The sequence below is a fragment of the Dendrobium catenatum genome, unplaced genomic scaffold (genome assembly GCF_001605985.2).
Source record: "Dendrobium catenatum unplaced genomic scaffold, ASM160598v2 fragScaff_scaffold_743, whole genome shotgun sequence".
NCBI lineage: Eukaryota > Viridiplantae > Streptophyta > Magnoliopsida > Asparagales > Orchidaceae > Dendrobium > Dendrobium catenatum.
This window is the reverse complement of record NW_021319205.1, coordinates 2559531-2626875: the sequence shown is the minus strand read 5'-3', so window position 1 is coordinate 2626875 and position 67345 is coordinate 2559531. Positions and strand designations below refer to the sequence as shown.

The following is a 67345-nucleotide window of genomic DNA, read 5'->3' as shown; positions in this document are numbered from 1 at the left end:
TGTTTGTGTGTCTGTTGAGTTGAGTACTTTGGAAGATTCAGTTCAGGAACCAATTCCAAAGCCAGATCCTGGATAAAAAGATTTTGTCGCGGCCCGGTGCGAGCGGGATCCGTCCCGGATCGGGTCGGGTCGTGACAATGCCACCTCCTAGGATCCTTACTCAGTTAAGGTCTCTTCAAGGTAGGTTGGCGTATATAATGAGGTTTATCTCTAACCTTTCTGGGAGCATCCTAAGAAGATCGTACTTGTGAAAGCATGTATGAACTGGGATCATCCTGTACGATCCATACTTAGAAAAAAAATTTCAAGCGAGGACGAACCCGAGGTTTTCGTACTCGTGAAAGCATGTACGAACTGGGATTGTCTCATATGATCCATACTTAGAGAAATTTTTATTTCTGTTCGTTCGACTACTCGTTGGGAAAAATAACTGATCAGATCATTCCATACAAAGTGTTATCATACAATACGATCAATTTTAAAAAATATGAATTTTAAACTCTCCCCCGATTTGTGTGTGTGCTCAATTACTCAATTACAATCACACTCTCTCAGACTCAATGAAATGTAAAATACATACTTCAATTACAATAAACTCTGAACTGGTCTTGATTTGAAGTCTTCAACAATCCGGAGTATGATTTTTCTGAAATGTTAGTACACACAAGAGGAAAATAATTCTTTCAAAATATGTTAGGATAAATAATAATTAAATCAATAATATTTGGAATCATAAAAAATATACAAGTTGCAAGAATATCAAACATGCAAAATTAATTAGCAATTATCTTAACAATCTCCCACTTTTTGATGATGACAAAATAATTATTGTTTGAATAAAATTAAAAATTCTAAATTTCTTTTTAACTCCCCTTATATGAATAAGTATGTGAATAAAAGGGAATTTCTATTAAGAAAAAAAAAATTTAAATTTTTTATAAACTCACAAAACACTTCAAACAGAAAAATAAAACAACTTTAAGGACCACTAAAATGCAAAAATCAAATGCAAACAAATAATATTTCTCCCCCTTTTGACAACAATAAAAAGAAGGAAGAAAAAAAAATAAAAGAAATGTAAGAAGTCATATGAGAAACTTTTGATAATTGATCTTGAAAGAGATTCAATTATATGGAAAATAGAGAGTAAACTCTTCAGAATTACTTTAGATAATGTATCTCCAAATAATTTTTATGTTGATTTCTTGAGAAATCATCTAATTTTATGTTATGGATTGCTATGTGTGTCACACTCCAAGATTTATATTGGAAGAATTACATTAGTCTTTCATTTGAACCATGTAACTAAAGCCTACCAATGAACAATATAAAGAAAGATAATTGCAAAAAGGGATTTAAAGCAAGATATTCCAACAAGATGGAACTCTACTTTTATTATTCTTGATAATGTTATTTATTATTGATGTGTTTTTCTTCATTTAGAGCTGGGTGATTTGAATTACAAGTCTTTCCAAGTAGCATTGAATGGGACAAAATGAAGAATATATATACTTTCTTAGCTCTTTTTTATGACATAACTGGTGTCTTCTTTGGCACAAAATATCCAATTTCTAATCTCTACTTTCCTTGCATCTGTACAACTTATGCATCATTAAAGCATGAAATTTCAAGTGGGCATGAGTACATAAAAAATGGGCAACATGCATAGAGAAGTATTGGTCATATTTTTATAATATTTTGAAAATAACTATTATTTTAGAACAAAAATACAAATTTAAATTTATTGAGTGGCATTATGAGAGATTATATGGTGGTAATTATGTTTTTGAAGTTAGAAAGGTTAAAGATAAGTTATTTTCATTGTTTGGAAACAACTCAATTTTTTTTTTTTTTTTTTTTTGGGGGGGGGGGGGGATGATTCAGTGACTCGACAACAATCAATTGCAACAGAAATTTCACTTAGTGATGCACCAAAAATTATTTCTATATTTATCATATCATAATTTTTGCAAGTATTCCATTTTTTTCCTACAATTAGTTTCTACAACTACTTCAAATTTTCTCCTGACATAAGTTGTTCACTTTGAACTTCACAAATAGGATGTTGATTCCTATGAGTAGGAAGTCACAATGCCTAGGAAGTTAGAACCAAAGTTTGAAAGAAAAAATTAATTAGATATCATACATTATGAAAAGGAAATCAGTATAGGTTTTCTGAGGTTTCCGCTATGGCTCATAATGTGTTGTGCATCCCAAGTACTACGGTAGTCTCTAAAGTGCTTTCAGCAATAGTGGTAGAATTCTTGATCAATATTGCAGTGCACTAAAGCATGATGATGTTGAAGCATTGGTTGGCACAAAAGATTGGCTGTATGGAGAATATGGTGTCATATCAATTATCTTGAAATAATTATTTTATTTACATATCATGTAAAGTTGTTTTGAGCTTAAATTTATCCTTTTTTTCCCTTTTTGCAGTTGTAAATGGTCCTAAACTTGAAGCCAGCACTCATAACATCCTAAGCTTAAATGTTAACCATAATGAAAACAAAGATGGTGATAGTTCAATCATTTGATCGTTGTACTAACTATAGCTTGAAAAGAATTTGTTCTGTCATTGTTGTGGAATATGGGCTTGTTGACTACTTGTAGAACTTTTAATATATTGTTCATTTTTTTGTAAGTTTCTTTTGAATACATAATTGATGCCCATGCATTAGCTTTCCAAAGAGATGCCTTTATTGTAGATACACTGAATGAGAATTCAAGTAACATTTGTGATTTAGTTTAAGTTGCTCGTGCTTTTAGGCTTTGTTTGGGATGGCTTTTTTACTGCTTTATGAACTAATTTTTTAGTACAAATTTTTTTGAATTAGAACTTTTTTTATCTAGAAAATTGCTTCATAAAATAGTAAAAAAGCTATCACAAATGAAGCCTTAGTCTATCAAATATTTAGTTCAATTTTGATGTTTGAACTTCAAGTCATTTTTTAACATTAAATTTTATTTTTAAAAAGTGATTTACATGATATAAATTGATAAAATTATTTGATAATATCATTAGAAATGATAATTATGCTTTTAATTGAAAATTATAAGAATATATTTTCATGCATAAAAAAATAGTTCATGATTATATAGACTATCTAACTAAGAATTGCCCATTATGATTGACAATCATACAATAAAATTGACATATAATACAATCTGATTTAAAAATTTGTCATTAAATATTTAAAATTAAAATATTAGCATATATAAGTAATATGATGATCAAAGTATGGTGTGATTTATTTTGTATGGTCTACACAAAAATTACTGATTATGAGTTATTTGTTAAGTAAAATGGCTATAAAAGCCTGATCAAATAATTAAGAAGAATCAAATAATTTAAAAATATTCACACAAGCCCATAAAATGAATCTTATGCCATGCATGTCATGTTTGGCACAAGTAGTATTTAACTTTAATAGGATCTCATAAATTATGTAAATCCGAATTTAGTAAAACTCAAATATGTTAAATTCTGAAAACTGTTTGACAAGATGTTTGTTAAATCATGTGGAACTATTTGAAAATGTAATTCAGAATTTAAGACGATTACTTAATTTAAAATTTAAATTTAATTTGTGTGTTAGGCACAAGATACTTATTAATTTCAACTTTAATTATCGTTAAAAATTTATAATGATAAATAATATAATTAGAAGCTAACTTAATTATCAAATAGTTTAATTAATAATTTCATGACTAATTTTATTACTAATTATCAAATCATTTTTTTAGGTGTTAATTTAATAAATAATTGATATGTAATTATATTGATAACCAACTAATTAATTAGTTAATTATTTTTTTTAAATAACTAAATATTTAACTAATACTCCTACTAATTATTTAATTAATTATTTACGTGTTATTTTGTTAGTTTTAATTATTAATTAATATATTAATTATCTCATTAATCACTTAAATTAATTATATTAAATTTAATTACAAATTATACTATTAATTATTTAGTTAAACTGAATTAGTTTATTTAATTACACTACTAATTATATCAACAACAACATTATATCACTCAGCATTTAATTAAACAAATTAATTATTCATATTTAAAATTATATTAATTTAGTTAAATTAGACTAATTTGTAATTTTAGATGGTAGGTCATCAGAGTTTGCTTTTCTTTTTCTCCATTTCTTCCTTGTTGTTGCTTTTCCTCGTGGCCATTTCTTCGTTGCTACTTTGTGTGTTTCACATGTAGTATTATAAGAGTCTATAAAGCTTCTCCACCTTCAACAACGTTGGATTGGAAGCCACGACAGGAGCTCGATCACTGCGAAGGTAACCATCTTTATCTCTTTCCGTGCACTTCTTCAGTCAAATCGTGTAAATTTGACGAATTCTAGGATTTACGGCAAAAGGAGGGAAATAGGAAATTTATTCCGCCATGATATTTATCGTGTTGTTGAAAAACCCTTAAGGGTGATTTTTCATATGAGAAATTAAAAAATCATGCACATAACTAAATTAAAATCTTAGTTTTTTTTTTTTCGAGGGGTGGAGAGTTGGAAGAAATATCCCAAAATTTAGTGTGATTCATGAATTTATGTTTATAAATCTTAAAATTGAAAAACATAAAAATAATTATTTTTAAATCATTAACTACAACAAATTAATTTTAAAATTTTCAAAATAATTTGAGAAAATGTAAAATCATGCTAGGAAACTTCCAAAAAAATTTCAAGAATTTTTCAATGGATACATATGCAGTATTATGGTTTTTAAACATCAAATGTGAAGGTGTTAAAAATCATAACATGCAGCCTAATGATCACCAAGCCATGTGGACTCTTCATGATTGAAGTTCACATGGGTTCAAGGGTACCAAATGGGCTAAGTTTGACTTTTTCGATCAAAAGATTGAATGGGGTCAGATCAAGTGGTCCTAAGGACCTAAGGGTCAAATCTTGTGTGAATAATTTAGGGACACCCATAAGTAGGAGAGATTATTGGGTTCGAACACCGGACATAGGTTACAGTTCGGTTTCAAAGTACCAAGTAATACTGAACTCGGTACTCTGAAGTACTGAGTTCGGTACTCCACAATATCGAGCAGTACTGAGCTTGGTACTGAGCGGTACCAAGCTCAGTACTGCTCGGTACTATAGAGTATACCGAGCTTATACAGAGCCCAGTACCGAGTAGGGGGTGATGTGGCGCATTTTCATTAGACTCTGAACGTCGTTCGGTGTCCAAACCCAATAATTTCCCCATAAGTAGAGTTCAATTTGAACCAATTGATCAAATTTACTTGAATTGGTTCCATAGGTTCGAATGTGTTTGATTTTCTTAAGTAAATGGGTTCACCTTAGAAAACAGTCTAATTGGAAAATTAGGTCAATCCAATGGTCAATTGCGTTAAATTGTAATTTTATTATATTTTGGAGGTGATTGGTGTAATCAATTTGGTCAATTGATGTCAATTTACTCAAAAACGGTCAAATGATCCATATATGGTCAATTGAGCTAAGTTAGGTCAATTAAATTATTTAAGGATTATCTATCGCAGATTCATTCAAGTAAATTGGAATCATTGTTTGTAATAGATTTGATCAATATAGTCCATTTGGGTAAACTATAAAAAAATAAGCTAATTAGTTAAGTTCAATGGGCTCAAATCATCAATTGTTAAATAATTCAAACATTTTTAAAGAATGGTTGGGCTCAATTTGGTCAGAGAGACCAAATTGATCAAATTGGTTTTGATGGGTTAATGAGGTAAAAAATGGCTAGGTTGACCAATTGTCTTATATGAGGGCTAATATGAGTAAGGGAATCAATGGTTAACCTATTTGAGCAATAAATTTAATCAATTTGGTTGAAATTGGTGAGATTGTTCCTTATGAGCAAGTAGAGCAATTTCAGATCAATTGGTTTTTTTTTTTTTTTTTTTTTTTCATTAATTAATGAATTTGCAGCTTTTTGTCTTTTCCAACTAGTTGCAACACTTATTTTCCCCCAAAAAATTTGGCCGTAGCTTTTTGGTTTGGGAACTTAAATTTAATAATTTATATTCATTTTTTACAAGCTTCTCTAGGATGCATTTATTATGTACAGCTTTAATCATTACTTTTTTTAATATTTAACTTTAATATAATTAATAAATATTCAAAACATTGGAATAGTTTTTCAAGCCTGCTCCGACCGAGCTCACGAGTCGAGCCTTATCAAGCTCAAACTCGAGCTCGTTTAACAGACGAGCTTGAGTTTAAGCTCGCGCTCGCGAGCTTGTTACCAAGTCAAGTTCGAACTGGCTGGGCTCACTTACACCCCTAAGTTGGACCATTCAAATCAAAATCATCAAATGAATCCAAGGATTAAGAGGATATTGGTGTTGATTTGACCAAGTTTAATTGGGCCCATAGCACAATCTTGGAAAGAAGTCTACCCTAGGGTTGGCTAAGGTCAAACCTGTCTAATGGAATTTAAATTAAATTCAACATAAACATTTATTGATGATCAATGGCTTCTTATAGTTTTCTTTGAGTTAAATAAAATTCTATAGTCACTTTAATGTCAAGTCTTATTCAACTTAGGATAAAAATCAAGTTGTGAAAATTGGATCGGATATAGAACTAGAAAAAAGAGAGGTTAAGAATTCAATGGTTTAATCGGAGTCGAATTGGGGTTGAACCGGATGCATAATAAATATGAAAATTATTTAAATATAATTTAAATGATAGAATGATCGTATAATAATATAACTTTTTTGATTAAAAAATAAACTAAATTTACACATTAATAAAATCTTATATAATTTTAAATTTAAATGTATTCAATCTTTAAATTTAATAAAAATTTAGCTTACATATAAATTTCTCTAGTTAATATAAATAATTAATAATTTATGTTACATGTTTAGATATAATTAATTTACATATATAAATTATATATTGAAATCAAATTATAAATTTATATTTATAAATTATTAAAGTTGATCATTTATTATTAACAATTAATTAATTAATTAATTTTTATAGTGTGTATATAAATAATAAATGAAGTATAAAAATAAATGTTATTTACATCATAAACAGATTATTTAAAAAAAATTGTTTTAAAATATATAATATATGCTATAAACTTAAGAAGTAAGAACTTCAACTTATTTAGTCTCATATTGTGCAACCTCTTAAGTAAAACAATCTAAACTCTTAAATATTGAGACGTCTTAAATATTAAGTCGTCATGAAGAAATTTTTAGGATGGGTGACCTTCTGAAAAGTTACACCAACAGGACAAAACCGTGAGGCTCTTAGGTTAAAGCGGACAATATCTTGATAGTTAAGTATTTGAACTGTTATAAATGATATTAGAACAATACACTAACCAGAAGATGGGAACTAAGTGTCATATAAGACAAAGTGTTGCACCATAAAAGTCACCTCTTGAATCATATATGGGACAAAGTGTTACATGGTGGGAGTCACCACTTGAACTTATAGTAGCCACCTCTATAATATTATATGTCTGGTGGATGATTCTGAGATAAGAATATTGATGAGGATTTCAATTACTTATGTGTGAGAGTTTATGAAACCTCTTAAGTAAAAGAAGCTAAACCCTTAAACATTGAGGTATTATTTGGTGTAATTGTTGGAATTTTATTAAGAAACTCCGCTGTTAATCGTGCTCTCCTAAAGAAATCTTGGAATGAGTGACCTCCTTTGATGTTACACCAATATGACAAAGCTGTGAGATCCGTAGGCCAAAGTGGATAATATCTCGATAGTAAAAAAGTTTGGGCTATTATACATATCATTTGGGAACTTCCTCTTGGTAATGTTTATATTACTTTTTAAGTTAGGATGAGGTAAGAACTCACAGGAAGTGATGGAGCCATGTGAAATTCTTAGTTGGAATTTCTTTATTAAAAAAATAAGCCTTTTAAATATAAATTAATTTGTCAAATTATAAATATTATTTAACATTTTATTCTTAATATATTAAATTAATTTGTTTAATTATTTAAATAATTCAGAAATAGAACTGATCAATTTAATGGAAATGGGACTAGTCCGGTGGTTCTAGCTAGTTCAGCCTGGTTTGATGCATAAATGTTTTTTTAGGAAGAACCAGGCCGGTCTTAAGACTGGTCCACGATTGAACCGGTCAGATCGGCCAATCGAATCTGATTTTTAAAACCCTGATAAAAACTGAAGGTTTCTAGCTAGGTTAAAGTAAGTGAGAATCTATATCATGGTCTAAGAGGCTTGGGATGAAATTGGTTGATAAAGAGAAGTGGTTGAGACATTTATAGACTATGCTAGAGATCCACGTAAGGAAATTGTTCAACTTATGATTAATGAGAATGGGAATAGCAAGCACAAACTCAATTTAAATAATAAGTTAAACTAGCACTACATTTGCAAGTGATTTTAGAGAAATCTCTTTTGTATCAAATACCTCTTACTTTCTTAGGATCCGATAATGGGAAAAATTCTTATTCCTAATTACTATTATATAACTATTTTCCTATTTATTTTGTCATATTTTATTCATATAGAATGATGTCAAGGAAGTGCTTGGAGTGTCATAGAAAAAAAAGGAGTTAATAGTGTGTGTATTTAAGTCATTGATGATATGTATATAAGAGCTCCTACTTGTGTTCAAACACAGGGTAGTTTGATCAATTATTTTTCTTTTTAAGTTGGATTCATCAAAGATCAATTTTAAGATCATATCTTTTTTCATTTTAATCATGGATGTTCTTACTAGACATTTGCAAAAGGAAGTACCTTGGTGTATGCATTTTATTGATGATATTCTTCTTATTGATAATACTAGAGAGAGAGTTGATAAAAAAACTTAAATTATAGAGATCAATTTTAGAGTCTAATTTTTTTTTTTTTTTTTTTTTTTGAGTAGATTTGAAACCAAATACTTGGAATATAATTTTAGTAGTAATATATCTAGTGGAGACCTAGTAGAGTGGTTTTGATTGCACGTTTTGGACATCCTGTATTTATTGTTCAAGCGATGATGAAATAGGATGTATTATTGAAGTGGAGGAATGCATCAAGCCTATTGTGTGATAGAAAGTACCCCTTAAATATAAGGAAACTTTTTATAAGATGTTGGTGAGACATGCAATGATTATTAAAGTATTTAAAATGACTTGATTTTATTAAATTTAAATGAAAATTTCACTCTTAATAGGATACAATGGAGAAAAAAGATTCATGTAACCAACCCCACTTAATGGGATAAATGCTTATAGCTTTTATTGTTGCAGAGACAATAAAGTGCCACCAACACTCCTCTGATAAGTGCTTCTATGAAACGTACATGTTGGCGACAACATCATGATCTCAATGATACCAATAATATAGAGGTCTACATGACAAAATAAAAGAGAATTTCATAGTGGGTTTGGTGCCTCATGGTAGGTGAAATTTCAAATGGGCATAGGAAGTAGAAGTAAGCTTATGGAGAAGTTGAAGCATCATAAATCACAAAGATAATGCACAATTGCCATCTCTTTTCATATTTTCCTCTAATCCATATTTTATCTCCACTCTTAATGTTAGCTATATTATAAGGATGTCAATAAATGACCCGACCAGAGAACTCAACTAAAATCTAACACGAAAAATTTGAGTCCGAGTTAACTAATTTAATAAATGGATCAGATTTGGATCATGTAATCCAACAAATTAATTTAACAGATATGGTTCAATTTGACACATTAACCCGATTTTGAATCAAAAAAATAAATTTAAATTTTTGTAATTTACTCATACAATCTTCTCATTTTTATCAATTAACCTAAAATCTATAATTAATAAATTAAAAACATTTTTTATTTAAAACATTATCGAGTTGGGTTCGAGTTGCTGGCAGGTCAAGTTCAGATCCACCTTTTTAACCAATTTATTAAACAGGTCAAATTTGAGTTAACTGGATTTGAGTCAAGTCAATTTTGGGCCGAACCCAAATCTAATCCGTCGACCCGTTTTTTATACCCCCATCAATCATCATAGATCGAATAATTTTTCAAAAGCTTAAGAACTAATTATTAGAGAAATAATTCCTTCCAGAAATTTCTGAAACAAATTCTCTGTGTGGGATTTCTTCCCTCAAAACTGAAGAACAAATCCTTGCATAAGCAGTAAACTCAATGCTTCACTTTCTGCAAATAGGTCTTGAAAGAAGCATATTTTTAAAAGAGGATATTAGAAACCACAAAGAAAAGGAAATATGGTGGAAGCAATCATTCCAAGAAGCAAATGCATGTGCCTCCAACATTAGGTACAACCTAAAGATGTATGGGTACAACCTCACAAATCATGAAAAAGTTAATGGAATATTTCTTTACAAAAGAACAAATCAAAAGCTTTTGATTGTATAAATTTCACTATTTATTGATTTAATTTTTGTACGAAGAAAGTTGTTTTAAGAAGCAGTAAAAAAAATCGACATAAAAAATTTTGTACTAAAACACTGATTCAAAAGGCTATAAGAAGTCATCCCAAACAAAGCCTAAATTAATCACTCGACCATACAAAATTGATCATAAATGATCCCTCAGATAGGCAATCGCAAAAATGAGAACCAAGATTGATCCCAATTTAATTCCTAAATGACTATTTGGATCAATTTTATATAGTTGAGACAAATTGGATGATTGTTATGCTCTGGCACTATATGGTCACATATGAATAATTGATAAGATTATATTATTTTCCCTATGTGCGCAATAAAATCACAAGCATCTAACTTTGAATATGTACCACCCAAAAAAAGTGATTTTTATATGAGACAGATCGCCAAGTTCCCTACTACCAAGTATTAATTTAGTTCTTAAATTTGCTTTGAGATAACGGCAATATAGAAGTTGATTGAGTATCCATATATTGCATTCATTTCAAAACATATCAAAAAAATTCAAAACTTATGATCATATCTCAATCAGGATATTCTGACCAATATTAATAGTCAGAACATCAATCAAAATTTAGAAAAATTCTTATTTTTCTTTGGGAGAATAACATACTTAACACTTAAACTTACATTTTTATAAACTTAGGCTCTGTTTAAGACGGCTTTCTTACTGCTTCTTAAAGTAGCTTTTTAGTATAAAAATTAAAATTTTTGTACTAAAAAATTGCTTTAAGAAGCAGCAAAAAAGTCGTCTCAAACGAAACCTTAGACTTTATAGGACAACTTTAAATAACTTTTGTTTCCCTGCTTTCAAGAGATATTTATAATAAAAAGTAGCTTTACAAAACAATAAAAAAAAAGTCTTCGACAAAGCCTTAATATCCATGCCATTTTTTGAACTAGCAAGTTCATGTATTTTTATGTGCTACAATCAAATCATTGAATTTTTTACATAAGCGAAAAAAAAAAATATGAGCTGAGATTATGTTGAGAATTTCTATATTTGAGCGAAAATTTAAAAATTGAAGATTCAATGATGTTTATTTGAATGTTATGAATATAATTTAGGTGCAACCAGTGCACTGAATCCCATCAGAACTCCACAGCTAAACGTGTTTGGGTGATATTAGTACTAAAATGGGTGACCTCCTGGGAGGTCACCGTGTTGCACCCTTTGCCAAACCACATTGTAGGATAAAGACTTCATGTTGTTGTTGTACTATCAAGGTAATTGATATCATCTAATTCAAATATTTTTCTCACATAAACACTAGAGAAATAAATTAAACAGTCAACCTAGAAATGACTAGGTACTTGACAAACAAACTATTAGACTAAACAAGGGAACATGTTCATTGGCATTGAAAAGACTTAACTTAGACAGCTAAGTTAAAACAATACCACAGCACTTGCCAAAACCAAACAAGCCAGAGTGCTTTTACACCTTTCCTTTTTCACCTTAGCAGAAGATATTTTTAAAACTTGATATCAATATCTTAACATCATCTTAATAGAAATGATGGGAACTCCCTATAGAATAAACTTGTCATTCCATATTTCAATAACAGAAAGAAAGCATAATACTACAAGGAGAGGATCAAAAAAAGAGAGGAGATTAAAATATATATTTATGTATTGGATGCTTAAGAATAGCATTGAAGCGATCCTTACAGAAGCTGGATAAGAATGGCTAATACATTTCAAGGAGCTAAGGCAGGAGTTACCAGAACGGCAGTTTTCCCAGCCACCGGCCGGAAGGTGGAAGCAGCCTTCTCCAGTTGTTCCCATTTCATCCTCTTCCTTTCCTCTGTTGCTGGCAGCTTCCTTTCCTCTTCTTCAAGCTTCCTCTGACAAGCTAAAACTAGCTCCTCATCCATTTCTGAGAACATCTTCTTGGCATTCAGTGTCAAGTTCAAGACTGCCTGGCTCCAGTGGCTGCTAGCATTCCTCTCCAGGGCTGGAATGATGAGAGGCACAATTACCTGGCGGTTCTGAGCTACCATGCCCATGATATGGTCGTTATTCCATAACAACAGTACTCTCTCTGCAACCTGAAATGTTGGTAGAATAGTATGAAATCAGGGAAACAAAACTGGGAGGTACGTTAATGCGAGGCTGCTTTCAGTTGGGGAAGCCAAGAGGGCTTGGGGTGCCAAGGCCACCTATATTTTAGCACAAAAAAAATTCCCTACTCTGTGAAAAAACAGGAGTTTCTGAATAAACTGATTGACTTTATCAAAGTAGTATCTTCATCAACATTTAGAATTAGGAAGATCAGGGAGATAGCGAACTGATTTCATAGCAATTAAAGGCACGCTTAGCTTACAAACCAACATGCAAACATCTAAAATCAGTACTATATTTCAATTTTTAGAAATTACTAACTTCGGAGATGAATACAGTTTTTTATTCATGATACCAACCTAAAAACAATTTCTATTAAACTAAAAAAAGCAACAAGACAAAGAAGCTCAGACTAATCTTACAACTTTTTCTGCACCTCATGTGCCTGAGGCACTTTTGCTTATATGATCTCAAATTGGATATCTGAAACTAAGGCTTCTTTTGGAACGACTTTCTTACTGTCAGCTTTTTAGTACAGAAATTCTAATTTTTGTTCAAAAAAGTTGCTTTAAGAGCAATAAAAAATCCGTTCCAAACGAAGCCTAAGTCATCCATTAAACACATATTAGTTCAGGATGTTTGTACCAACAACCGAGCTTCAATATTTTTAAATTTTCCAGTTAAACAGTAAAAGTTCTCTTTCCATAATAATATTTGCAATCCAGTTGATGGACACTCACTCTTCTTAAATTGTTTGAGAGCTATATCTATAGTATCAACGATTGGACTTGCAAATCTCAAACTAGCAAGAATGATCATGAAAAGAAAATAATGTTAGGTCAGTCAAGAGGTCAAGAGGCAAACTCTGGTAATTTCACATTAAGGGACAGGAATGGAAAGATTGCAATGAGTAGAAGACAGTATAAAACAGCAAATACCCCACATCATAGCTTCCAAGAATTAACCAACTGAAAAACAATAATCTTTGCGTTAAAGAATGGTTACAACTAAGTTTAAAAGCACAAATTTACATGAAAAAACTACAGAAAATAGATGGCTGGCAGTCAGTAGTTAAGTTACAGATCTCATAATTTTAGCGAACATCAGAAAACTCAACTGACATCAAGATGGATATAGATTAATTGATGTTATCATATATAACAAAAAAAAAATACAAATAAACAAATTAAGGATTTACATTTCTATAATATCATCCTTCAATATATTAACATGGAAGCTAACTCTTTTGTGCAGATTTAAGCATGCAACTTCTTAATGAGCAGGGCTCAAACTTAAAAAAAACGCTCAAAGGGTTTAGTAATATCAAGGAGGTAGGACATAAAATGCCAATTGCCAATAACACATTAGGTATCAAACACCATGGGAATTGGATTTTAGTGATACTGTGTCTTCAACCATCTCTGAACAACAAAGTGCTCTTCAGAGGAAGAAATATGGTATAAATTGGTGGTAGAAATAAAATAATTGCAGCTTCATGTTAGAAAGTTGAGATTGCTAGCAGTGAATATTAATTTCCATTCAAAAGAAAAATTAAAATTTAAAAATGATAAAAAAAAAATAATAGTAAATCTGACAAAAAGATATGTACAAATTGTAGAGGATGAATTTTGAAGAAACTCACATTCTAAATTTAGCATATAATTAGGAAGGAAATATTGATCAGCATAAAAACTTCTCCAACTCATATTTTCCACATTGATGGAAAGGATACATCACAGATACTCTCACAAGTAAAATTAAATTGGTAGCAATAAGGCAGATTGATATTGCAACAATTACTCTACATTATATCTATAAGGTTTACCTGAAAGTGGGGACTGTTAAGGCAGCAAGCAATCCTCCGAAACAAAGGTACCATACACTTTTGCAACTCAATTGCATTCGTCGATTCCAAAATCTCCTCTAACTCACTTAAGAACATAACCTCCTTCTGACTATTTGTCAAGGGCCAGTACTTCAACAACCCCATTATAACTGTACTTGCTAGCCTTGGCTCTTTCTCTATAAATTGTGTCACACAGTAAGTCAGCTGTTGCATGTAAATTCCTACAGCCTTAGTTTTATGAAGAGGAAGCAGTGCCCTGCAAAGAAAGATCTTGTGTTCCTCTTTCAAAGGTAAAGCAAAACCACTAATCACACTTCCAAGAACCTCCAACAACTCTGCAATCCCATTATGCCGCTCCGTTTCAAAGATAAAACGGAAAAATATATTGCTAACAGCTTTGCGAATGAAAGGCCTGTGAACCATGAACTTTCCATAAACTCTGTGTAAGATTGTTTTCAAACACTCTCTTTCCCTTGGATCCTCAGAGTCAAACAGATCTAACAATCTCAATATGAAGTAATGATCAACATACTTCTTTGCCGCCTTGGCATCGAGGGATGGGGAAGCAATAAATTGAAGCAATAATTCATAGACAAGTTGCAAATGCGACCATGCAGGATCAAACATTGGTTCTTCTTCCTCATACTCACCACCCCCTCTGCTGGATCGATAATTTGGTGGGAAAACCCTAAATAGGTTAGAGGCAAACATCTTGTAGCTTTCTTCAATCATGGCCTCAGTGAACCGAGGACGAGAATGGACATAGTCCACAAGATCTACCAAAGTCTGACGCTTTATGTCTTTCTCAGCTGAGTTCTTGTCTGGATCAGAGAAATCAAAGACTACAGAGCAAATATTCAACTTGCTAATGAAAAGGTTAGATTTTTCTGCATTGGAGACATCTCTAAAGGAGAGAAGCGGTTCAATTCCAGCCACTACACTGGAGGGGAACACAGAAGAGGTCATCCGTTTCACAGCAGCAGCAGATTTGCTGGATGCTGGATTGCCAATGCTAGAACTTTGTATTGGGTTACCAAAATTTGCACCACCACCATTGGAATTGCTGGACGAGAATGAATCTGAAGTGGCCTCAGATTTCGAGGACTTGCGTTGTAATTTGCTAACGAACTGCTTCCACATGATGCCAAAATTGCAGGGAAATTTCGAAGAAGCCCTAGTTGGAGATCATGGTATGGAAAAGGTAATAAATTGGAACTCCAGCGAAGGCTCAAGAAAGAAGTATGAACCAGCAAGCAATGGATTTAATCAGGCAAGATAACATATATCCACAGGGGCGGAACCAGCTTCAATTTTGAGGGGGGCAAATACAGCATGCAAATAATTAAATATTAAAAAAATAATATTATATATCTATATATTACGAAAAAAAATTTTAAAAGAATTTAAGCAAGAAAAAAAAAAGAAAAAAAGTGTAATTAAACTGTCATGAAAAGCATGAAAAAAAAAATTAGAACTAAATGTAAATAAATATATAGATATTTTAGTGCAAGTTAGGACAAAATAAATTTTTAAGGGGGGCAAAAGTAACTTTTTAGGAGGAGCAAAAAAAAATTTTTACTCTCCAATTTAAAAAAAAAAAAATTGAGGGGGGGGCAAGGCCCTAAGGAACCTATTTTATTGCATCACATTCTCAAACCCTAAGAATTTTAGTTGACAGCAAAAATAATTGTTGATATCAAGCAACTTGTAATTTCCACTTATTGGCAACGCCCAAGCCCTTGAAAGGACCTTTATATACTATTCATGTGCAGGCTTTTGGAAAAAAATAAAAGCTAAACAAGAATGTCTGCTCAGCTTCACTGCAATAATGTTCCAAGAGAAAACTTGGCTAAAAAAGACTATCCATTATCCAATCATATCAGCCAAATAGTATCTCATGCCTTCCCACCTCAATGCATTCATAATGCACAATTTCTACCTCTTCCATCAATGTTGCTAAACTATCATATATCTCCCCAGATTGAGGGTGAGATCTATCTTCAGCATTAAATGAATGCAGCTTCTTATTAACCTCAATCCAACTCCAACCAGGCACTTTAGTCACTCCTCTATCTCTCATTGCCCTTTGTATCATAGCCCTTCCATCCCAATACCCAAAACCAGCATACATATTGGAGAGAATAACATAAGTAGAATGAACCGTTGGCTCCGATTCTAGCAAACTCTTAGCAATATGGCTAGCCAAATCCATATTTCCATGTATTCTACATGCACCCAAGAGAGTCATCCAAACCATGGAATCTGGTTCAAAGGGCATTGATTCAATAAGATCTTTAGCTTCTGTAAGATTTCCAGCTCTACCAAATAGATCAACTCCACATGCATAGTGCTCCATTCGCAATGGAATCCCATAGGTTGGCTGAATAGATTTTAAAATTTTGGAGCCTTCTTTGACTAAACCACTATGACTGCATGCAGAGAGAAGGCCTACAAATGTTATGTGATCTGCTTTTACACCAAGTTCTTGCATTTTATGGAAGAGATCTAGAGCAATCTCACCTAGTCCATGTTGCGCGTACCCAAAAATTATTGAATTCCAAATCACTGAGCTATCTTTACAACTCTCATCAAAAGACTTTTTGGCATCAACAATGATCCCACATTTAGAATACAAGTATATCAATGAACTAGATACAAAGTCATTTGAACCGAAACCTGATTTCAGGACTAGACCATGAACTTGCTGACCGAACTGAAGGACTGCCAAATCTGAGCAAGAACGAAGAGTAGCGGAGAATGCATAGTGATCAATCCTAACACTTACAGCTTGCATGTGGCAAAAGAACTTCAATGCATCCTCACTGAACCCATTTTGTGAGAATCCAGTTAATATAGAATTCCATGAAACAGCATCTCTGAACTCAATTGAATTGAAGCACTTCACTGCATCCTCCACATTACAAATGTCATTGGACCTGATGTACATACCTATGAGAGCATTAGAAATTGAGGGTGCCCCTTCCATACCACTTTTAACAACTAATGCATGTAATATCCTTCCTTGGCTGATCTGTCCACACTCAAAGCAAGCACTTATCACACTAGTAAAAGTATAGATATCAAAGGCAATCCCAATATCTTGCATTCTCATAAACAGCTTAACTGCATCTCCCATGAAGCCATGGTCAGCATAAGCCGCAAGCATAGAATTCCAAGTTACCAAGTCTCTAATGCCCACCATGTCCTCAAATACCTTCTTTGAGTCTATAATAGACTGACATTCAGAGTAAGCTGTGATAGCTGCATTGTACACAATGGCATCAACCACCCAACCAAACTTAATTATCTTAGCATGCACTTGAACCATCACCTTGTAACATGAACGATCATTAAGCAAAGGTAACAAGCTAGCAAATGAAGATTCATCAGGTTTCAAACCTTCCCTCTCCATCTGACAAAAGAGCAAATAAGCAGTACTGGCATCACCTTCTTTAGCATAGCCTGATATAATGGTATTCCATGAGACAGTATTAGGCTCGGCTATCGACTTGAATGCCAAATGAGCATCACTTAAGCTACCACACTTAGCATACATGTCTACCAGTGCACTTCCTGAGAATACATTTCGATCAAGGCCTGTTTTCACGACAAAAGAATGCAGCTGGTTCCCTATAACCAATTGAAAGGAGCAAGAAACTGACTTGAGAACACTTCCAAGAGTGTACTGATTGCAGAATAACCTCTTATGAAGCATCTTTCCAAAGAGAAGGCAGGCATGCTCATAGCTTCCCCTAAGCACATAACCTGCAATGAGAGAGTTCCAAGATACAATATCTCTTTGAGGAATTTCGTCAAACAGTTTTTGTGCGTCATCAAGTTCACTCCACCTGCAATAATCAGCTAAAACGTTGTTCCAAGTATATGTATCTGTGAACTTCCGAGATTTTATCAAAAAGCCATGCGTTCTGAAGGCGGAGACCAAATTAGGAGTATTTCTGCCCCTCGAGGAAGAATAATATCTGGTTTGGGAAGGATTGGATAGCAACAAGTGTTTCAATGGCATTATTTGGTAGAGACATCTACGAGCTAAGTGATTTAATAAATAGAAAGTAAGGTAGAGATAGAAAGCACTGTTTCTTCAAGGTTCTCTTCTGCGATATCTCCATGGGTCTCATTTCAACAATCTAAAATTACAGGAAAACAACAGTAAAATCGATTGAAGATCAAAGCAAACAAGAAAAAGGAATCGAGCGTTATCCTTACAAGAGATGATGGAAGGAAAACGAAGGGGGGATATTAAAATGTGTTTATTTGAAGAAATTATTACTTGCGAAGTCCAGACAAGTTTTTACATACTGTATTGAAGTTTATGTATCACGATTTTATTAGAGTCCGGACTCCGCAAATAGTAATTTCTCATTTATTTGACAAAAGATGGGAATGTAACTCTCAACGAAATCAAGCATCTAAACAACTTGAACTTTGATCGAAATCTGACCTCACCCTTCAAGAGTTCCTTTGGACAGTGGTCTAAGCAAGAAATTATTACATGCAGAGTCCGGACAGTCTATCTCTTGTACAATGTATACAATTTGTACATAGTCTGTATATAAATTATACACAGGTTGTGTACATGTTGACGTGACCTATTCTGATTGGAGTCCAAATGTAAGCTACGTCTAGACTCCACACATAATAATTTCTTTATCTAAGCCAACCAAGGAGCTCGCTCTAAACAATACAAATCAATAGGAACTTATGACCAAAAACAGTCTCTTTCACAGAAAATCTCAAATTCCACCACGTAAGAATAGAGAAACAGATCAACCACATCAAGAGAGGAAAATGCCTAGATCTTTTACGTAAATGCAATGAGAAAAGCTCAAAGAACAGAGCGAAAAATGACAAATTTAACCGTTTAAAGAAACTATAATTGGATAACGTATGAACCTGCGAGGAGTAAATTGGAGAATGGCGAAAGACAATTCCCTGGTTTCGAAGACAAAAGTACTATGCGAATAGCTGTGATCTACCTGCATTCAAGTACAGATTCATGAGAAATGGCTTGAAATGGTAAGAAACCTGATCTCCGCGAGAAAATCTTAACTGATGAGAACCCACCACTGAACCCTAGAAATTTATCGGTAGAGACGACCTGACGCCCCAAGGTCCAAGCTTTGGAATATGGTTAGCGAGATCTCGATTCGGGGAGCAGGCAGGCAAGCTCAAGATGGAGCTCCGAGGAGGTCGGAGCCATTGGAGCTGCCGCAGAGCTTAGCAAGCGCCATTGTCGGATTATCTCGAGGCTTCCTCCAAAGAAGGCAGCTTTGCAGTGGATTGAACGGAGAAAATGTAAATATTTGAAGTAACCTGCCTGCCTTTGTAAAAAAAAAGTGATTTTTCAGAGAAATACATAATTAATTTAAATTAAAAAAAAGATTTTTTTTTTTTTATTAGATAAAACTCGTCAGCCATCAGCCATCTCCTCCTACCCAGGTGGACCATGAAGCGGACGATAAGAGGACATGGCTAGCCGGCCACCTTTTTGTCCACATTTTTTAATTTTTTTATTCATTCGGTTAATATTTAATTTTTAAAAAAATTAAATGTTTTACCGTTTGAAAATAATCATATTATAGTGAAATATTTGTTTTTTGGTTGAGATTTCTTTTTTATTGTGATTGTTGCAAAACAAAACCCTTCATTTTTTTTAACTGTTTGGTAAGCATATAAATACCCCTTTAATTTTTATATAATGAAAATTAAAATTTTAAAGCAAACTCTCAATTTCTCATAATATTTTTTTAGTTGTTGCGTCCTGGAGTATTCGAGGCGGTAGATATATATAGTTTAACGTCTTAACATTGTATGAAGATCCAGCACACAATCAGAGAAGAGAGAGAGTGTAACATTCATAAGAGGCACCAGAGTTTTTACGTGAAAACCCCTGAAAAGGGGGAAAAATCACGAGGCTTGGCCTAGTTTGAATGAATCCACTAGTATTTGCAGTTGATTACAAATGAGGCCCTTGTGTATAGGTGGTCGTTTTGTCTCGACGTATGCGATGAAACGAGTTCTCGGAGTTTTAGGGTTTAGGAGTTATACCTTAGCTTTCGTCGGCGTCGGATTGAGAGAGAAAGAGGGGCATTTATTATTATTATTATTATTATTATTATTATTAACTAACTTAGAGTTAATTATAATTTAATTTTAATTAATTAAAATTAATATACAATTAATTCATTAATAATTAATATTATCTAAACATGATTAACCTTAATTAATCATGATTAAATATTAATTATGATTAATATAATTAACTATAATTAATTTAACTAATTGCCTTTAATTTATAATTAAAACTAATTAATAATATTATTTTTATTATTAAATAAAATAAAATCCCTCTCCTCTCCTCATCTCTTCTCGGCAAATTTATAAGATTTGGTCGAGAAGCGCGCCTGAGGGAGAGAGTTACCTTCACGGCAAGAACTCCCGTTGTTGCTTCGATTAAAATGTCGTGACTTTCGGTCCGAATGGAAGGGAGAGTCGCAGAAGGTGCGGAGTCGGGCGGCTAAGGAGGAGTCAGAGAAGCGTCGCAAGGGAGAAAGTTACCCTTAGCATCCAGCGAACTCCTGCTCGATGCTTCCGATCGGAAGTGTCGTAACTTCCGAACTGGTAGGAAGGGAAAGTCGTTGAGCGAACAAAGTCGAACGGCGACAAGAGACCGAAGCAGCGCGCGAGAGGGAGAAGAGGAAGTCCGGTTCGACACGAACGCCGAGAAAAGAGAGTGAAGGAGAGCATTTTATTAATATTAATTATTAACTAGAGTTAATTATAATTAAACTCAACAAATTAATTATAATTAATACAACCGTATTAGAAGCTCAAAAAAAAAATAACATCACTAAAAGCTTAATAATCAAAATAGGATAACACATATGTTATTTATATTTATAAAATTAATATATAATTACCTCCATTTATTAATAACATCACTGAAAGCTCAAAAATAAAAATAAATTTTAACCAATTTTTTTCTTTTTAATAATTAAGTGATGTCACTTAACGATGCAATAGTTGTTCCTTCACTAGCGCTAGAGCTGGGATGAAAGATTTGTCTATGCATGAATGAGATAGTACTGAGTATGCATTGGGTGAGTGAGATAGAGGGTGAGTTTCAAGATAAATAGTGTGTCTGCGAGCTGACATGGAGTTCGACGAACTTTGCAGTGTGAGACTGATTTGGAGTTGCGAAAACCTGTGTTGAGTCTTGGATCACCACGAGAGAACATGCAAGTGAATTGAGGTAACTGAGGGAAGATATTATGGTAGGCATTGCTAGGGCTAATAGGAAGCCCTAGATGAGAGCTTTCCTTTAATTGAGCTTGAATAAAGGGATGATAGCTTTGACGAGAGAGCTAATGAGTAAGATAGCTATCACTGATCATATGTCTGCCCAAAAAACTATCTTTGATTTGTATTGTTTAGAGCGAGCTCCTTGGTTGGCTTAGACAAAGAAATTATTATGTGTGGAGTCTTGGCGTAGCTTACATTTGGACTCCAATCAGAATAGGTCACGTTAACATGTACACAACCTGTGTATAATTTATACACAGACTATGTACAAATTGTATACATTGTACAAGAGATAGACGTTGTCCAGACTCTGCATGTAATAACTTCTTGCTTAGACCATTGTCCAAAGGAACTCTTGAAAGGTGAGGTCAGATTTCGATCAAAGTTCAAGTTGTTTAGATGCTTGATTTCGTTGAGAGTTACATTCCCATCTTTTGTCAAATAAATGAGAAATTACTATTTGTGGAGTTCGGACTCTAATAAAATCGTGATACATAAACATGAATACAGTATGTAAAAACTTGTCTGGACTTCGCAAATAATAATTTCTTCAAATAAACACATTTTAATATCCCCCCCTTTGTTTTCCTTCCATTACCTCTTGTAAGGATAACGCTAGATTCCTTTTTCTTGTTTGCTTTGATCTTCAATCGATTTTACTGTTGTTTTCCTGTAATTTTATATTGTTGAAATGAGACCCATGGAGATATCGCAGAAGAGAACCTTGAAGAAACAGTGCTTTCTATCTCTACCTTACTTTCTATTTTTTAAATCACTTAACTCGTTGATGTCTCTAACAAATAATGCCATTGAAACACTTGTTGCTATCCAATCCTTCCCAAACCAGATATTATTCTTCCTCGAGGGGCAGAAATACTCCTAATTTGGTCTCCGCCTTCAGAACACATGGCTTTTTGATAAAGTCTGGGAAGTTCACAGATTCATATACTTGGAACAACATTTTAGCTGATTATTGCAGGTGGAGTGAACTTGATGATGCACAAAAACTGTTTGACGAAATTCCTCAAAGAGATACTGTATCTTGGAACTCTCTCATTGTATGTAATGTGCTTAGAGGAAACTATGAGCATGCCTGCATTCTCTTTGGAAAGATGCTTCAGAAGAGGTTATTCTGCAATCAGTACACTCTTAAAAGTGTTCTCAAGTCAGTTTCTTGCACCTTTCAATTGGTTATAGGGAACCAGCTGCATTCTTTTGTCGTGAAAATAGGCCTTGATCGAAATGTATTCTCAGGAACTGCACTAGTAGACATGTATGCTAAGTGTGGTAGCTTAAGTGATGCTCATTTGGCATTCAAGTCGATAGCCGAACCTAATACTGTCTCATGGAATACCATTATATCATGTTATGCTAAAAGAAGGTGATGCCAGTACTGCCTATTTGCTCTTTTGTCAGATGGAGAGGGAAGGTTTGAAACCTGATGAATCTTCATTTGCTAGCTTGTTACCTTTGCTTAATGATCGTTCATGTTGCAAGGTGATGGTTCAAGTGCATGCTACGATAATTAAGTTTGGTTCGGTGGTTGATGCCATTGTGTACAACGCAGCTATCACAGCTTACTCTGAATGTCAGTCTATTATAGACTCTGAGAAGGTATTTGAGGACATGGTGGGCATTAGAGACTTGGTAACTTGGAATTCTATGCTTGTGGCTTATGCTGACCATGGCTTCATGGGAGATGCAGTTAAGCTGTTTATGAGAATGCAAGATATTGGGATTGCCTTTGATATCTATACTTTTACTAGTGTGATAAGTGCTTGCTTTGAGTGTGGACAGATCAGCCAAGGAAAGATATTACATGCATTAGTTGTTAAATGTGGTATGGAAGGGACACCCTCAGTTTCTAATGCTCTCATAGGTATGTACATCAGGCCCAATGACGTTTGTAATGTAGAGGATGCAGTGAAGTGCTTCAATTCAATTGAGTTCAGAGATGCTATTTCATGGAATTCTATATTAACTGGATTCTCACAAAATGGGTTTAGTGAGGATGCATTGAAGTTCTTCTGCCACATGCAAGCTGTAAGTGTTAGGATTGATCACTATGCATTCTCTGCTACTCTTCGTTCTTGCTCAGATTTGGCAGTCCTTCTGTTCGATCAGCAAGTTCATGGTCTAGTCCTGAAATCAGGTTTCAGTTCAAATGACTTTGTATCTAGTTCATTGATATACTTGTATTCTAAATGTGGGATCATTGTTGATGCCAAAAAGTCTTTTGATGAGAGTTGTAAAGATAGCTCAATGACTTGGAATTCAATAATTTTTGGGTACGCACAACATGGACTAGGTGAGATTGCTCTGGATCTCTTCCATAAAATGCAACAACTTGGTGTAAAAGCAGATCATATAACATTTGTAGGCCTTCTCTCTACATGCAGTCACAGTGGTTTAGTCAAAGAAGGCTCCAAAATTTTAAAATCTATTCAGCCAACCTATGGGATTCCATTGCGAATAGAGCACTATGCATGTGGAGTTGATCTATTTGGTAGAGCTGGAAATCTTACAGAAGCTAAATATCTTACTGAATCAATGCCCTTTGAACCAAATTCCATGGTTTGGATGACTCTCTTGGGTGCATGTAGAATATATGGAAATATGGATTTGGCTAGCCATATTGCTAAGAGTTTGCTAGAATCGGAGCCAACGGTTCATTCTACTTATGTTATTCTCTCCAATATGTATGCTGGTTTTGGGTATTGGGATGGAAGGGCTATGATACAAAGGGAAATGAGGGATAGAAGAGTGACTAAAGTGCCTGGTTGGAGTTGGATTGAGGTTAATAAGAAGCTGCATTCATTTAATGCTGAAGATATATCTCACCCTCAATCTGGGGAGATATATGATAGTTTAGCAACATTGATGGAAGAGGTAGAAATTGTGCATTATGAATGCATTGAGGTGGGAAGGCATGAGATACTATTTGGCTTATATGATTGGATAATGGATAGTCTTTTTCAGCCAAGTTTTCTCTTGGAACATTATTGCAGTGAAGCTGAGCAGACATTCTTGTTTAGCTTTTATTTTTTTCCAAAAGCCCGCACATAAATAGTATATAAAGGTCCTTTCAAGGGTGTGGGCATTGCCAATAAGTGGAAATTACAAGTTGCTTGATATCAGCAATTATTTTTGCTGTCAACTGAAATTCTTAGGGTTTGAGAAGGTGATGCAATCAAATACCTATTTTTAATTAGTTATTTTGTGCTTTAGGCTCAAGGTGACAGTTGAATATACCACACTGTTTATTCATTCAGAATTAATCGGCATTTTAGGAAGACGTTTATCACTAGTCTCTGTCTCTTCCTTTTTATGAGAACAGATTCTTCCCTAAAAAGCTGGAGTTTAGTTTATAATTGGTTCACATGGTATATTGTCATAAAATATATTCTTTTTCTTAGTGACGAGGATGCTCAGGTGGTTGAGTTCCTTTATTTTAGAGACAAGATACGAAACAAGCATATATACATGAAAAGATTGGAGTAGCTCTAGTGGAAGATCAGATTAGAGAAAATTGCCTTAGATGGTTTGGTCACATAAAACAGAGGCCTTTAGATGACCTGGTTAGGAGAGTAGATATATTAGATTTGATTTATGTTTAGAAATGTAGAGGTAGACTTAAAAAGATTTGGTTAGGAAATATTAGAAATGATATTTCTTTATTAGATTCAAATGGAATTTGATCCTTAATAGGACACAATGGAGAAAAAGGATTTATGTAGCGAACCCCAAGTAGTGGGATCCAGGCTTGATGTTGTTGTTGTTGTATGGACCTTTGTAAGGATTCAACTGTAGTGTATGCCATTTAATTTTGGTTGCATGTGTACCTACATTGGGCAGCCTTTTGTTGCGATCTTTCTGTGATCTTCACTTGTTCTTGCAGCATGGCTTATCTAACAAGGCTGCGATTTGTCATGCGGGTGCCATTTGAAAGCTGATTTATCTCTATTTCTATTGCATATAGGAAATTACATAGACATTGTGATTAAATATATTGGATTTATCATGAACACAACTTGATGATTGGAGCTCCTTGAGTTAAAGTTTAGTTGGATGTTCTATTAATTGTATGTACTCCTGAGTATCAAATCCTCGACCAAATGAGAGATTTGAAGATTTCTGGGAAATATTCTCTCCATGCACAAGTGTGACATCTACTTTTAATAAATTCTTTCCTTTTAATCCTTACTATAAATTTAACTATTAGATTAATCTTGTAATTGATTTTATTCAACTTGAATTTCAACAAGTTTAAGGATTTTAACTTATTATGCGATTTTCTTGACTCTAAAAGTCAATTTTCTTTTTATAGTAGAAGATCATTGTAGTTTCATTTGAATTGATTTCCTTCTTTTTTAATTTTATTGAAAGTACCAAGTAATCTTAAGAAGACTATGATTTCGTTTGAGACTGCTTTCTTATTGCGTTAGCAACTTTTTAGTACAAAATTTTTTATACTAGAAAATTATTTTAGAAAACAGTATGAAAGCTATCCCAAACGAATCCTTTAAAAGTTTGTGAGTTATGAAATAGTGTTCTTGTTGCATATTTTTTTGCATATCATAATAAATTTGCATTAGGAACCCTAGACTTATAAAGAAGATGAGCCACTTACCTATCTAATATCAATTGTTTCAAGAATTGCAATTTTTTAGTGCTTAAAAAGAGATTAATAGTAGAACATCAAGTATAAGTTCTTCTACTAGGAAAATTTTATTTTCTTCAGAAAATATTTACTGTGACAAATCTTGTTTTATGCAGGATAATGAGGAGTTTGTAGCTGATTTAGGAAACTCTACTATGGCATCCATTCTTGACAGAGCCAAATGACTGAAAATAACAGATGCTTGGGCTAATTTGATTACAGGTATGTGCCATTTGATAGTTCACAAGAATTTGCAGTAGTGCTATACTAGTATGCCATTTAGGTTTTGTTTGGAACTACTTTCTTACTTCTTTTTAAAGCAGCTTTCTAATACAAAAAAAAAAAATACTAAAAAGCAGCTTTAAGAAGCAGTAAGAAAGCCATTCCAAATGAAGCTTTAGAATGATTTTGTGCACAAATTTATTAATATCGAAGGGCCTGTGTTAGAAAACAATTATATCAGGAGTGTGCAATTATTCCTACAATTATTCATAAACAAGACAATCTGCATAAACTACAATACATTTCTATATAAATTACAAGATGGTTCTGTAAACATTATAACTTTTTTTACTATTTGACAATTTGATCTATCTTATTGTTACTAAAGAATTGTTCTGTTGTTTATGAATAATTGTCTTGCATAACTTATTAATTTGAGCAAAAAAAAAAAAAATCTAAATGATTCTAGACGATTTATAAGTGGTTGTTTTAATCCCGGATTATCTAATAAGTCTAATTTTGTTCCTTGATTTCTCAATTTCAATCCAAATTAATCTCATGATTGTTTGAATTTGATTCAAGATAATCGAATAGAGAGATTATTTTGGATCATATTTGAGTAGCCAATGAACAAAATTGAACAAATTAAAAGTAGATATTAAACGAGTAAAAGCTCAAAATAGTCCACTGTCTATTTATAAATGTTCAATTCAGTTCTGGCTTTCATAATAACTCAAATGTCAAATTAATCCTAACAGTTAAATGTGAGAGCATTTTGGATATTAGGGTGTATGTAAACTTATATTTTTTTTTTATATATTTTATTATTTATTATATTAATATAAATATAAAGATCATAATAGAAGTTAAACAACTAAATAGCAAGAGTGAATAATTAATAAAAGATAGATCATATAGAATTTGATACCCTTTTTTTATACAAAATTGTTATAATTGATTACAAAAATCCAAATTGTTTTTACAAAAATGATATCATTCATCACAAAACACAAAAAGATGATGTTACAAAAGAAAAAGTTCTCTAATGATTCCATTAAACAACAAGAGTGAACCTGTAAGTATTGCAATATTCTACCTTCGAAATAATGCCGTCCTCGACATTCCAACATATCTGATCACCCATCAACTATATCTGGACAAAGCTGCCTCATCTCAAACACTTTTTCCTATTTAGGTTCTATTTCTAATTTATGATTCCATTAAACTTTCACAATAGAAATCTGTTTTATTTCTTAACTATTTCATGTCATAAGCTAGTATACAATCAAATTCTTCTTTACAGGTCAAATTAAAACATAATTGTACGTCAGTCTCTGATACTCTTTATACTTAATCTGGAAGCCATTTTAATTGAAACAACAAACTTGAATTAAATAGTTAACATTAGACATTGTATGTATAAGCATGTCCTTAAGCATCCTAGGATTATGATGTAGATATGATAGGTTTTTTTTATATATATTCACTTAGCTAAGTGTAGGGGTGTCAATATTTGACATGATCTGAAAATACGACTTGAACTCGATCCGAAAATTATGAGTTAGGATTAACTCGTTTGAGAAATGGGTCGGGTCAACTCGGTAACTTATGTGGGTCGAGTCTGGGTTGAAATACTTAGACCCGTTTGCAAAAACGAGTCAGGTTCAGGTTGGGTCAGTTTTGGGTTCGATCCAAATCCAACCTATAATCCGATTTTGACAGCCCTAGCTAAGTGTTACAATAATGATTTAATGCCCCTCTTGGCTATAATTATGCACATTATGCTAGAGGTATTTTCTTCTTATCTGTGTTGTTTTGTGTATTAGCACAATGTTGTGCTAGGCTGAACAAAATTCATAGGAAATATGTAGGTAATAATTAGGGGTGTCAATATTTGACATGACATGAAAACCCAACTTGAATCCGACACGAAAATTTCAGGTTCAGGTCAACCTGAACATAAAATGGGACGGGTTCGGGTCCTAATTTTTGACGGTTTCAAATTTCAGGTCGGGTTCGGGTTTACCCGAAAACCCGAAAATGACCCTGATTTTGATCCGGAATACTGTAGCAGGGGCTTACTTACGGGATTTGGCCGTAGAAGCACACGAAATGGAGAATTTGAGACCTTCATAGCCAATGAACTCCTGTCATTGCTTCGTATTCAAAATGTTGTAACTTCAGATCCAAATTGAAGGGGACGTCGTGCGAGGAGTGAAGTCAAATATCAAGCGAGTGAACTCCCGTCCCGTCATTACTTTCGATCAAAATGTTGTATCTTCAGATCTGAACTTAAGGGAATGACGTCCAAGGAGCGAAGTCGAATAGCTAGCGAGCGAACTTCTGTTGTTGCTTTCGTTCAAAATGTTGTAACAATGTAACTTCCGATCTGACCGAAAGTGAACGTCGTGAGTTGTCCAAGGTGGCAAGCAGGCAAGGAACGAAGTTGAACAGCATTACAACAACGAAGTTGCCGGTGAGGCGACTCCTTTCACAACAAGTGAACTCTCGTCATTGCTTCCGATCAAAATGTTGTAACTTTTGATTTGACCGGATGGGAACATCATCCTCGTCCAAGGAGCGAAGTCGAACACGATGAATAACATGCGACTCCTTCACAGCAAGAGAACAACCCGTCATTGCTTCTAATCAAAATGTTGTAACGCCTCCTTTGAGTTTGACTCCTTCACATATACGGGTTGGGTTCGGGTTGACTTGGGTTGACTCGAACACGAAGAGGGTCGGGTTTGGGTCCAAAAAACCGACCCATTTTCAAACAATGTCAGGTCAGTTCGGGGTTGGACCTGAACTCGACTCGTGACCCAATTTTGACAGCCCTAATAATAATTGATGCCCTATGTGTACACTTGATGTAATTTTCATTTAGAAAATCTATGTATGTATGTGGGGGAACCATGAACCAGATGTACATGCACAGGTCGGGTATAGCTAGCTAAGACCAACAAACTCTTATCAATTGGCCAAGATGAGCCTTCATATTAGCCTCTCAAGTACTAATCTTTTATCCTTAATTTATTTAACAACTTAAAAACAATCATAAGAAAATAGATTTCATAAGAAAAATAATACATGCTCTCTCCAAACTTTGATTTCAAGATAATCTAAATTGCTCCTAATAGTTTAAAATATAGCCAATGATTTGATTATTTATATAGCTAACAAAAGTGAAGCTCGTCTTAAAATCAACGCTCTTTAGAGGCTTTTTAGTTGGTTGAAAAAGGAGTGCATTATAAAAAGAATACTTTGGAGTTATTTTGATGAATGTAAAATAAATGCACGTTAATATTTTTTTGTTTGATTAGAAGTAATGAATATAGAGTAAAATGTTAAATGGTGATCACCGACAGTAGGTGGCGGGTGGGAAGCGGTTTGTGGTGGCAGTGGCCGGTGGCGGCGGGGCAGCGGTGGTGGCCGGTGGGTGGCAGTAGGCAGCGGCGGTGGGCGGCGAGTGGCGGTCAAGCAAATTGGTGTAAAGGGGTTTCACCCAAAATCAAAGGAATGTGGTTTACACAAAATGAACTACTTCATTACATTATATTTACTATACTTTACTTTGCATCATTTTGTATTTCAACCAAACACCAAAATTTATAGAACTCATACATTTGAAATACTTTACACCTTAAAATAATCAAACCAAACAACCTCTAAATAAAATCCTACTAAAATTAAATCCAACTTGTTGCCAAAGAGCCCCATCAATATGCTATTTGGTGCACTTACTCTTTTATTTCAACAAATTCTTATTTAACTTTTTTTTTTGAACATTTAGGCCGATTAAGATAAACTCATACATATATCATATACACGAGACTGAATACAAAACCTCTTGATTGATAATAAAAGCTATCAATTAAAAAATCAAGATGAGCTACATATACTTATTTAACTTGGCTTTAAAACTTAAAATTGGGATTTACTAGTCTATTTTATCCAAAAAGTCCTTGAGAGTTTGTTAACACAATTTGGGGCAGTTTGGATATTATTTATGATTAAATTTTATTTAATAGATCTATTCCATTAATTTAACAATTTACTAATTAATAATTAGTTAGGATATTAATATATGATAAGTACAATTTAATTATAATTTATATTTCATTAGTTTTATAATAAATATGATTATTTTTTTTTACTGAATTTTATTGTACTTCTTCATCTAATATGTTAGGATAAATAAATGATTAAAATTTTTTTTTTTCTGAATTTTATTGTACTTGTATCATATGTATTAACTTTGATATCAATAATTATAATTAAAATTTTATTTGTTATTAATAATTATTATTAAAATTATATATATAATTTTTATATTAATATAATATTGACACCCTATCCGACGCAGCGGTTGCAGTGGAGCATCCTATACCAGTATTGCCAACTGAAGGTTTTAACGGAGTTTGTTATTTGCAGTGAAGGATATAAAACCTCCGGGGGGAAAAATGGCGGCCGTCAATTTTGTCGTTTTCTCTCTCACACCGAAGCCCGCAAGTAGCTTCACCTCTCCCTCCACTTCTCTCTCTTCCGCTGTAATTAACGGCGAGAGATTTTCCAGAAGAAGGAGCATGTTCTGTGCTTTTGCAAACCCGAATCCCTCGCCGGAGCTAGACAAACCCTATATCGAGCTCGAGTTCATTGGGGTAACAAAGTGGAATCTCATCTCTCTAGCTTCAAGCAGCATTCATCCATCTCTGATAAATTTTTTGAAATTTGAATGGATTTGCAGCCGAAGGCGGAAGCGGACGGGTCTTATCCGGTGGATAGGACAAGCGCTATCAGCGGGGAGAAGCTTCTCCGAAATATTATGCTCGATAACAAGATCGAGCTCTACGCCGCATATGTAAGATTCCGGGCTAGTCTTCATCTTTACTCCCTTTAATCTCTGATTTTTCCGAGAATGAGGTTTGGAAGTAGAAGCAGTGCTGGAATCGATTTCATTTTGGGATTTGATAGTCTGTCCACTTACCGACAAAACTACCTTCTTTGCAGGGGAAAATTATGAACTGCGGTGGAGGTGGAAGCTGCGGTACGTGTATTGTGGAGGTAAAAGTGGAATGAACTTGGTGAAAGAACTTGTTCAACAATCAGTCGGAAATTTGGAGTGTTTTTGTGCTTTAACATCCTGGCATTTCGATATTAGAGTTTTAAATAATGGTTCACTATTTTGGACTTGTTTTCGAAAAAAATGATAATCAATAGCCATATGTTTCATCAATGAATAAAATATAGGATTTTACATAAAGATGAGCGGCTTAAACAATGTCATAATAAATCGTTGGGGACTAAGGAATCTGAATGCCAAGGTTAATGAGTAGAGGGCAAACCCAATGAAGCTCAATAACTATGGTGACAACATAGCAATATTTAATCTTAGTTTAAAGCCTATAATTATTTGTTTCTTGGGGGCCTGGGGCTCTAGGAGAAGGCGTTTAAGCCAAAACACATGATGTGGGCACTGATAAAGGTGAATTCATTTTGTTACCTACCCAATTGGCATCACAGAATACATTAAGTTGAAGTGTTGAGCCACGATTTAGAGTAAGGCTATGATTGATAGTTTCAAATGAAAAGCGAAGTAGTCATTTTGCTACATTCTTGTAATCTGTAGTGGGGTGGTGTATAAATTGAGATAATTTATTAATTGTGAAGGCTATGTCTAGCTGCATAAGAGTTAAGCATTGAAGATTGCCTACAACAACTACATAATTAGTTGGAACAGTTAACATAAAGCCATAGTAAAAAGAGAGCATTGGTTCATTGGCAAAAGGTGTAGTCTTAGGAGTAGCATCTGTTGGTAAGGCAGCTTCTTGTTCTAGGCTTGGGGTGCTTGTTTGAGGCCATATATGGCTTTATGTATTTTGGACACATGTAGGATGGTCTTGTCGATGACACTTAGGGGTTAAGCTATGAAGGCATCCTTAGAAATATGGCTTTAGAGAAATGCATTATTGACATCTAGTTGATGAAGAGAGCATCATTGGTTGCCAGCTATGCTAAGAATTAAGAACTAGCCGTACAGTGGCAAGCTTAACAACTCGATTGAAGGTGTTAATAGTCAACTTCTATATGTTAGTGGAAACCTCCAGCTACCAACTAAATTTTGTACCTTTTAATAGTTCCAATAGAGTTATGTTTGACAAGGAAGATTCACTTAAAACCAATCAAATTTTTTGTGTTGGTGGGGGGAACAAGTTCTTATGTTCCATTACAAACAAGAGCATCATATTTATCTGATATGCCTCGATACCATTTATGATATTTGAGTGCTTCAATTATTGTGCTTGTTTAAGACTATGTGATTGATTTAATTAATTGTTTGTGATTTTTTTTTTTGTTTTGGTTTTATTTGGCACGAGTGGTTACTTGGTGAATTTTATTAGGGTGGGAGAGGGATTAGGTTATGGTTGTTTTGGAAGAGGCTATAAAGTAGGCTGTAGAGGGAGGGTGGGATTTTAAATGTGGTTTGTTTTGTTATAAGTAGTATTGAGTGGTGTTACAAAGGGGGTGTTGTGGATGATGAATGTGTAAGGACAACATATATGGGGTTGGGGGTTAGGACATCATGAGAAGCTTGTTTTTCTAGTGGTGTCACAAAACATGGAAAGACATGCGTAGGAAAAGATAGACTCAACGAATTGTACATAATGTTATGGTGTCGAGGTAGAGATAATTACCTTGAGTGAGCAAGTAGTTGAGGAAGACACATGATTCAGAGAAAGATTCAAGTTTATTTATGGTGTATAGGCAATGCCGTGGGTAACAGAGCAAGTCAAGCATGCATAGTTTCGAATAGTTAGGAGGTGAGCCAAAAAGCTATTTATATGGAGAAGAGAGGTCAAGTGTGGGGTTGGGAAAATGATTTATGAGGTAATCTATGGTGATGGAAGCATTAATCCTATAGAAAAATGGAATTGATGCATGAGATAATAAAGAGAGATTAATTTTGATAATATATTGATAACATCTTTAGAGATCTATTATATTCATATGTGTGTGGTGGGCTAGTGAGATGAGAAATACTACTGGCGAATAGGATTAGTAGTTTGATAATCACCTTTGCCGTTGGCATATAAGATGTTGATTTTGTTATCTAAGTGTATTTTTATAAATAAACATAAGTTTTTTGCTTAAGTGCATAATATTGAATGTATTTGGTATGGTGATCGACAAAAGTGATATGATACTTTAAATCATTTTAGGATTATACGGGATAGGTTTGCATGTCTTAGAAAAATATTTTAAGAGACTGAGAAGATATAATAGTGGTGGTAGGAAATGAAAGTTAAATTTTATGCTTTAATTTGCATTACAATGGAGTGTTAATGATATTAGGGATGATAAATCTAGTTTGAACTGGGACATATATGCATGAGAGTTGAAGTTGATGGATGGCATAATTTATATTGTCACTTTGATGAAATGGCCTTGACAGTGAAAAAAACTATAATTTGAGGTGGGTGATCTAACGGAAGAGATTTCTCATTCTCAGCACCATCTTTGGGTTTCCCCGTCAAAAGGATTGCCCTCTTATGTAGATTTTTCCATGAAAAATGGTGGGTAGGAGCTTGATAGATAGATAATTAGAAAGATAATTAATATATGAAAATAATTCTTTTTTATTCTGGACACAAAGAACATTATTCAAGGAAAAAAAACGAAAGAGGGTAAAGAGGTGAAATTGATGTGATTTATGGATAAACTTGTTCCATCTCCAATCGTAATGTCATCAAGTCCATCATAAAAAGTGTGAGGTGGGAGAGTGCTGAGGTTGATGATAATGCTTTGAGAAGTCTCATTATTTTGTAGTCATGCAGGAGTAGACCGAGTGTTGTTGGCGTGTTTTGGGCTCATGGCTACCCTAGTGTAGGTGGATGAAACCCATAAGAGCAAGTTTCCAATGAGCGGATGTTTGTGGTGAATTGCAAAGCAATTGGTTAAAAATGGGATACCACGTGATTGTTTGACCTTCAATGTTGCATGATTGACAAGAGTTAAGATATGAGGAATATGGTTAATTATCAAAGTGATGTGTTACATACAAGAGCTTGAGAGAGTGGGAGGGGTGGTGGTTGATAGGGCTTATTACTGAAGCATATTGGGTTTTTGTAGAAGGTGTAAACTAGGATGCGGTGACCACACAATTTATAATACTTGGAGCAATTGGGCAACATGGGAGTAGCTTGAGAAGGAACCATACAATCGAGAGAGGATGATTGATCGAATGACAATGTTGGGCATGGCAACATGTGAAAGAGCTAGGATGTAGATAATACGCTTTTATTTCTCTTTTCCAATTTGTGGAGACGATTGATTGGCTACCCTTGTACTATCATTTTTTTTATCCTTACATTAATAGTAATTGATTTATTGGTCATACTGTAACTCTACTAGACATTTGTGGGATTGCAGAAGAATATTCTTTATCACTAGGCTCATAGGAGCCACCATCAATTTTGTCATCATATGGTCATTGTGTTAAATGCTTTAGCATGGTCAATTTACTCATATAAGAACGAATCTCTTCTATCATTTCTTGAGGCATTTTGGTTGGAAGATTGCCGAAATTACCTTAGGATACTACTGAATTGGAGAGCAACGCAATTTTAATTTTAATTGATTAATTAAAATTAAATAATAAAAATAATTAACTATTTGAAATTGATTACTCATTTAATTGAAATTGGTTAATTAAAATTAATTGAAATTAATTAATGAAGGTTAATTGATGAATTAAAATTAATTGATTTACTGAAATTAGTTAATTAAAATTCATTGATCAATTGTAATTCATTAATTAAAATTAGTTGGTTAATTAAAATTAATTAATCAAAATAAAATTAATTATCAGTGAGCAAATTTGAATTTCGTGAGCAATTTAAAATCCGAGATCAAATTTAATTAATTGGTTAATTAATTATCTGAGAGCAAACTTAAAATTCGAGAGCGATAAAATTTAAAATAATTAATTGGTTAATCAAATTTTACTTCATTAAATTAATCAATCAATTATTTAATATAGAGAGAGCCACTTTGGTAGGTGAGGGTTTTTGTTTAAAATAAAAAAAAGAGAAGAAAAAGAGCAGTAATGTTTCCACTAATCAACATGTACAACTCAAAACTATACACCAAACACTACCCTCCAAACTCTGAGCAAGAGCTCACAAACCTCTTAAACACCAAGACAAGAAAAAAAAAACTCTTAAACACTACTCTCCAAACTCTCATGTGCAAACCGTCTAAACTTTGAAACACCACAAACTGAAACTCTCAAAAGCTCCAAAAGCAACTCTCTGTAAGCTCATCAATGCTCCTCCAAGCTCTCCAAAATAACTCTCTGTGCAAGCTTCAATGCTTCTTGGCCAGCTCTGAAGCAGCATGAACTTCAAATACCTGCAAGTAGCGAAACAAAATGATTAATACCAAATTAAATACTAAAGAAAAGAAAATCAAAAGTGCTACACTAAACTACGGCATTGAAAGAAAAAGAGTAGGGTACTGGTGCAAGAAAGAAAAAGCAAGTACTGAAAACTAAACTGCCGTACTGAAAGAAAAGAACGATGGTACCAGTTTGAGGGGTCTATCACACAACAGGCCTGTTGCATTCCTCCATGTCAACCATCCAACTTGAATTATCTAATAATATCCCTATCTATTTCATTATCATTTTGAACAATAGAACCCAGATATCTAAAATGTGTACTCTTATTAATAGATCTATTACTATTAAAATTGCATTCCATGTATTCGGTTTTAAATCAACTTAAACGAAAACTGTTAGACTCTAAGGTTGACCTCTCTCTCTAGTTTTATCAAATAGAAGAATATAATCAGCAAAAAGCATATACCAGTTTACCTCCTCTTTCAAATGTCTAGTGAGAACATCCATGACTAAAGCAAAAAATATGGGCTTAAAGCTGATCCTTGATGTTATCCAACTGAAATAGGAAAACACTTGGCCAAAATCACATTGCTTTTTAATACATGTAACAACTCTTGCATACATATCTTTAATGATTTGGACATAAATATTATTAACTCCTTTCTTTTCTAGAATTCTCCAGAGCACTTCTTTTGAAATTTTATCATATGCTTTCTCTAAATCAATAAATATCATATATAGATCCTTTTTATTCTCTCTATACTTCTCTATCAAATCTCTCAATAAATATATAGCTTCCATAGTAGACCTACCTAGCATGAATCCAAATTAATTTTGAGAAAAATTAGTATCATGTCGTAACTTATGCGCAATAACTCTCTTCTATGGTTTTAATGTATGACACATTAACTTAATTCTTCTATAATTCAAACACTCTTGTGCATCACCTTTATTTTTACAAATAAGAATCAGCACATTTCTCCACTCATTTGACATCTTTTTAGTCTTCAATATAATATTGAAAAATTTTGTGAGCCAATAAATTCCTTCGACTCTTAAGCCTTTTCAGTTGTCTATTGGAATATCATTAGGTTCAACAAAATTTTTCACATTTCATTTTTTTTAAAGCCTCTTTAAATTCGGTTTTACTAATACGACGATAGAAACAAAAATATCTATTTTCATTTAAGGTGCTAATGTCACTTAAATCAGTCGTATTTCACATTTTTCTGTGAAAAACTTATCAAAACATCTCATATATGTTTGTTGAATATTCTTTTCTAATAAAAACTCCTTTTGATCTTCATCCTTATTATACTTCGCTTTAACTAAATCATTATTTCTTCTATCTATTTGCTTGACTAACTTATACATACATCATTTGCCCTTTTTAATATCTAATATATTATCTAAATCTTTAAAAATTAAATTCTTTGTATCGTATATTGCTTTCATAGACTCTTTGCAGACTATTTTATATTCTTCCCAATTTTTTGAGATTATACATCTAAACAAATTTTTATAACAATTTTTTTTAAATATTTTCTTATACATTTTGATTCCACCACTAATTATTTTGTTTTACTAATGTGACGATAAAAATAAAAATCTTTATTTTTATTTAGAGTGCTAAGATCACTAAAGTCAATTATATTCTCACAACCTTTATTGAAAAATTTATCGAAATATTACATGTACTTATGTTGAATATTCTCTTCTAAGAAAATAACTTTTTGATCTTCATCTTTAATATACTAAAGTAAATCTTTACTCCATTTATCTCTTTGATTGACTAACTTATACATATATTTTTTTATCATACTTAGTATCTAATATATTATATAAATTATTAAAAGTTAAATTCTTTGTATTGCATATTGCTTTCATAAATTCTCCATGGGTCTTTCTATATTTTTTCCTAATTTTCGAGCATTTTAAAATTAATTTTTATTGTAAAGCTTCTTTTTTGATCTTTTTTTACACATTTTGATTTCATCATCAACTATTTTTTGCTATTAGAATCTTTTCCTTTTAATTATCTAAGCAAATACTTTACAACATTTTTAATATTATTAGCTATTATTTCCAACATAATATTAAATATCTCACTAACAATCCAAATATTGAGATCATGAATTTTACTTATAAAAATATTTTTATTAGTGTTCTTTAAATACCTCAATCTAATTTTAGGATAATATTTTACTTCATTTTATATTTTTCATCCCTTAATCTTAAAATCTAAAACTAATAAGTGATGATATGTACATAAACTTTCACTCGAAATAATTTTATAATTTTTGTAATCTAAATGATCTACTTTTTTCTTATAAAAAAAATCAAATTGAGTTTTACTATTTCCATCTTTATAAACGATGAGATGCTTCTTTCTTTTCTTAAATAAAGTATTAGCAATTACAAAATTATAAGCTAAGCTAGAGCAAAATTTAATATAATCTTATCATTTGTATAAGTCGCTCCAAATTGATAGCCACCATGATTGCCTTTGAACTCTTCTATCATTCTTCCAATGTATCTATTTAAATATGCTCCAACATAAAACTCTTTCTTCAAGAAGTATTCTTTGTATTAATTCTTCTTTGTCATTTCAAAATTTTATTTTTGGATATATATCTAAATTTATAAATACTTTTATAACATTAATAATCTTAGCATCATTAACAATCTTTAAAACTCTAATTCTATCTTTAATTCTATTAATTTATGTAATATTATCTTTTAAACTCTTATTTATAATTACACTTGCAACTTTTTTAGTACGACTTTTATTTAAATCTTAAACTATCAATGTCCTTAGCCTTTTTTTCAAACCATTTTATTTCTTGAATACATAAAATATTTATTACTATGAATTATAATATTTATTAATTCAATTAACTTGCTTGTAAGAGTACATATATTCCAAGTTTTTATCTTAATTCTAGTTTTGTTGACTAACTTCTTTGCTCACATACATCCGTGATGTAGAAACTCTTTTTATTTAGCACTACACTTGGGCACCTATTCAACGGCCCTCGCCCACTTTTTGTTATATTTAGGTAAAACGAGTCGCTTCTAATGAACGCACTAGCATTAACACTTTGCATTAAATGACTTATGTCGTGATTGTTCAACAACTTTTATGCTCGTTGTTGGCTACCTAACACAGCACTACACTTGGGCACCTATTCAACGGCCCTCGCCCACTTTTTGTTATATTTAGGTAAAACGAGTCGCTTCTAATGAACGCACTAGCATTAACACTTTGCATTAAATGACTTATGTCGTGATTGTTCAACAACTTTTATGCTCGTTGTTGGCTACCTAACACAGCCTTCTATTTTTCTCATTTAGGGCTTAGGACCCAATAATGACAATGGCAAAGACAATGTTAAATGCAAATTATAAGAATAATAATGATGATAATGATAATGATAATGATAATGATAATGATAATGATGATGATGATGATGATAATAATCATAATGGTGATGATTATCATAATGATGATGATGATGATGATGATTTTTTAAACAAATAGTTTTAGGTTTAAAGTAACTTGTTTAATTTTGTTATTTTAGATTTAAAAATTAAAAAATTTTAAATAACCTAAACATTAAATTTAGAGGCTTATGCCTCATTCAAATAACATTGAGTTGAGTCTCATTCTCACTGAGGCGTGCATCACATGTAAGACTATGCCTCATTTCATTTTCTGTGTGCCTTAAGATAAGGCATGTCTCAAATTACGTAATTTTAAATCTTGTCACTATTTAGCTTTTAATTAGTATTTGTTAATCTTGTCGTTCCTAGTTCTACTCTTAGCAACATAACTATTGTTCTATGTAATCATAGAATTGAACAATACATTCTTCTTTCCTACCAAATGAAATTCTCCATTAAGTTGTAGCGTAGCTGATGATAGAAATTCGATATCGAACAAGTAATTGATTCACTTGAATATAAGAAGAGTAACTGAGATTTCCTATTAGTTTTAATACATATGAACTCGCTAATGCTTTGTTTTATCCGTCTGAACAATTTTATGCACGGCAATCAATTTTTGTTTTAAGAAAAACAATGGGTTGAATGTTGTCTTGTAGCACAAAAAAAAAGTTTTGTTTTTCTTATGAATGTAGCATATTTTTATAATAAAATATCATATTGTTTTGAATAAATGTCTTGCACTCCCAATTATTTTTTGCTCGACGACCACCTGATACATTAATTTTCCCGATAGAAGCAATCAAAAGTACGTCCATCTGCATTTTGTTATGAAAACCTCAATTTACCTTACTGGATTCTGATGCGCTGGTGGAGTGATTATGTGGGTTGCGTTACCTCCATTTATGGATGCTAGCAGGCACCTTTTCTAGTCTTCGATCATAGGTCAATGGCTACGATCCTAAATGCTTTTCATATCACTACACTGGTAGTATAAGCCAAATGGGGACTAAAAATTTACTATGATCATAGGTCCTTATCCCTGTGTCTTAGAAATGAGGTGGGTAGCATTTATCAAAGCATTATTCTGCAAACGTAAACATAATATCAAGATTTTTGAAATAACCCTTTTTCTTCTTCTTTTGATGTTTCAGATTGTTGATGGAAAGGATCTGCTGAATGAAAGGACAGACACTGAGAAGCGATATTTGAAGAAGGTATGTTTTTAAAACTTATTTGTGTCCGAGCATGGAGAGTGATGGTTGATTACATTTACATCAGCTTTTCTTAGCACAAAGAAAATAGGTAAGTAATGTGGGAAGAGACATGAGTTTTTTTTACATGAAAAAAGAGAGATTATGGGGTCTTATCTACTTGAATGAATTTCATTATCTTAAAGTGAAATGCAAGATATGCCCCTACTTTGATTAGTTAGAGAGGGTATTTGTATAATATCCAAGCTATTTCTGGGATATTGATGGCTACATCTTCAAGTTGTAGTTGATGATGGTAATAGTGAAAAACCAAAAGACCATGATTGTGACTAACTATAGGTGGCAACAGCAATGAGTCAAAACAAATGGTTATACTTGATGAGCGATGACTTAGATTTTTCTTGAGGCTGGGGTGTTGTGGTTAAATTGTAGGAAATGACCATGAAGAAATAAATTTAAAGATGACAACTACAAGAGACCCAAAGGAGATTATTTTAGCAGACCCAAAGGCGGAAATAGCAACCTGTCTAAGGATTAGTTGCAGTTGATTGACAGAGTAAAGGGTTGCATAGGGTCCCAAGGTTGTGATAACACTCGCCTAGCAGAAACAGCTGGATTGATCATATTGGCAATGGGTGCTACTGGTGACAACCAAGCAAGCAACAGATATTACAAAAGGTTGGCAACCGAGGAGATAGCGACCATAAAGTTTGTTGATGATGGAGGAGGCACTTATCTTCAATATTGGCAGATGTAAAGTCTACTTCCATCATTTTTGTGAGAATCCATGGACTAATATAATCCAAAATTCATCCTGATGAATGATCTAGGGGTTTATGATGCAATCTCATAAAATAAATTTCATCAAGATTGGCCTTTCCCTTGGTTGGTGTAGCCGGCTCAATCGAATCCATGTTGACTAGGCGATTGGCTTTGGTTAGCAGCAATCAACAATAACTGCTTTATTTCTAATTAGCTATTACGAAAAATATCAAGAATTATGCACTGAGTCATGAGTGAAATGGTAGTCGAAGTTTGCATTTTGAAAAATAGATTGATAGAGAAAGGAAAATTTTGGGGAATCAATCTTCAAGAAGAATATATAAAACTCCCCCTGCTTTCTAGAAGTGAATTTCACTATAACTAGTTTCCAAAATTGTGTCTGAAAGTTCATTAAGGATTTTAATCCCTTATGAACTAGCCTAAAGCTAACTAAGAGGGGGGTGGAGGTGAATTAGTATTTTAAAAATTTCTCAATCAAAAACACAATCTTAAACAAAACCAAAATTCACCATAAGAAAAATTAAGTGCAGAAAACAATAATAAAGAACATAGAAATTTATAGTGGTTTAGTCAACTTGACCTATGTCCACTCCCTAGAGCCTCTCCTCCGGGTATTGCACTAAACTCAATGACTCTCCCTCCCATAGCAAGGCGGAGAAGCCTGTCCAAACCTCCTTTCCACCGACATCGGTGAGGCAGAGAACCCAACTCCTTTTGCTTCATCCTGAAGCAGGCAGAGAACCCGACTCCTTTTGCTTCCTCCTGAAGTAGGCAGAAAACCTCAATCAATTGCTGAAGTAGACCTCTCTAGAACCACCAAGGAACAAGGGATGATGACCGGAGAAGACTCGGATCCTTGCTTGGAACAACCTTTGTGAAACCCCTCATAAACTCCCCCTCACAAGATCCTCTCTCTCTCCTTTACTCTCCCTCTCCTCTTGGCTCTCTCAGGTCATGACAGCAGCAAAAGATACAATATTGGGTAAACAAGAGGTCTTATATAGAAGAACTTCAGATGTGCTCTTAATTGCAACAAACCGACATAATCGTCTAGGACGATATTCATATCGTTCTTTATGATTAGTTCAAATTATTGAGTATCGTCTAGAACATCGCCTTGAATGCATGTCTGGACGATGGAAAAGTAAACTTATAATCCTGGATGATTTCACGATCGTCCCGGACGATTAGTTCAAAATAACAAATATCGTCCAGCACATCGCCCTGAATGCATGTCTAGACGATGGAAAAATAACTGATCGTCCAGGCCGATTTTTTATCGTCCTGGACGATTAGTGCAAAAACAATACACATCGTCCAGAACATCGTTCTGGCTGTCCAGGAAGAAACTAAGGTTTGTTTAATTGATTGTCCCAGTCTATCCTGCAATCGTCCCGGACAATATGATTGAGCAATCAAACCTTAATTGCTTTCCTTAATTACCAAACTAATTTAGGGATAATTGCAATGCATCGTCTAGGACGATGTCAAAAAATAAAACATGTCTAAACTAATCTGGTGGTTGATTCTTTTTGAGTTGAGCTTATCGTCCCGAACGATGCTAATATCGTCGAGGACGATGTGCTTAATTGCAGCTGCCTTAACCAGGATGTCCTAATTAGGGTTTCTATTTTTAACTAATCATCCAAGATGATTTTAGGATCGTCCCGGACGATGTGATCAAAAATAGAAAACTATAAAAATATATAGAATTTTTTCCTGAGTGTGTGTGTGCAAGGTTACTTAGCAATAGGATCCACGTTGTTATAATTGACTCAAGAAAAGATAAAAAAATACTTAATGACGGTTTACAGTTTGACTCAGTCCTAATCTACCCAATCTTGAACTAACTTAATTTTTGATTGATCGTGTGGACCTGAAACATTAGTAGAAAAGACAGTCGTAGAAAAATAGAAGTGTCAGAAATGTTTGCTATCATCAAAATTATAATTCATGAAATCAGATTCGTAGCAATCTCCCCTTTTTTGATGATGACAAAAAAATAATTTAAGTAGTTTAACACTGAAATTCAAATTTTACTAAAAAGCAAACTAATGGTACAAACAAACACTAAACAGAAACAATACAACAAAACAACATACTACTCCCCTTTTTGACATAACAAAAATGAGGGAAATATAAAAAAACAGAATATAGAACTACTAAAAAAGAAACAAACTCCAACATAGAAAAATAACACAGTAAAAGATAAAAATAAAACAACAAAAAAGAATAAAAATGATAAAAATAACGAAGAACAAAAGTTTTTTTTAATCAAAGCACGAATATGATAAATTTTTCATGTGATTGAATTAAAAATTTGTAAGAATTAATGAGTTAATATCATCGAAATCTAAAAAAATGATTGAACAATCGACCCTGTTAGCCCTAGCTCAGACTTCTCACAGGGCAAATCATCCTTTAAAAATAAAGATATACTCAGAAAAATCAACTGAATAAGAAAAAGAGATCCGTTCGAAACTTAGTTCTAGAAAAATATCTTATAAAATAATATATCAAAGTAATTAGTCACAATCATAAATTTTTCATAAAATTTGAGCACAAGTCTTTGAAAATATCAAGTAACATTTGAATTCTTCTAAGATTTGAAGGTTTGAAAGAGAAGGAAGCTTGCTTTTTGTGGGCTCATTTTATGCCTCTTATCAATTGATTGACATATTTTGCGCATCTTTTGATTGTTGATACACTTTGTGTATCTTTCAATTTTTTGGCGGTCATTGCACATCTTTTTAGTTTTTCTTCTTTTGGGCTTATTTTATGTCATTGTATTTAATTTTTTTTGTAAGCTAGATCTCTTTCGAAACTTTTAAATACTGTCAATTATGAGAATATCTTCTAGATATTAGAGAAGAAAAACTCACTCTCTAATATCAGGAAGAGTAAACCACAAAGTAGAATTAAATTCATATGATAAATACAACGACAAGATTACGAAAGCTTGAAAGTGATTTAATGACTTTGAACATTATTTATATAAGATAAATTACTGTAGCAAGATAGAAAATATCTCAATTGCAAAGTCTAGTTGTTAATTTGAGATAGACTTTTGTTTAAAAAATAAAATTACACCACTAAAAGAAGTTATAGAAAGGGAAACAATCAACGGTATTTCTCCTTTTAACTGATTTAGAAATGTTAATCATTGACTATGAATTTTCAAAAATAAAAACAAGACAAAATTTCATTTCAATAGTGAACAAAAAGAAGTAAATTAAACCTACAATAATGAAAGCCCAAAAAGAATGATAAAATAAACAAACAAAACTAAAGTCAACAAAAAGAAAATAAAATAACAAAAAATAGATCGAAAAATAAAATTCATAATTCATAAAATATTAAGTTCATGTATTTATGTCAATCACACCGAATCTGATCCTTAAGATGCTGAAAATGTCAAAGGCTAGTGATTTAGTAAAAATGTCAGCTAGTTAATTCTCTGTTAACACATGGTGTAACTCAATATTTCTTTTGATCACATGGTCTCTAATAAAGTAATGCCTTATATCAATATGTTTGATCCTTGAATGTTGGATAGGATTCTTAGAGATGTAGATGACACTAGTGTTGTTACCAATAATTGAAATTGTGCTTACAGGTAATTCTAAATCAAGAATTTGTTGCTTCAGCTAAAGAACTTGGGCCACACAACTCCCTAAGATAATGTCCTCAGCTTCAGCAGTGGAAAGAACAACAGAGTTTTGTTTTTTACTGGACCAGGAGACTAAAGACTGTCATTTGAATTGATGTCTCAGAAGTGCTCTTTCTATCCACCCTACATCCTGCAAAATCAGAATAAAAATATTCAATAATCTTAAAAGAAGTGTTGTGCCTCGAATACTAGATTCCTAAGTTTTGGGTCCCTCAGAGATATCTAAGGATTCTCTTAATTGCAGTAAGGTGAGATTCTTTAGGATCAGCTTGAAATCTAGCACATAGACAAATACTAAATACTATATTAGGTCAGCTAGTAGTCAGGTAAAGTAAAGATCCAATCTTTCCTTTGTACTTCTTTTGATCAACAGATTTTTCATTTGGGTTCTTTTCCAACTGAACACTGGAGGTCATGGGAGTATTTATTTGCTTGGCTTTATCAATTTCATATTTTTTAAGATGTCCTTAATATATTTTGATTGATTTAGAAAGGTTCCATTATCCAATTGTCTTATGTTAAAACTCAAAAAGTAGGACAACTCTCCCATCATACTCATCTCAAACTCGTTACTCATTATTTAAAAAAAATAATCACATCGCTTTTTATCAGAAGATCAAAAAAATATATCAACATAGATCTGAACAATGAGTAACTCATCTCCTACTTTCTTCAAAAAAAGGGTGGTGTCTATGCTCCCCTTAACAAACTCTCTCTCTAATAAGAATGTGCTAAGCCTCTCATACCAAGCTCTGGGTGCCTATTTTAATCCGTATAAGGTCTTTTTTAATTTATAAACTTGGATTGGAAATTGAGAACTCTCAAAACCTGGGGTTGTTTTACAAACACATCCTTTTTTATTACCCCATTTAAAAATACATTCTTGACGTCCATTTGGAAAATCTTAAATCCCTTATAATAGGCAAATGATAGTAGCACTTTAATGGCTTTCAATCTAGTTACAGGGAAAAATGTCTCCTCAAAATCAATCACTTCTATCTGGTTGTACTCCTTAGCCACCAATCTCTCCTTATTTCTAACCACCACACCATAATCATTCATCTCATTCTTAAAGACCCATTTGGTTCCAACTACACTTTGTCCCTTTGATCTTTCTACAAGCTCCCAAACATCATTTCTAACAAATTAATTTAATTCTTCTTGTATGGCTAAGATCCAAAACTCATCAGACATGGCTTGATTGATGTTAGTGGGTTCAGTCATTGAGATAAAGGCAAAGTGGTTCACTTCCTTCCTAAGTTCATGCCTAGTCTTAACACTTTCAAAATGGTCTCCTAAGATTAGTTATGTAGGATGACTCGAAGAATATCTCCAATCTAAGCAAAGTGTGTTTAGATTCTACCATTTCCTTCAGATTTGTATTTTCTACACCTTGGGTAATCTCATATACTCCTTCAGTGTTTTGGGGCTTTACCCCCTTCTCCAAATTTTCAACACTTTGGATAATTTCTCCAACTTCATCTTCATCCTCAACTTTAGACTTCTTCGGATCAGATTCATCAAACACTATATGAGTAGTCTCCTCCATCATCAATGTCTTTTTATTAAACACCATAAAGGATTTCCCAACACTTGAATATCCTAAGAACACTCATTCATCAAATTTTTTGTCAAATTATCCTAAGTGTGACTTCTCATTGTTAAGAATAAATACCTTACAGCCAAAGACAGAGGTGGGAAAGGTTGGGTGTCCTACCCTTTAAAATCTCATAGGGTGTTTTATCTAGTTTGACTCTAATATTCACCCTATTCAACACATAACAAGCTGTGTTATCACTTCAGCCCAAAAGTATTTTGGAAGTGAATACTCAACAAGCATGGTTCTAGCAGCCTCAACTAAGGTCATGTTCTTCCTTTCAGCTATCCCATTTTGCTGAGGGGTCATAGGAGCTGAAAAGTTGTGGTTTATTCCTTTATCCTCACAAAAGTTTCCAAATCTCTCATTTTCAAACACTCCCCCATGGTCATTATGGATGGTCAAGATCTCACAACATAGTTTTTTCCGAATCCAAGTGAAAAAGGATCTAAACTCATCAAAAGACTCACTCTTATGAGATAAAAATTTAATCCAAGTGAACCTCTTGTAGTCATCGACAATCACAAATCCATAGACTTTCCCTCCCAAGCTGGCAGTGCTAATGGGTTCAAACAAATCCATGTGAAGGACTTCTGAAGGTCTAGAGGTGCTAATGTCCTTAATGGAGTGGAAAGAGAATTGGACTTGCTTCCCTAGTTGGCAGGTATCACATAGGTGATCTTTAGAGAACTTAAGCTTGTGGACACCTCTAGCTAGGTCATTTTGGGTCACTTTCCTAAATGTTTTCATAATGGCATGACATAATCTTCTGTGCCATAATCACGACTCATCAACAATAGTTTTTAAGCAAAATGAAACAGTGTTTTCAATATTATTTAAATCAAACATATAAACGTTGTTGATTCGCTTTTCCTACAAAACAGTATTGTTATTCAAACTAATAATGCATGTATTTGCCAAAAAATTTATGATGAAGCCCTTATCGCACAGCTGATTGATGCTTAGCTAGTTGTGTTTCAGTTCATCTACAAGCAAAATATTTTCAATCATAAGATTCTTGAAGTTTCCGATTATACATGCACCCACACTTTCTTGGTGGTGTTGTCTCCAAGAGTGACCTTGCCTCCAACCTGGCCTCCAGCAAAACGAATTAGTTGGCATCTCCAGTTATGTGTCGTGAGCATCCGTTGTCCAGGTACCACATGCTCTTACGAGGCCTTTTGTGAGAGCAAGCCTCTTCTTGGTCAGATTGACCAAGATGATCGTCCGTCATCAAGCACAAGTTTGTAGTCTCCTCCTCAGCTTCAGTCTCAGAGGAATCAGATGCAGAATCTGCCCAGAACGCCTTTTGGAACCACTTCTTATCCTTGTCTTTTCTGAACTTGGGTTTCTCCTCATCCTTCTCCTTGTTTGGGTGAGCCTTAAGTGTATGACAATCAGCTCGTATATGTCCTGACTTCCTGCATTTAAAACAAACCATATTAGAACCATTAAAATTTTTACTATCTTTACCTTTTTTCCAGTTTTGATGGTGCTGGTGATTTTTCCTTAGAAAGTTTTTGAATTGTCTAGTGATTAAAGCAACATCATCGCTTTCAGATCCGGAAGAATTAGTATCCGTATCGTTAGCTTTCAGCGTCGCAGTTTTCTCCTTCTTTTTCTCTCCTGCATCAAGTTGCCTTTGGTTCATCCCTTGCTCATAAGCAATGAGTGATCTAAGTAAGTTATCAATAGAATAAGTATTCAAATCCTTAGATTCACTTTTGCAGTAATCTTAGCATTAAACGAAGAAGGCAATCATCTCAAAATTTTATTCACTTTTTCATAGTTAGTTATCTCTCTTCCTAAGACATACAATGAGGTGATAATTTGAGTAAAACTAGTATACATGTCAAAAATCGATTCATTAGGTCGCATATGAAAAAATTTGTAGTCATACAATAAAATATTCAACCTAGATTGCTTAACTTCATTTGTTCCTTCATTAGTAATACACAATCTATCCCAAATTTCTTTACCGGTAGCACAAGTTGAAACACGCATGTAATCTTCCGATTTCAAAGCATAAAAAAAATAGTTCAAGCATTTTGCATTAAGTTGCGCCAAATCCCTATCATTAAAAGTCCATTCAGTAAAAGGAAGTTCAGTTTTAATGCCATTAATTTCACGTGACAGAGATGAATAATCTTCTTTAACAAGCATTCACATACGATGGTCAATCGATTGTAAAAATATAGACATGCGAGTTTTCTAAAAATCAAAAGGAATATTGTCAAACAAAGGTGATTGGGTAATAGAATACCCTTCCACAGTATTACGATTACTGGAGTTAGCCATGTATCAAAATTCAAAAATTTTAAAAAACTTGATTTTATGAATCCCGCTCTAATACCACTTGAAAGTTCGTTAAGGATGTTAATCCCTTATGAACTAGCCCAAAGCTAACTAAGAGGGGGGGGGGGGTGAATTCGTATTTTAAAAATTTCTCAATTAAAAACACAATCTTAAACCAAACCAAAATTCATCACAAGAAAAACTAAGTGTGGAAATTAAATGCGAAAAACAGTAAGAAAGAACACAAAAATTTATAATGGTTCGGTGAACTTGACCTACTTTCTCTCCCCATAGCCTCTCTTCCGGGTATTGCATTAAACTCAGTGACTCTCCTTTTGCTCCCACAGTAAGGCGAAGAAGCCTATACAAACCTCCTTTCCATCGACATCGGTGAGGCAGAGAACCCAACTCCTTTTGCTTCCTCCTTAAGTAGGCAGAGAACCCGACTCCTTTTGCTTCCTCCTGAAGCAGGCAGAGAATCTCGATCAATTGCTGAAGTAGACCTCTCTAGAACCACCAAGGAACAAAGGACGGCGACCAGAGAAGACTACTTGGATCTTTGCTTGGAGAAACCTTTGTGAAACCCCTCATAAACTCCCCCTCACAAGATCCTCTCTCTTTCTCCCTTACTTTCCCTCTCCTCTTGACTCTCTCAGGTCAAGATAACAGCAAAAGATACAATCTTGGATAAACAAGAGGTCTTATATAGAAGAGCTTCGGATTTGCTCTTAATTGCAACAAACCGACATAATTGTCCAGGACGATATTGTACGATTAGTTCAAATCGTTGAGTATCGTCCAGAATATCGCCCTAAATGCATGTTTGGACGATGGAAAAGTAAACTGATCGTCCATGACGATTTCACAATCGTCCTGGATGATTAGTTCAAAATGACAAATATCGTCCAACACATCGCCCTGAATGCATATCTGAACGATGAAAAAATAATTTATCATCCAGGCCGATTTTGTATCGTCCCGGACGATTAGTGCAAAAATAATACACATCATCCAGAACATCATTCTGGTCGTCCAGGAAGAAACTAATATTTGTTTAACTGATCGTCCCGGACGATCCTGCGATCGTCCCGGACGATATTATTGAGCAATCAAACCTTAATTGCTTTCCTTAATCACCAAACTAATTTAGACATAATTACAATGCATTATCTAGGACGGTGTCCTGGACAATGTCCTGGACGATGTCCAAAAATAAAACACGCATAAACTAATCTGGCGACTGATTCTTTCTGATTTGAGCCTATCGTCCCGAACGATGCTAATATCGTCTAGGACAATGTGCTTAATTGCGCTGCCTTAACCAGGATGCCCTAATTAGGGTTTCTGTTTTTAACTAATTGTCCAGGACGATTTTAGGATCGTCCCGGATGATGTGATCAAAAATAAAAAACTCTAAAAACAGACATAATTTTTTCCTGAGTGTGTGTGCAAGGTTACTTAGCAACATGACCCACATTGTTACAATTGACTCAATAAAAGGTAAAAAATACTTAACAACGTTTTACAGTTCGACTCAGTCCTAATCTACCCAATATTGAGCTGACTTGATTTGCATTTGATCTTGTGGATCTGAAATGTTAGTAGGCAAGACAGTTGTAGAAAAATAGAAATGTCAGAAATGTTTGTTATTATCAAAATTATAATTCTTTAAATCAGATTCGCAACAGTGTCCTATAAAAGTCATATTGAGTTGGGGGAGATCCACAAAATCTAAGAATTATTATGCATGAACATGCTTGTTAATGGCGAATAGCGCATCATAGCACAAACTTTCTCAGGGAGTCGTAGCACACAACACATAGTGCGATGCACGTTATTCTAAATATGGTGCAAATTATTAAAAATTTATGAATAAAAGTGGTAATAAAGATAAAATGTGTACATTATAAATTTTGAATAGAAAAATACAATTTAGAAAAGTGAAATTTTTATTAAGTAGCAAATTTCCCATGCATCACTTCTCCTTCGCATGTACATCGCTAGACCTAGTTGGCCCAAAGTTAAACTCAATCGCTGTTTTCCTTTGCTGTAGCCTATCATGAGTGAAGTTTCGTAGCCCTTCTCTCATTCTCCATTCCCTAAGCTGATGCCTAACTGTATCGTCTCCTTAAGCAGCTGATCGACAACTCACGAAGTTTACTAGTGAACCCACCATGCGAAACTAGGGTTGCTCCGAGTAATTGAGTAAGAAGCAGAACAAAGATGTTGTTAGTCAATATCTACAACCTTAGCTGAAATGGAACTAATTTTTAGGTTGTCTGAATGCTTGAACGTTACTATTGTTATTTATAATTTGATTGCTTCACCAAGTGTTGTGGTGTTTGTAAATGTATATCTTAATGTTAGTGATAATTTATTGTCTATTTTCTCAATATTTAATGGAATTATCGGGATTTCAAAAGTTTAATATTTTACTAAGTAATAATTAATTGGATATTAATATATAATACAAGATTTTGAAAACCGGACCAATTCAACCGGTTGAACCGTGAACTGGTCGGTTGGTCGGTTTTCAATAATCGATTTGGAAAATAATCGAGAATGAACAAGAAAATTGGTACCAGTTTCAAAACACTGGGCAGTTCAAATCACTGAAATCAGATGCGTTTCTCCCGTTCCAGTCCCATATTCCTTCACCAAAATGACACGAAGCTGCCCTAAATGCTCGAAAGCGCCAACGCCTCTTGCCATTGTAGCAATTCCTCTCCAACATTGCACTACTGTGAGTTCTCCTCGCATTGACTACTCAGCTACCGAACTTTGCGATGTAATATTTCTTCTCAGAGAAGTTGTTGGGAGATTGGTACAACAGATGCTGGGGTTTCGACCAAGATGAGAAGGGGCTCAGAGGTTGAGAATTGACAATGGCTTTGAGTTTGCGGCAATGGAGAGGGCTCTGTTAAAGTAGGGGGAGCAGGAGAAAGTAGAGAGATGGTCTGGTTTGGTGACCTCGATAGCAAGAAAGGGAGTTGAGTGGATTTTGTTAGGTGATAAGGTTGGGAGATGACCAAGTAGGTTTAAATGATGACAATGTTTAATTTTTTTGTTATATATTTATAAATAAATGTCATTATTATAAATTTAAATATAATATGTATTTATTACATCATCCAGTTTGACCGGTCGAACCTTGAACCTGTCCTTTTGGTTCGTTGTCTGGTCTTATTTTCACAACCTTAATATAATAGTTATTATTTAATTAACCTAATTAAGGTAGATAAAAAATTATAAATTAGAAATAGTAATATCAATCATGTAATTTGATACAAATAAATTAATCTTAATAATTAATGTTAATAAATTACAAGTATTAACTTAAGCAATATTTAATAAATGAGAAAAATCCCCAAACTTTTCTTGTATGCCCAATTTAGTTACAGAGTATCACTTTTCCCTAATTTAATTCCTTGACTATATAAAATATATCCGAAATAGTTTCTCATATTATAATTATGATATAAGCCTTTATAAAATTGATCTCTATTTTTCTCAAAAGGATCATTTTGGATAAATTTTGTATAGTTGATGGACTAAATTGCACCAATGTTATACTCTCGGACTAAATGACCATATATGAATAGTTGTAGGACAATTTTAAAATTTAACCTTTTAGTAAATTATTAATTAATAATATACTATATTCATATACATTCTTAAATCCCAAAAAAAGTATCAAAATAGCTTTAATGTTCAATCTAGTAAATTAGATTCGATGTTGGCTATTTGTTTGTGACTGCTCATCAATGTAGCTGTGTAATATATTTTAATTTCATCATCAATAATAATTATTAAAATATTATTTGAGCAATAGACTTAAATTTTGAAATGAGTCAAACAACATATCAAGGTTTAATAGGATTTAATCTTTGTCATGACAAATAAATTTTTAGGATTTAACTGCCTTAGGATTTATTAAATTTGGATTTATTGAATTTACTAAATCCTACTTGAGTTAAATTCTGCTTGCAACTAAACAACCCCTAATTTTAGTATCAAAGGTGAAAGCAGGTATCCTTATTGAAGCCTTGTCAAGCCATTCTCATTTATGGTTTAGTGAGAGCGAGAGTGTGTGGCATTCTCCATATCATAGGAGAACGAAGCCGACAGAGAGATGGAGGGATCCAACATGAGAGGCTTCTCATGTTCAATTCCCTAGAGTTGAAGTTGAAGCTGATAGAGGAAGGACGTCTGGTTCGATGCTCTAGAGTTGAAGCCAAATTTGGGTGAGGGAAGGATGTTCGATTTGATGCCCTAGAGTTGAAGCCAAAGCCGAGACAAATATTCAAAAACTATTCAATGTGCTAGTAAACTTTAATAAATATTTAATAGAGATGATATAACATTCATAAATATATGATAAATAATATAAATATTAATATTATATCCTAAATTATGAAAATGAAAATTTCATGTGCTATGGGGTCTTGCGCTCTGCTATTGTGTGCCATTTTCACCCCACTCTATACTGCGTTATGCTTTATGGTCTACATTATTTTACACTTTTGACGTGTATGTGCATTAATGAGCGCTTGGCCATGGCTAAACCAATGTGGCTATTTTTGATGGGATAATGAGCGATGGCGAGGAATGTGTTTGCTTCATAGGTTTATGCCTTTACATGGTGCACCAATACATGGAAGGAGTTGATTGGCCCATTTTGCCATGTTTGGCCTGATTTGGGCTGTTTTAACTTGAATAGTCTTCTATTCAATCAGTTCGAGCATCAGTACACTCAACTTGGCTTGACCTTCTTGTTAATGAACACAAATGATTGATTTGAGGCCACCTATGGTTTTGTGTAAAACATTATTGGTGATTTGAATACGTTCAGTGTACACGTCACACCTTATTATCTTATGCTTTAATGATCTATCCTCTAAATATGAACCTTGTTTATTTGCTTTCACATTTAAAATTTACAGAAGCCTGAATCTTGGAGGCTTGCTTGTCAGACTATCGTAGGAAACAAAGAAAACTCTGGAAAGGTATGCGTACATCCTCCGTTTTCACATGTCTAGAACTAACTTTTATTTATAAAAAAAACTAACTTTTATTTTGAATAGCAACGTTCTTATTTGATGGCACCTAAATTCTATTTTGTTCAACTATTTGAGATAGCATTCTCGACCTCTCCTTTCTTCATTTGGTGACAGTGATTCAATAAGAAATTTTAAAAAATTAAACGTGGTTGACAAAACCTTTATTTGATCCGACTAAAACTCTTCCATTGAGTATTCTCTAGTTAATTCACAAATTGATTGATAATCCGTATAAGAAATTTCCTCAAGAAACAAATACACCATTCTAACCATTTATGTCAAAAGACTGAAAAATAACAGATATATATTTCCAACTGTGCTTTCAGGTTATTGTCCAAAGACTACCACAGTGGAAGAAGTGACAATAAAATTCAAGTTCTTAAGCTGCACAGTAAATAGGTATCTGAAATATGCTTGATGAAGAGTTTTCATATTCCAAAATTACTTTCTGACCTTAGCAAACCTTGTCTAGGAGCTTACCATATCAGCTAAATGATTTATGGAATGCTTAGATTGTAAATTTGTAGTCAATTGGATTATTTACGTCAATATCCTTAAAGCCCAAATTCTTCTCTTGCACAATAAGATATACACATTGGAACAAGAATAATAACATGGAACAATTCATTTTTGCCAACACTTTTGCAATCATAAATGGATGATTATTTAAAAATAGTAAACATGGTAAGCTGCTTCTTGGAATCACTACTGGCATTTTAAACTACAATAAATACTGATTTTTTGTCAAATAATTTTTGAAAATTGCAATTAATAGTAATGCTTATGGTCACATTTTCTAATCATAGCTGCTTTTGTTGAAGTAAAAAAAGGCATTCACATTTCATTATAAAGTTATAGTTAAATAGTTGTCTTTAGTGCTATGGCACTTTTTGTTACACAAATGCTATTTTTATTTACATAAATATTATTAAAGTTTTAAGTAACTTGTCAAAAGGTTTTTGTAGTTACTATGGGTTAGTATTGGCCGTATTGGAGATCCTAGAAGAATGCAGAGCGGGAGATTAGGTCTCATATACAAAGCTGATTATAGATAATGTCAATCATCTGCCACTCATAATTCTCTCCCTCTCTTACTTTCTTCCCCAGTAAGACAAAAAAAAAAAAAAAAAAGAAGGAATGGAGAGGAGGAAAAAGAGGAGAGAGAAAGAAGAAGATAGGGTTTAGAGACCAAAATTCAAAAATTATCTATTCAACTAGTTAAATAAATTATTAGATTCGAGGTAGGTAACCTATGCTCTTTTTTGTGATTTTAATTTCACTATTCTTATAAAAAGATATGATAAAAAATGCATTTTCTTGGATTTAAGAAAAGTTTTATAGCACAATTTTTAGTGTAATACTCTACACTTTGTTTTGAACGAATTGATTATAAGAATACAAATTTTCACTGATTGGTTTGTCCGGTATGGATTTATGAGAATATTGGATACATGTGTCATTTTTAAACCTTGGTGTAGTTGACAAAATGTTAAATTGATATTTTAAATTTGTCTCCGTTAAATTTATATTATTCTGAGAAATTTGAGCGGACGTCTGAAAGTTGGGGGAATTCTAACAAGAACTAGATATTTTTGGATATGCATGCTTCAATTCTTTTGTTATACATTGCATATGCTTCGTTATACATTTCATGATATTTTGGAGTTTTGTTATGAAAAGAAAAGTGTAATTTGTACTCTGTGCTTAGGCTCAATACAAATATATATATATATGCTTTGTATTACTCTACTTTATTTTGGCTCTGCAATGGCTTTGTGTTAAAAATATCCTGCTCTGTTCTAGTTCTTCTCCACACTTGTTTAAGGTAGGTGAGAGGTGGAAACAGGGGAGTTACAAGCAGGCATTTATACATATGCTTTTTTGCATCCATATTAGCATGTGAGTTTAACTTATCCTTTTGCCATGCTCTATAAAGTATAAATCTTGTTTTGTTATAAGTTAGAATAAAAATATAAATCTATGTTATTTTGCTTATTTTAATTATAATTTGTGAATTTAATTTTGCTATGGAAAAATGCTGGCCTTTTGAGTCCGATACTCATATTGTTGTTTAAAATATTTTAGGAAAAAAGGAAGGCCTGGTCGAGTAAGTTGATTTTGATAGATTAGGAGTTCTGGGTTTGTAAGGTACATATTATTTTTGTTATTTCAAAATTCATTTTGTCATATTGTTGAAATAAATGTATTTTGAACTATTATTTTGGAAATTCTAGATAAAATGAAATTCTAAAAAGAAGTTTTGTATCTCCTGATATTGTATTTTATTTTATTTATTGGATGATTAGATTGCTCTAGAAGGTAAGACTATCATTGGGGTTTTAAAAGCTTCTAGACAATGTTGGTTAAAATCCTCTCTTAGATTATGGGGTGTTACAAAATGGTTTCAAAAAGTTGGTAGGATTTAATCATTACTAGAGTTGCAGGAAATTATTTGTAAGTTTAAAGAGAGAAATTTTAGGTAATTTAATGTTAATTTCTATATGATTCTCTAAGTTATTGAGTTTATTATTGATCCTCTTTTATTTTGAATAGTTGAAAGTTTTATTGTAAACGGACTCCTAAGACCCAGAAGCAGCGGATGGATAGATTTCCAGAGCTACTACAGCTCACAATATTGCCCCTTAGTAACATCATATTCAATATTGCAGTTTGCTGGGATGGTAGCATAGGTAATGGAAGAAGCCCATAGTAAGATGTCAGGTGTGAGGGGAGATGAGATAGATCTTCATTTGTAATTATTTCTAAGATTGAAGTCTTTCCATTTTCAAAGAGCTATAGAACCTTGGGTTGCAGAAGATTGGTTGATGAGGCTCGAGAAATCATTTGAAAAGCTTGCAGTGCCCTAAGGGCAAAAAAATACTCTTGGCGGTGTTTCTCTTGGATGGAGAAGTTGAGCACTTGTGGGTAGGCCATAAGCGGGAGAAATTTCAGGGTAATGCAAATGTTGAGATTTCTTAGGGAGACTTTATGGAGATCTATAGAGATTGGTTTGTGCTGCCATCTGTGAGACAATATATGCAAGAACAATTCTTGAGAATGTTTCAGGGTAGCAAGTTTGTAATGCAATATGAAGCAGAGTTTACATCCCTAACCAGGTATACTTGTTAATTTGTTAGTACTCTGGAAGAGAAATGTTACCATTTTTTGAGAGCATTGAGAGATAGTTTGAGGCATCCACTAGTACCATTTCATATTCATGATTTTTTTGAGTTGGTGGAGTGAGTCAGATTAGTAGAGAATGATTTGATGCCTACTAAAAAGACGTGGGATGTGAGTAGAAAAAGATCGGTAGGGGAGCCCTCTAAGAATGTAGTCAGCGGAAAGAAGTCCAGGTTTAATGGTGGAGAATCCAGGAAGGGTCAGCAGTCTCTATTAGTACATGTGGATCTGTATCTATTAGTAATATCCTAATGTGTGGATATTGTGGTAGGAGGCATTTTGGTATGTGTTATCGTTACATAGATTAGTGTTTCCACTGTGGCCAATCTGACACAAGGTGGCTTGATGTCCCCATAATGCACTAGATGGTATATCCAAAACTGTATGGAGTTAGATATCATCGTTAGTAATAGCTTTGTCTATAGTTATTAAGTGAGGGATCGTCAACTTGTAGCAAGAGAAAATTCAATGGAAGGCAGTTAGGGATATAGAGGGAGTTTATGGTAGTTGGTAGTGCTCTTTTAGTACTGCCCCAAGTTTACAGTCTGACTTAAGATGAGATAAAAGAGGTTCTAGACGTGGTGACAGGTATGATATGTTTCTAAACAACCTTACCATATTCTTTTTGATTTTGGTGCTAGTCATTTCTTCATATATAAGCATGTTCTATATTAAATTATCTGTTATGATATTGACTGGAGATTTGATGCTTACTAGTAAAGTCTGTGCATGCGAGATTGAGATTTTTGGTAAAAAGTTAGCATTAGAACTAATTGTATGACCTTTGAGGGAATTTGATATTTTAGTTGGAATGGATTAGTTGAGCAAGTATGAAGCTCAGATTGATCGCAACAAGTAGCGGGTGTGTTTATGTGTGGACGAAGAGGTATTATACTTTTAGGGTGTCAAAAGTATTTTATCTTATCCGATTTCTATATTGCAATCTGAGATGGCTTTTGTTGTTTTTTTTTTTGGTGGGAAGCAAGATTACATATTGTACATCCTTTTAGAACAAGTGTTGTAGAAGTCATAATACTTAATGTGGCGGTCATATTGCCACATGCGGCCAAGAAGAATTTGGCACACATCCATTGGAATGACATCACAAAAAAATTGTTTCTTAAACCTGTTTCCAATAGAAAATGACATGAGACATTGCTTACTTATATTGATTTTATTACCTTTTTTTAGCCATGTGAGTTGGTATGGTTTTGGATGAGGTGAGGTAGACAATCCCAATCATTCTATCATAAGAGTGGAAATCACATTCTCGCAACTTCTTCAATCGATCACCAAGCTACATACCTTACCTTAAACAATTCATAGTGTGCGAAAGATATTATGTCGTAATCATTTTCTTGATCATACTCAGTGTTTTAGGAGTATTTTTAGCTTGGTGACTTTAGTGGCCTTAACACTCTAAATGAAAATAGAGATTTTTGTTTTTATCGACGTATTACTAAAATTGAAGTTTGAGAGACTTAAAAAAAAATGAAGTGTGGAAAAATTGTTGCACCTGATGATATTTCAATAGAGGTGTGGAAATACTTAGGAGATGAAGGAATTTCTTGGTTTGCTAAACTTTTTAATATTATTTTAAAGACTAAAGATGCCAAATATGTGGAGAATCAGTGTATTGATTCCTAATTTTAAGAATAAATGTGATGCATAAGATTGTGCAAATTATAGAGGAATTAAGTCGATGTGTCATACTTTAAAACAATGGGAGAGAGTTATGGAGCATAGGTTATGACGTGATACTAATGTTTTTCAAAATCAATTTGGATTCATGTCGAGTAGGTATACTATGGAAGCCATACATTTTTTGAGAGGTTTGATGGAGAAGTATATAGAGAAAAAAAGATATTGATATGATATTTATTGATTTAGATAAAATATATGATAAAGTTCCAAGAGAAGTGCTATAGAGAGTTTTGAAAAAGAAAGGGATTGATAATGCATATATTCAAGTTATTAGGGATATGTATGCTGAAGCTGTTACATGTGTTCGAACACAAGGTAGTTTGACCAACTATTTTCCAATTTCAGCTGGATTACATCAAGGATCAGCCTTAAGCTCATATCTTCTTGCTTTAGTTATGGATATTCTTACTAGAGATTTGCTAGAGGATGTTCCCTCGTGTATGCTTTTTGCTGACGATATTCTTCTTATTGATAAAACTAAAGAGGGAGTTGAAGGTAAACTTGAATTATGAAAGTCAACCTTAGAGTCTAAAGGTTTTTGTTTGAGTGGATCTAAAACCAAATACATTGAGTGTAATTTTAGTAATAATAGATCTAGTGGGGGGTTTGTGACTTTGAGCGATCAAGTCATTAATAAGAGTGCACATTTTAGATATCTTGGGTCTATTTTTCAGAGTGATGGTGAAATAGATGATGATATTATTAGTAGATTTCAAGTTAGATGGATGAAGTGGAGGAATGCATTGGGCTTGTTGTGTGATAGAAAAGAACCACTCAAACTTAAGGGAAAATTCTTCAAGATGACAATTAGACTTGTAATAATTTATGGCACAAAATATTGGCCATTAAAAGAGAAACATAATATTAAGTTAAGTGTTGCAGAGATGAGGATGCTCAGGTGGATGAGTTTTTTTTACTCTTAGAGACAGGATACAGAATGAGCATATACGTGAAAAGGTTGGAGTAGTTCCAATGGAAAATAAGATTAGAGAGAGTCGCCTTAGATGGAATGGTTACATAAAGTAACGTCCTTCCGATGACCCGGTTAGGAGAGTAGATGTATTAGATTTTACCTATGTTAAGAAAGGTAGAGGTAGACCTAAAAATACTTGGTTGGAACATATTAGAAATGACATTTCTTTATTAGATCTAAATGAGAATTTGACTCTTAACTGGACACAAGGGAAAAAACAGATTCATGTACCCGACCCCATGTAGTGGGATAAAGGCTTGATGTTGTTGTCCTTGTTGTACTCAATGTTTAAGAGTCATCATACTATCAACAACTCTCCTTCTTCTACTACAAAGGTTTCTTCCATGGCTTTATTTACTTTTGGTTCGTTCAAAGTGATGACTTCTTCCACAAGGGTCATAACGCAACATGAAGGATAGTTTGCTGCAATATGCCCAAAACCATGACACTTGAAACATGGTTTCTTGTGTGGTTATTGAGGTAGGAGGTGGCCCTGTTGTTTTAGTAGTAGGATTTCTAGTGTTTTCTAATTGTCGGCTCATCACAGGTTTAGGAGCTAGAGATGAGCTTGATCATGTGTGTCGGTTGTAGGTGTTCTTGCTAGTCTTTTGTTATTTTTATACCTTGATAGACAAGTTGATGACATCTATGAAGGTCCAATAAGGTTGTAATTGCACGATGTTAGCAATGGAGGGGGTTTAATTCTCTAAGAAATTGAGCGATTGTGCTTACTATATTCAATTCAGGACATTACATGTAGACTTAATACTACATTAGATGTTATTATAGAAAGAATCATACAGAGAAAGTGAGATTCAGAGGTTGAGGAGCCAATTTCACCCATCAAGCTAGTTGAGGAAGTTGTTTTTCTTGAGGTAGGTTATCAGTACCTTCATATTTCAATTTCGACACTTATGTGCGTATTTTTGATATATTTTTATTTTTTTTTTTGAAATTTTCTAAGAATTTAGGAAGTTTTCACCTTATAACTTTTGGTATGTAACATAATTGAATATTCTAATCATGTTGATAGGAAAAATTGAAATTTCAAGTAGATGTTTTGTATGTAAGACATTTAAAATATTTTAGCGGGTATATTGATTCTAATAGAAGTTGCTATAGAACAATAAAAGTTTTCAAATGTTGTTGTGAATATTGTGTATGGATGATTTTCAAATTTTATTGATATTATATGTGCTGGTAGCTACTATTTATATTTTATATGCATTCAAGTGGAGGTATAAGGGCTTATTCACTTAAGTGAAATTCCATCTATATGTATGATACACTTGAACATATATGAATTAATCAAGTAAAGGTATAAGTTCAAGTGGAGGTACAAGAATGCATCATGAAATGTGATCAATTGAAGATATAAGTGGATGTGGAGGTGCAAGGAGACATCAGGAAATATGATGAGGTGGTGGTATAAGTGGAAGTAGAGGCATAAGGAGGTAAGAAATGTGTTACTTATTTGAATATGAAGTGCTTAAATGTTATTTTATTTTATCTCATATTATTTCATATTGATATCATGTTCAAGTAAATGCTTGCGTGCATTATGGTCATTTCTATGATATATTATACTCTACTTATACATGTGGAATATTTGCTATATCTCTCCTAATATGTTGAAAGTAAGTGTATTATTTTAACAATTCAAGTTAGTATATACATAGTGGGTTGTGTGAGAGAAATTGTCATTGGCTTGCTATCAATCATTATTTTAATGGGGTGAAGTGAACTATGATTAAAATGTGTGTTTAATGTTATTTGATGATATTAAAAGGCTTTGTGTTGTGGAAAAAAAAAATTCTTCCAACTTAGATTATGGGTTGTGACACGGCTCATCCTAAGACGTAGAAGCCCTTGGTTTTGGGGGGTTCCTTATACCTTGATGGAGCATTGGCATCGTATGGGAATAAGCTTTCTACAAGTTCTTAGGTGACTTTATGCTTTCATCTCTTAGCCATAAGCTCCTTCAACTACTATAAAGTCATTACCATCCAAAAGAAACATATTTTCTATAGGCCTGCGCTTCTTAAACCTAGATGAGAGGTTGTATCCATCCACTTAGACTGGTCCCTTTTGCATTTGGAATTCCCTCTTTCCCTATTAGATATCACACTATCTATCAATAAGACCTCTGATTTAGTATTCCTTTGAGATAGGGGACTTCAAGAAAGGCAGTTATTATTCATAATAGCTTAAATCCATTCTTATAACTGTTCAAAGTCTAGCCTCTTACATGTAGTGTAAATGATGTTGGTAGCCTCAAATTCTAAAATTTAGCTCTATCAACTATTTAAGGCTTGATGTTGATGTTGTTGTTGTTGTTGGGACATAGATACCCCTAGGGCTGAAGATGGTCAGAGGGACTTTAGCTAGAAGAAGAGGGATGCTAACATGAGTCAATGTGACTTCCCAATTTGATACAACCCTAGCATTCCAACTTCTATGGATTTTGATTAGTTAGGGTCCTTGGTGGAGAAGGATCCTCAATTGATATTTGGGCTCTAAATACATTATTTTCAAACTGAACCATAATTCTTATAGAAGAGCTGCTTATGATAGACTAGGGCATGGTTAGTGAAATTCCACCATCCAACTTGATCATGACCTTAATTTCCATCCTTAGCTGGACTCTAAATTAAAAAAGTACCTTCTTATATGGATTGAGATTTTTTTACAACAAACATAGTAATAGGGTGCGTGAGAGAGACGTTGGTTTCATTTGGGATGGCTTTCTTATTGCCTTTTAAAGCAAATTTTTACTATAAAAATTAAATATTAAAAAATTTGTTTTAAGAAGCAGCAAGAAAGCCATCTCAAACGAAGTTGTTGAAGACTTCAACCATAGCAACATACAAAGTCAGATTAGAGAATAGAGCATTTAAGTATTAAAAGGACCAACCATTATAGCCATTCTTCTCTCAAAGTTAAGACAAACTATTGTAATACTTCAACCTGATGATTGATGAACGACATACCAAGCAGGAAAGGGCAAGAAGAGTTAAAGATGAAAATAGAGAAATTTCATTCATAAAATATTTAGTAAATGATATGTATAAATAGTACTACTAAGACTCGTTTAAGTTATTCTTGCAGTTCATTGTATTTCCCGTTGAGCTATTCTAGTGGGTTAACACCCCCTTGCAAACTGATGAGCCGATAGAAGAAGTCAGTTTGTTGGATAAATGAAGAAATCTGCTAGTGGGCAATGCTTTGATGAATATATATGCTATTTGATCCTTGCTCGATATGTGATGGACTTGCATAGATTTTTTTTTTGATACATTGTCAAATGAAGTCACAGTCCACTTCGATGTGCTTAGTACATGTATGAAATACTAGATTATTGGCTAATGCAATAGCTGATGTGTTATCACAAAAGAGTATTGTGGGATCATATTTATAACAACCTAACTCTTGAAGAAGTTGACGAGTCCAACTAATTTCAGCAGCTGTAGATGCAAGAGCATGATATCCAGCCTCTGTTGACGATCCAGCGATAGTTGTTTATTTCTTTACACTCTAAGACCTAAGGGAGGACCCAAAAAAAGTGCAATATCCAGTTGTTGATTTTCGATCTTCTTGATCTCCAACCCAATCCAAATCTACATAGGAAGAGTTGAAGAGAATCTCGAAAAAGTGGTGGCCCGATGTCTAGAGAACCTTCGATGTAGCAAAGCATGCATTTATGTTTATCGAAGTTGTTTTGTGTTGAGTGATGCATGTGTTGACATGCTTTGTTTACTGCATAAGTGATGTATGGTCTTGTGAGTGTGAGATACTTCGGATGGCTTGAGAGCTTTAGTGTTCATGGGAGTGGCTACATGTTTGCATCTAATCATGCCAACACGTTCAAGTATAGTTTGAGCATAACAGCTTTGGTGAAGAAGAAGCCCTGAATCAATTTTGACAGTTATGATGCCTAGGAATTTGGATAGTGTTCCGAGATTTCTCATATTAAAATGATTGTTAAGTTTGTGCTGGAGATCCTGTAAAGAATTGGAATTATTACCGATAATAATGATATCATCTACATGATGAAAAAGTATAAATGAATCTTATCTTTGTGATACATCAGAAGCGAAGGATCCGAGTTTCTTGTATTGAATCCCAATGTGTGCAAGAAACATGTAAGAGTATCAAACCATTGCCGAGGAGATTGCTTAAGGCCGTACATGCCCTTTTTCAATTTACACACATAAGTAGGATGAATTTCATCATTGAATTCTGGTGGCTGTTTCATGTAGACATTGTCTTGTAATGAACCATGCAAGAATGCATTAGAGACGTCTAGTTGATGGATAGGCCAGTTGTTATGCAATACTAAAATAATGAGAATTCAAAATGTTGGTATTTTGGCCACATGACTAAACATTTCATTGTAATCTAATTCATACTCTTATTTGTATCTGAGAGCCACAAGTTAGGTTTGTACCTAGCAATCGATCCATCAGAGTTGTATTTTGTTCTATACATCCATTTACAACCTAAAATATTTTGGTTTGGTGAGGAAGGAACAAGATCCCATGTCCCTTGTGATTGAAGTGCTTGAAATTCTTGTGACATAGCACAACGTCAATGTTTATGTTTGAACGCTTGTGTATAAGACTTTGGGTCTTGAGGTGAGATTTGATGTGTGAGGGTAAAGATTTTTTTGGGCTTGAGATGTCATGTTTGGTATTGGGTTGTCTTGTGATGCTTGGAGACAATAGGTAAAGATGAACGTTGCGACGTGCCAGAGATAGTGTTGTGAGTAGATTCTGGTGGAGCAGTTGGCAATTTATTAGGTGAATAGTTTTGGGTAGTGCTAATGTGTGGTTGGCTGATTTGAAAAGATGTAGAAGGAATGATATTTTGAGCTTGTGTGGGAAGGATGGACGCAGATACTAGAAGAAGAGGTGGCAATATGGGGAAATCTGGTGATGAATGTGATAGGGGTTGCTTTTGATGATAGGGAAACATTTGCTCATTGAATATGACATGATGAGAAGTACAAATTTTATATGTTATAGGATCTAAACAGTGATACCCTTTTTGAGAAGAAGCATATCCAACAAATACACACGGCTTGGAAAAATAATTGAGTTTCGATTTTGAATACGATCTTAACCATAGATAACAGAGACATCTGAAAGTTTTAAGATGATCATAGTTAGGTGGTTTGGTGTAGAGAGTTTCATAGGGAGTTTTATTGTGTAACGGGTGGGAAGTATGTTAATGAGGTGAACGGCAGTGTGAACCAGAAAATGTGAGGGGCATGAGAATGAATGAGAATGCTACGAATTGTGTCCAAAATGTGCCAGTGCTTACGTTTATCTACTCCATTTTGAGCTTGTGTGTAAGGACAAGTATATTGATGAAGCATACCTGATAATTTGCAAAAGTGTTTGAATTGATTATTAAGATATTCTCTGCCACCATCAGTTCTTAGAGTTTTGATTCACTTATTAAATTGACATTTGATCATATTGTAAAACTCAAAAGACTTATGAAAAACTTCAGATTTCTGAACTAATGGATAAACCCAACAGAAATTTGTATAATCATCTATAAAAGATATGTAATATCGAAAACCATGTAAGGAAGTAGTAGGGGATGGTCCCCAAACATCAGAGTGAACAAGTTCAAACGGAAAAGAGGTAATAGTGATAAATTGAGGAAAAGATAACCGACGACTTTTAGCAAGATTACAAGTATTACAATGTTTTGTTGGAGTATTAGTATGTATAGTGGAATGTAATCTCGCTATACATTGAAGTTTGTAAGAATTCGGATGCCCCAATCGACTGTGCTAGAGATCTGTTATAGTTTGAATTGAGAGCAATGCAAGTGTGGAGGGCTGAACTTTGGAGCGAATATAGTATAGATCATCATGGCACGGTCCCTGAAGTAGAACCCGCTTGGTCTTCAAATCTTTGATTTGATAGTCATGTGAAGAAAAAGACATAGTGCATGAGTTATCACATTAATTGATAAACTGAGAGCAAGTTAAATGAAAGGTTGGAAACATGATGTAGTTTATTTAACTGAAGGTTACCTAATGGTGTCAGAAGAAGTCCTTTATATGTGTATTGAATGGGAAAGTGTTGTCAATTGCCTAAAGTTACTTGGGAGGTGCCTGTGTATGGTTCGGTTGAATGAAATTGAGAGGGATCAGATGTTATGTGTGTAGACACACCACTATCCAAGTACCAATTTGATTGAGACGTGACATCAGTTGGACTGAATAGAGCTGGCTTAGGCTTAGTTTCTTGATAAGTTGGATCAAAGTGATTCCAACATTTGATAGCTGAGTAGCTGTGCTTAGTACATATTTGACAAATAATATATCGATTCGTCTTATGATCACCACAGTTTTTTGGTCGATTGTTTCGACTGTAGTTGGGAGATCGTCCTTGTGTGGATGACCTTCAACCACGTTCTCGACCCCGGGAAACAATAAGAGCGACCATATTATTCGAGATTTGTAGAGATTGAAGTTCTTTAGATGCATACTGAGCAAGATTCGCTTCTTCACTACAAAGAAGTGTATATAAATCATCAAGATTGACCGGTTGTAGATTGGTGCGGATTGCGGTCTTGAACGCTTGATAAGATGCAGGGAGACCATTCAGTGTGTATAGAATAATGTCTTATAGATCTATAAAACTGTCTGCTGTTATAATTTCATCAATCTTGGATTTCACAATAAGTAAATACTGTCTTATTGTTTGTTCGCCTTTGGAGTGATGATGCAGCTCGTTCTTTAATTGAATGACGCGCGAGTGTGTAGAAGCTTATAGGCGATGAGATAGGGTAGCCCACATGTCTTTGCAATGAGTAAGAGAGAGAACATAGGGTAAGATTGAGGGCGACACAACTAACAATAATGCAACAACTAGATTCTTATCAAGAAGTTGCCAGACATCATATGGAGACGACGAAACCGAATTAGAGGTGTCGACCGGTTGAATTTGCAGTGGACACTTGGCTAAACTGTCAAGAAAGCCTTTGAAACCATTTGCAACAACTATTTTTTCGATTTGAGAGCGCCATATGGGATAATTTTTGGAGGTCAGATAATCAGATACAAGATTCTTGATGTTACTCATCAAGAATTGGAGTTGAGGGGGAACTGTTATAGAATTGAATGTATGCCGAGAATCGATGGTTGGGGGAGAGGTAGAGGATGACTCCATTGACAAACTTTGGTGGAGAGAAAGGAGGGGAGGGAAAAAAACCTAATTGTGCTCTGATATCATGATGAACGACATATCAAGCAGGAAAGGGCAAGAAGAACTAAAGCTGAAAACAGAGAAATTTCATTCATAAAATGTGCGGTGGACACTTGGCTAAACTATCAAGAAAGTCTTTGAAACCGTTTGCAACAAGTATTTTTTCGATTTGCGAGCGCCATATGGGCTAATTTTTGGAGGTCAGATAATCAGATACAAGATTCTTGATGTTACTCATCAAGAACTAGAGTTGAGGGGGAATGGTTATAGAATTGAA

The 67345-nt window shown here is 33.6% G+C and overlaps 4 protein-coding genes across 19 annotated transcripts; 2 read left to right on the top strand and 2 right to left on the bottom strand.

Moving 5' to 3' along the window:
• Positions 1 to 11860: 11860 nt before the first annotated feature.
• Positions 11861 to 19646, bottom strand: LOC110110871 (serine/threonine protein phosphatase 2A 57 kDa regulatory subunit B' kappa isoform). 2 transcript variants are annotated; one of them, XM_020842516.2, is made up of 4 exons: positions 19403 to 19646; positions 19232 to 19314; positions 14300 to 15624; positions 11861 to 12461 (listed from the first exon to the last, which is right to left on the bottom strand). In XM_020842516.2, the coding sequence occupies exons 3-4, from the start codon at positions 15458 to 15460 to the stop codon at positions 12111 to 12113; spliced, it is 1512 nt and encodes a 503-aa protein (XP_020698175.1). In that variant the 5' UTR covers positions 15461 to 15624; positions 19232 to 19314; positions 19403 to 19646; the 3' UTR covers positions 11861 to 12110. The 2 variants fall into 2 exon arrangements, with proteins under 2 accessions (XP_020698175.1, XP_020698176.1); XM_020842517.2 differs by having other exon boundaries at positions 14300 to 15494.
• On the bottom strand, positions 15997 to 18344 carry LOC110110877 (putative pentatricopeptide repeat-containing protein At3g25970). Its single transcript, XM_028696479.1, has one exon. The coding sequence runs from the start codon at positions 18342 to 18344 to the stop codon at positions 16200 to 16202; it is 2145 nt and encodes a 714-aa protein (XP_028552312.1). The 3' UTR covers positions 15997 to 16199.
• A 2787-nt stretch (positions 19647 to 22433) lies between the features above and the next one.
• LOC110110876 (putative pentatricopeptide repeat-containing protein At3g25970) lies at positions 22434 to 25593 on the top strand. Its single transcript, XM_028696478.1, has 3 exons — positions 22434 to 22980; positions 23057 to 24669; positions 25539 to 25593. Exons 1-3 carry the CDS (start codon positions 22444 to 22446, stop codon positions 25591 to 25593), a joined length of 2205 nt encoding a protein of 734 aa, XP_028552311.1. The 5' UTR covers positions 22434 to 22443.
• A 5301-nt stretch (positions 25594 to 30894) lies between these two features.
• LOC110110904 (photosynthetic NDH subunit of subcomplex B 3, chloroplastic) lies at positions 30895 to 56242 on the top strand. Of its 15 annotated transcripts, none has more exons than XR_003701338.1 (8): positions 30895 to 31183; positions 31270 to 31383; positions 31533 to 31586; positions 40521 to 40583; positions 53869 to 53931; positions 54312 to 54384; positions 55815 to 55884; positions 56071 to 56242. XR_003701338.1 is itself a non-coding variant. In XM_020842566.2 (7 exons), exons 1-6 carry the CDS (start codon positions 30986 to 30988, stop codon positions 54345 to 54347), a joined length of 528 nt encoding a protein of 175 aa, XP_020698225.1. In that variant the 5' UTR covers positions 30895 to 30985; the 3' UTR covers positions 54348 to 54384; positions 56071 to 56242. The 15 variants fall into 15 exon arrangements, 9 of the variants coding, with proteins under 9 accessions (XP_020698225.1, XP_020698223.1, XP_028552277.1 ...); XR_002304775.2 differs by having other exon boundaries at positions 55811 to 55884; XR_003701337.1 differs by having other exon boundaries at positions 55789 to 55884.
• The last annotated feature ends 11103 nt before the right edge of the window (positions 56243 to 67345 follow it).

What these genes read in the sequence shown, in the direction of transcription:
- LOC110110871 (XM_020842516.2), bottom strand. Translation starts at nt 15,460, where the DNA reads ATGTGGAAGCAGTTCGTTAGCAAATTACAACGCAAGTCCTCGAAATCT. An exon ending in TTAACAGTCCCCACTTTCAG is followed by an intron (nt 12,462 to 14,299) that starts GTAAACCTTATA and finishes CCAACATTTCAG; the next exon opens with GTTGCAGAGAGAGTACTGTT.
- LOC110110877 (XM_028696479.1), bottom strand. Translation starts at nt 18,344, where the DNA reads ATGCCATTGAAACACTTGTTGCTATCCAATCCTTCCCAAACCAGATAT.
- LOC110110876 (XM_028696478.1), top strand. Translation starts at nt 22,444, where the DNA reads ATGCCATTGAAACACTTGTTGCTATCCAATCCTTCCCAAACCAGATAT. An exon ending in CGATAGCCGAACCTAATACT is followed by an intron (nt 22,981 to 23,056) that starts GTCTCATGGAAT and finishes CTCTTTTGTCAG; the next exon opens with ATGGAGAGGGAAGGTTTGAA. An exon ending in GAAGCTGAGCAGACATTCTT is followed by an intron (nt 24,670 to 25,538) that starts GTTTAGCTTTTA and finishes TTGTTCTTGCAG; the next exon opens with CATGGCTTATCTAACAAGGC.
- LOC110110904 (XM_020842564.2), top strand. Translation starts at nt 30,986, where the DNA reads ATGGCGGCCGTCAATTTTGTCGTTTTCTCTCTCACACCGAAGCCCGCA. An exon ending in TCGAGCTCGAGTTCATTGGG is followed by an intron (nt 31,184 to 31,269) that starts GTAACAAAGTGG and finishes ATGGATTTGCAG; the next exon opens with CCGAAGGCGGAAGCGGACGG. An exon ending in GCGGTACGTGTATTGTGGAG is followed by an intron (nt 31,587 to 40,520) that starts GTAAAAGTGGAA and finishes TTGATGTTTCAG; the next exon opens with ATTGTTGATGGAAAGGATCT.